At 45.7% G+C, this 71,650-nt stretch overlaps 4 protein-coding genes across 4 annotated transcripts; 3 read left to right on the top strand and 1 right to left on the bottom strand.

The window, feature by feature from the left end:
• Positions 1-4,480: 4,480 nt before the first annotated feature.
• LOC133922029 (probable F-box protein At2g36090) lies at positions 4,481-5,717 on the top strand. The gene has a single exon (XM_062367182.1). It carries the CDS (start codon positions 4,628-4,630, stop codon positions 5,540-5,542), a length of 915 nt encoding a protein of 304 aa, XP_062223166.1. The 5' UTR covers positions 4,481-4,627; the 3' UTR covers positions 5,543-5,717.
• Positions 5,718-7,786: 2,069 nt separating this feature from the next.
• LOC133922030 (mitochondrial fission protein ELM1-like) lies at positions 7,787-13,080 on the bottom strand. Its single transcript, XM_062367183.1, has 10 exons — positions 12,663-13,080; positions 12,251-12,483; positions 11,464-11,560; positions 11,189-11,338; positions 10,974-11,100; positions 9,507-9,619; positions 9,364-9,427; positions 9,183-9,276; positions 8,982-9,090; positions 7,787-8,282 (listed from the first exon to the last, which is right to left on the bottom strand). The coding sequence occupies exons 1-10, from the start codon at positions 12,855-12,857 to the stop codon at positions 8,184-8,186; spliced, it is 1,281 nt and encodes a 426-aa protein (XP_062223167.1). The 5' UTR covers positions 12,858-13,080; the 3' UTR covers positions 7,787-8,183.
• A 9,235-nt stretch (positions 13,081-22,315) lies between these two features.
• LOC133922031 (cysteine and histidine-rich domain-containing protein RAR1-like) lies at positions 22,316-27,320 on the top strand. The gene is made up of 5 exons (XM_062367184.1): positions 22,316-22,535; positions 23,655-23,824; positions 26,306-26,457; positions 26,664-26,884; positions 26,973-27,320. Exons 1-5 carry the CDS (start codon positions 22,416-22,418, stop codon positions 27,063-27,065), a joined length of 756 nt encoding a protein of 251 aa, XP_062223168.1. The 5' UTR covers positions 22,316-22,415; the 3' UTR covers positions 27,066-27,320.
• A 4,201-nt stretch (positions 27,321-31,521) lies between these two features.
• Positions 31,522-34,445, top strand: LOC133922032 (small ribosomal subunit protein uS11y-like). Its single transcript, XM_062367185.1, has 6 exons — positions 31,522-31,649; positions 31,746-31,868; positions 31,954-31,999; positions 33,250-33,335; positions 33,411-33,540; positions 34,171-34,445. Exons 1-6 carry the CDS (start codon positions 31,647-31,649, stop codon positions 34,236-34,238), a joined length of 456 nt encoding a protein of 151 aa, XP_062223169.1. The 5' UTR covers positions 31,522-31,646; the 3' UTR covers positions 34,239-34,445.
• Positions 34,446-71,650: the final 37,205 nt, after the last annotated feature.

The raw sequence follows: 71,650 nt of genomic DNA on the forward strand, positions 1-71,650 counted from the left end.
AGATACTCTGAGTTCAACCCGAAGTCTACGGCCTCTTGTTACTTTTTCGGTGTTGTTTAGATCACAAGTTTCATTATTCCTACGTATGTGTTACACCTTTAGCTTGTTGTTATGCATATTGTAGAATACATTGTGCACTTCATCCATGCTCATCATTGCACACATTCTTCTTTAGTGAACGAAGAACCAGAGCGTGTCGCGACTATGGTTGAAGACGACGCCAATATACCCGAGCTTTACGAGTGTTGCATAGATAGCATAAGGCAAACCCCAGAGCAGTAAGGCAAGCATCTAAGCATACTTATCCTATTAATTTGGATCATATGTGTCTAATGTGATAAATATGTTTTATGTGTGTTATGCATGCGTTCGAGTCAATGTCGGGTTTATGATGGGTAGAACCTATGTTGATGCACTAACTCTCCTGTTATGAATAATTATTTATCTGTATCCTTGTAGCCTAGGTTTAATATGATGATGTCTAACTTAAAATGTTATTCGTGATGCTTAGCAAGTGCTCAGGTCCTCGGTAGAAGTCAAGCGGTGAAATGTTTCATCGTTCACGAGCATAGGCTCTAATTACTTGTACAATGATCACAATGATGGGTTGATGGTGTTGGTTGGATGAGTGATGTGGATAGACGAGATGTGAGCGGTGTTAGGGGTATTTCTCCTATCCGGATGTGGAGTTCCCTTGGGTAGGTCAGGAGAGGAACCCGGACACCATAGACCGCTTGTGTCGCTTAAGCACCGATCGTTGTTGCAATTGGCTCTAGCACTTACCGTAATTACCACATGTCGATTTAATGGTAAGACAAGTCAAATACCTCTATAGTTGTGATCATTTGGACTTGAACATCGACGATGTGAATTGATGAGCTTGTCGAGACACTTGTGGTTACTCCGGGAGTTAACCAAAATGGGCTTCGCACCGAGCGATGCACGATTCAAATGATTGGGGATTATTGGGAAAAGTTGACATGAGTAACCCCTTGTATGGACCTGTGTGGTCGTGCAAGACATATGGTCTTGTGGGTAAAGTTGCACCCCCTCCTCAAGTCTTGTGGGTGAAGTTGTACCCCCTGCAGAGTGTAAAATCATTTCAAAATGTTGCGCTCTCGGTCATGAGCATGCTTCTGTCTATATGCAGTAGTCGTAGAGTTACGAATGTGGATTGAAGTGATTGATGGGTTGAGATGGTGCTTTACAGATATTATTCCTATGGTTCCTTTTACACTGTGTTCAGTTGATGTTTATGGGCTAGTTTGTTACTTTGGTCAAGTATAGATGCTCACACATGTTATGCCAAATTTTCTTTCACGTATGAATTTACTTAACCATGTGATCGTATTCTTGCTAACATCCAAGTGCATAATCCTTGAAGTCAGGCTATTTATAAGTGTCTATTTTGGATTAAGTCTTGCGAGTACCTTTATACTCGCGTTGCTATTTCAGGTGCTACCGGCGAGGAGGAGTTGATCTTTGGCTACTTCACGCCCACCGAGGGTGGTGGTGGGCCTGAGTAGGCAACTACTCAGAGGTCGTGCTTTTGTAATGGAGTCTAAGGGCATATGGCTCCATCCTTATTTTGTTGTATAGTCTTTAGTCTTCCGTTGTGTAGTTTCTTTTGTTGGTTAGGAGTTGAGTCGATTTTTATCTCCTCTTAGCTCTTTTTTGCTGTAAATTGTAATAACTTGGTAAATGCTTAAGAACTTGTAATATAACTTTAATTACTTGCTCTTTCTTAAACTGTGTTGTGATGTTATATGTTGGAGAGGCATGTGTACCGATATTGAGTATAAAACATATGTCAGGACTACTGGGGTGGTATTCTAGTTAATTATTGTAGTTGTGATTATGCAAATGATCAACTTAGTGATTAATTAGAATACATCTGGACGGTTCCTTACACCATCCGGCCGTGGGGTGGGCGAGTGGCCTCAGGTTTCGGGTGGCACCCGCGGGTGCGAAATAGAACCCGGACCCGAACCCGACTCAGGTAGTCCCCTGGCCCAATGGCCCCGTGAGATAGTTTTTACCCTGAACTCGCCCCCGTCGGCTCTAAAACCCACGAGAACCCAACCCGACCTGGTCCAATGCCACCCCTAGCATGGAAGCAGCGACATGATCATTTCTTAGCATATCTTTCCCTCAAACTCACCAATTCAACATATTTCGCTGGTATTATGGATGGCAATTGGAACCGTGGGTCCGGGTACACACGATTTCTACACCCGACGGGTCTGAGTTCGGGTCTAGATTTTCACCCGTGGGTCTAACGGATTGGGTACCCAAAATAGGTCAAGTTGGGTTCGAGTTTTCAGTTTCACCCGCAGGTGCCCATAGGTTGCTCGAAATCCATTCTCAAACAATAGCCTAGCCCCAGCTCCCCCCTCAGCCCATCAAACACCAAACTTCCCCTCCGCCTCCATGCCCCAGCCTCCCCTCCGCCTTCGCGCCCCTTGCCCCGGCCTCCCCGCCCAGCCCCACCTCGGCGCCTCCATGGCCTACTGGCCCGGTCATCGCTCCTCCCCGGCCTCCCCGCCCGATCGCCACCCCTCCCCGGCCTCCCCACTCGACCACTGCCCATCCTCAGTCCCACCTCCACGGCCTCCCCTCCCGGCCACCACCCCTCCTTGTCCTCCTGACCTAGCCACTGCCCCTCCCCACCATCCCTCTCCATCACCCCACCGCTGCCCCTCCCCACCCTCCTAGCCCGACCGTCGCCCCTCCATGACCTCCTCGCCCGACCGTCGTCCCGCCCCACCTGGCACCGCCTCCACGGCCTCCCCACTCGGCCACCCCGCCCCGCCTCCCCACCGAGCGGCCCTGGCCCCCTCCCATCGCCCCTCCCCGGCCTCCCCATCCGTCACCCTGCAGCCGCAACGGGACAAGCTTAGCGAGGATCTCCAATCCGACGGGCACCCGACAAGTGCGAGTGTGAATCCTAAATTTCAGCCATTTGCTATTTCAGGTTCAAGTCGGGTCGGGACTTTTGGGTTTTGGGTTAGGTGTGGTCTTGGTTCACCATCTGTCTCCGACTCGATCCGTTGCCATCCCTAATTGATATCATTGTACAAATTAACAATGCACTACATACCAATTGGAGCGATATGATACCGAGATCAGAATAGCCCACGCTAACAACGGCCGTGGATGTTCTTCAACACGAAAATAAGAACAATAGTTGTTTAGGCCGGAGAATATGGAAAAGAAATTAAGACAGGGACCACCTGCACTTGATGATCCTGGATGCATGCATGTTCATGTAATCGCTGCAGCTGACATGACTATTGACAGAGAAAGGTCTAACACATGACAAGGTAAGCCCGTTTTTTCTTAATCTATGCAAAGATCGTGGAAAAAAGGAACTCCGGCCGGCCGGCCGGCGGGTTCCGACTCCCGGGTACAGACATGCGCTCACGTAAGGGAGGTTACCGGCAAAGGCCTCGGGACCATAAAACTCAGGAGGAGCGGCAGCGGGTAGTAGCTAGATAAGCACGTCGCCATCTTTCCGGCCATCCCGTGCATCAGCAAAACCAACCCCGGAGGTACTTTATTGCGAGACCAATCTGATCGCGGAGCCTGCCCTCAACTAATCCCAAGTTGGAATGCATGGATTGGTTTTCCTGTCGACGCTGACATGACCCCTGCAGGCTCGCGGGAGCTGTAAAGGATATTTATTTATATCTGGCCAGTAATGCGGCTGCACTATTTTCAGAAACACAGCAGGGACATAGCTGCGTGCGTGCAATGCGTGCGTGATCTTTCGCGAGGAATGTTATCTGCTATGCGCTTTGTGTCTGTCTGGAACGTACTCGTACAATTCCCAGGGCCGTGCTGTGCGCACCAAGGATTATTCAGGGACATTGTTGATATATATGTAAATCCAATAATTAATCTGGAAGACTGGAACATGACGATTGGGCATACGTAAATATATAGAAACGGAAAAGGAACATTGACACGCTTTTGATGAAACGAGGATTCCGTTCATCATGAACTCCTGAAGCAAGTGCGCGCGGGCACACGCAGAAAACGTGAAATCGGAAGCGCGTGTGTTTTTTCCCCACACGGCATGCCCCCCCTGCCCCGGACGCCCTGGACACTCGGCTCCCCCACATGCGACGGGCGCGGGCGCACGCGAGTCGTACTTGCCCCTGGAGTAGGAGCACGGCAGCCGCGCGTCCCCCTCCTCGGCGGCAGGCGCGACCTACGTGCCAAGAGGCACAATCCCAAAACCTTCCGTTCCGAACCCACGCTACGTTCCGCGCGCGCGCGTACCGGCCGGCACCACGCGAGCGCGGCCCATCCCCTCGGGCCCCGGGCGCAAGGCAAATCCATTTGGCGCTCGCGGCGCGCGTTCCTCTCCCGTTGGCCGGAAGGTTCCGGCACCTCAGGCTGTCACGGTTTGTCGCCGCGGAGGGCCATCCTATAGGAACGGCACAACGTTCCCGCACTGTAACGATAAAACAAACCGAGCGCCCCTATAAATAAAAGACCTTCGCGCGCTGCCAACTTGCCATCGCATTCCCGCCTGTCCCAAGCTTAGAGTGTTGCGTGACCTGTGACTTGGAGTCACTCGATCCGTCAAGCTCACATCGTAGAGGCACAGCGGAAGAGGAGAATGGCGACGACTACCGTGGAGGACCTTCCCGCCGACGTGCTGGCCTGCGCGCTGCGCCGTCTCGACGGCCGGTCCCTGGCCGCCGCCAGCTGCGCCACCGCGGGCCTCCGGGCGCTCGCCGCCGACCGGGAGACGTGGCGCGCGCTCTGTCTCGCGCGGTGGCCGTCGCTGGCCGCCCGGCCAGACCTCTTCCTCTCCGCTTCTCCCCAGCGGCTCTTCGCCGACGCCTTCCCGTTCCCGTGCGCAGACGGCGCTGTCCCCCTCTCCGGAGCTGAGTCTCAGCAGCAGCTTCCCGGAGAGCTCGTCTCCGCCGTCGACGTGTACCACAGCGGCGCGCCTCTCCTCTCCCGCGTTGTGGGGACCTCCACGTCGTCCTCGTGGTTCCTCACCTCGCCGTTCTGCGTCGACGCCGTGGAGTGCAAGAACCCCGCGCCCGTCGGCCGCACAGTGCCCCCGGCGGAGCTGGAGCTGAGCTGGATCGTGATGGACCCCCGCGGCGGCCGCGCGGTGAACGTGTCGAGCCGGCGGCCCGTGGCCGTGGACAGACACTGGTACACGGGAGAGACGCTGGTGCGGTACGCGGTGGTGCTCGGCGGGTGCAAGTTCGAGGCCACCGTCACCTTCTCGGAGGAGACGGGCCACATCAGGGAGGTCAGCCTTGCCGTCGAGGACGCCGACGGCGCGGCTGTGAGCGGAGAAGGCAGCCTGCGGCTCCTCTTGGCGGCGATGGCGGGGCCGAGGAAGGGAGGGGAGGAGGAGGTGGAGGCGGCCAAGGGAAGGTACCAGGAGTTCGTGAGGAGCAAGAGGGGCAGAAAGGAGTCCAAGGCCAGGAAGGAGGTGCTCGTCGACCTGTGCTGCTCCGCCGTCAGCGCCGTCGCCGTTCTCAGCTTCATCGCCGCCGTCGTGCTCCGGTAGAGCTAGTGTTATCGGTGATGTACATAATTGTGGGAGAGATTCCAGTGCACTGAGAATCTGAGATACTCTAAATCAGTGAACGGGTTCTTTTCCATTTGGTTAGTTAGGCACTGAACTTCACGATACTTGAACAACAAATCTTCCTATGAAACAAAAGAGAAACACTACGGATATCTGACTATGCGTGCGTTTTTCGCATCTTAATATTGAAGCAAAGGGCGTCAAGCTGCAAGAACCAAGAACTGACCTGTTTTGACGGCTGTTGATTTGCAAACCTGAAATTTTGGAACCTGAAAGTTTAGACATCTCAAGATCACACACTATTCACACTAACTCTTGATGCGTACTTAATATTAACAAATGGCCTAATTTGATGGGTACTTAATTTGCAAACCTGGAAGTTCAGACAGCGCAAGACCAAGCACTATTCACAGTAGCTCTTGGTCTGTCGACCAGTCGTGGCAAGGAAAAAAAAAGGATTGGGGAGTCAATCCGGCATCATCGTGGAGGTGCTGTTTCGCTATCCCAATGTTACTAGTAGTCAACGAGTACTACAGTTGACATTGCTCTTTCATAATAGACTTAATTCCAGAAACTTGATAAGGAGAAAGAACTTTAGAATCGCGGGAGAGGACTACAGTCATGTTCTTGGCAACCATGATTTATCATCTGTTCTTTGAATGCTCCTTCAGTGTCAGATGTTGGTCTTCTATTGACATTAGCTGGAATCACTCAATCAACTTCTTCAGCATGCTTCAGGAAGCAAGGTACAACTTTCAACATTCCTTCTCCACGGAAGTCTTCCCAATTGCGGTGTGAGAAATTTGGAAGTAGCGAAACATGAAGATTTCCCAAAGATCTACCCCTTCTTTCAACAGCTGGAAAGCATGTTTTTTAGATACCGTGTCTCTTAGCCTGCACAGAATGAATAGCTCTCTTTGTATAGCTTTCCTTCTTTTTTCCTCCTTTTCAGGGTTTCACCTTAAGTGTTGTACAATGCTCTGTTGGCTGTTTGTGGTCGCCTTTTTTTTTTAATAAAACACAGTAGGGGCTCCTCATGCTGTATTTCCTTCAACGATAAAAAAAAAAAAAAAAAAAAAAAAAAAAAAAAAAAGCAGTCAACGAGTGTATTTATACTCCGCCGCAGGAGACCTGTTCAAAGGGAACGTATAATAATTGATGATCAGTAGGTATCTTCAAAGTTCGAAGCATGGTAAACTTCTTCCTAGTTCCATACCGATGGTACAAATTCTCAAATGATTATCACTCTGAAGACTGAACTCCCCCTCGGTCTCGCCTTTACGTTCGTTTCAACGCACGACAATAAGCTGTATGGTAATTTTGCACAGCCTCCTTCATCCTCTTCTTTTTGTAAAGTACAAGACATACAACTCACGTATATCCCACTCACACTACCACGCTTAGGCAGATATCACACTTGGGTAGAAATTGTAGGGCTCTAGGCCTCCGGTGTGCCGGAAGGCACAACCTAGGTTCGAAGGCTTGCAGTTGAGAGCGAAAAGCCTTGCTCTTACAAACTGCGCTAGAGCAACTCCTCCACAGCCTTACTCTTCTGATCGAGTAAAGAACTGGTGCAAAACAATGGCGACGCACAAAATAGCTGTAGAGCAATTTCTTAAAGAAAAAAGAAAGGAAAATATGTAAAGCAAGTTAGGCAAGGAGCACACCTTCAGCTCTTGGACCTTACAAAGTACTGAACGGAGGCAACTTAGCTTCAATGGAGATTATTCTAGATCCTATAAGAAAATGCTTATACAGCCTCCCAAATGGATAAGTTGTTCATAAATAAAGTACGCAGAAACTGAAATCGTACTGTCACAATTGACCACCACACTTAAGGGATTCCCTTAATTCCCGTCGTGAAGGGATTTTTGTTCTCTTTAATACTCCAACAGTTTCTCTTCACGGTTCCCTTCACAACAGGATTCTCAAAATCGGAAGCTGTTAGAGATAAGAGAAAATAAAAGGAATGAGAACGAAGAAGGGAATCGGGAAGGGAACAAAATGAAGGAAATATAGTTTGGAATGGTCTTAGGACGCAGACCAGTTTGCATACAACACACAACCTGCGATCATGTGGGCACTGGCGTCGTTAGCTACAAGCTGAGACTGCGCATCCAGATAAGTATATAAACAAACATCTGCTGGGTGTGCAGCAGTTCCAGCATGCAATAGGAGCCCAGTACATTAAAGTCATACAACATAGGCAATAGCAAAGGCCAGTAAAAAGGCATCAGTAAGTTTTGATAAGAAAAAGAATTGACCAAACAGGATAAAGTCGTAAGCATACAACACTCATAACGTCACATGACTCTCGAGTCAGCTTGAAGTTTCACATTTCCAACTCTATTTACCCCAATTCTTTTCAGCAGCGTCAAAATTACATAAGGCAACATGTTGTCAAAACAAAAAGGCATCTCCTGGGAGCTGTGCACTCACTCAAACATTGGGGTATACCACCAAAAGAGAAGGTCAGCTTTTGTACAGGCCATTCCATGGCTATATTGTTCTTCCTCTGAACCATTTAAACTGAATCCATGTGATGTTAACCAAATTATATGATTTACCGTATATCCGAAGAGAGGCTGACGGAATAATACAGGCCTAGTTATGATCACTATCACCCAACTGTCCATCCTCGTTCTGCAATCACTTCACGAACGCGAGTAGCTACTTCAATGGCATCATTTAGGGGAGGGTAGCTCCAGCTATTTGAAATCTACAAGGAAAAAATAGAAGTGATATAGTTGTGCAAGTACATCCCTTTGAGCTTCGAGGAAATCTCAAAAAAAAAACTTGAAAAACTCCCAGTTATCACAGGAAGGTACTTCAATAAAACAAATTAGTTTTGTTGAATTTCATCCTTTTACCCGCATATGTACTAAAATCTTCTATATGGCAGGACAAGCTAAACGATTCAAAAGAAACAAGGATCAAAATGCTGTAGAACTCGTATTTCTGATCTAACAGAACTTATGCAACAGCTAGAGCGTATTAATGTAACAGCTAGAGCGTATTAATGTATTTTGAAGTGAAAATTGGAATTATCACATCAACATCTAGAGAAGTATAATGTTTGCCACAGGAACTATAATAGATGGCAGGAGTAAATACACAACATTTGCACTGCTGTATTTGTGTAAATAGACTCTTCGTGCATGAGATACTATTAAGGATGTGCGCGATGACAATACATGAAAAAGTAGGAGTTGGGGTCAAAATTAAAAAAAAAATCAGGGGGTTCAGAAACCAAGATACACAAAAATTAGGGGAAAAGGTTCAGGATTTTGTAAAAAGTTCAATGATCATTACTAGAACTTGGATTGGAAGAAATGGATATACCAAAACAGAGTAAGCTTATATTATCAAGTGGGCACTCAAAACAGATTATCATTAGTAACAATATTGACAAACTTACATCTTCCAATCCAGTGAAAGGGCGAACAATCCCTCGCTCCCGTAGAGTCTTGTGAAAAGCTGAAAACTTCCATTTACAATGCTCGGTCCCAATAACATAAACAGGTTTCCTATAGCAATTATGATTTGAAGCTAGTCACGCTCATGCAACTTCATAAAAAGATTGCAACCTGCAAGTTGTTCAAAAAAGAAAACAGCTTACCCTGTGCTACAGGCCTCACTTAACATACTTATCGAGTCTGCTGTTATGACAAAAGCATCAGCCCATGCGAGATGTCCGATATGAGGGTTAGGTTCTGCGGAAGTAAAATTAGTTACAAGTTCAACAACTTGAGTAAAGAGCATAAATACTGAAACTCTTAGTGCTATTCTTCAGAATCTACCTTCACCATCCCAAATATAGATCTTAGGATGTCCAGCAAGTTCTTTAAATACAATATCAGCGACCTGCCACCGGACATCTAAACTATCAAATTTTACCCAGCTGTCTAGCACAATACTATATTAAAACTGTCCAGTATTCTACCTTCCGTGGTGTTCTCCGAGAGAATGAAATTCTGACACTCCCACAGCTGTCTAGCACATTATACAGAGAGGTTATGAGCTGCTCGGCGAGGTCTACACCATATTTACAATTGCCTGAAGATTACAGACGGAACACATTAAAGTCTTAAATCATCATGGATCTGAGTATGAAAAGCAATCGATACTAGACAAGAAAAATGGGAATAATAGTTGACAACAGGTATTTTGTTACCCCTGCAAATTGGAAAAGGGAAAACTCCTCCAAGATAGTTTACAACTGAGAGTACTTTGATAGCGTGTAAAGAAAAGTGGCAATGCATTTGTTTTCTAGTTACCAGATTTGCTATACCACAAATTACGCACTGGATTGATTGACCTGGTTTCGCTTGAGGTATGGGTTTGCTATGGAATTTGGGAGGAAAGTGGTGTACACAAACACTGAAACAACAATATTAAGAGAAAAATTTACACAAACTAAGGGTTTACACAAACACTGAAACAACAATATTAAGAGAAAATTTTCTTTCAACTAGTGAAAGCCATATTCTTATTTCTGTCATCCAAAGGTTCCTCTTCTCTTTTGGCACCACTACGTTAGAGGATTGTCTATTTTTGCCCTTTTAAGCTAACTCCTCAGTTTGAGGCCTTGTAATGTGGTGAAGACTAACCTGTTGGGACCTATTGTCAATGAGAAAGAACTATTTGAGTGGGTGGGGCAATAAGCTTACATGTGGATCTGTTCTAACTTCTATTAACTTGGCTATAGAGCAGCCATTTGGCATCTCAATTTGTATTGTGAAATGAAGTCCAGGGTAACATGGAAAGGTGGAATATCAGAATCAACGAACTAATCTCACAATAATCTTGCAACCTGAAAGAAAGGTATCTTCACGTTTCATACTTGCGCCCTTATTTGTCACCAGTCTAATAATCCAGTGCACTACTACACTAGCATCCAAGATTCCAAGAAACTAATTTTATACTGCTACGGTTTATCAGAGGAACAATATTTATTGGGATCATCAGACTACAAAGCAAGCCAATGAAACGTGATATCAAAAATAAAGAAAAGCCCTCCAATTACCAAAGGAAATGACAAATTCACTCACATTGTATGCAATTATGCTTTAGGCTAAGCACACCCAACGGTATATCACAGCCAAAAATGAAAAATATCTCAAAGAAAGGAAGTAAAACATCATTTCAAATATCATTGCCTCCTTTGTGTGTGTGTGTTTGAGGTGGGGGTGGGCATGGGGGGTCCCTGTGCAACCATTGTTTGAGGTGGGGGTGGGCATGGGGGGTCCCTGTGCAACCATTGACATAATGTATAGATTTATTCTGCAGCCAACTCAAAATAGAACTAGAATATGTTAAAACATGTGCGCGCGCGCGTGCACACACAGAGAGAGAGAGAGAGAGAGACAGAGACAGAGACAGAGACAGAGACACACAGAGAAAGAATTACTTGTGGGTCCCCCGATGTTGACAATTAGCAATGGTTTAGGCAAAGGGGCCAGTTCATCATGCCAGGCTATAGCAGCAAGACGTAGAGCAGCAGAATCAGCTTGGTGTAGTGCACCAACAGTAAGTACCTGAACATTCAAAGTTCAGAATCAGAGTGCGACAACTGTGCAAGTTGTTTTCCACCTATGAGCTATGAGTAACAAGAACGCAGCATACCACATTGCTCCCAGGCGGTTCCTGTGGAGTAATCCATCTCCGGAACAGGCGTGGAACTTCTTGTTGTCCACTAGCAGTTAAAGCATAGTAGTCATGGCGAGGCGTGACCACCAAATCAAACCTATCAAGGCAAGACCTGGGGTGCTGTATCTGAAATTGTAACAACACATTACAAGAATTAGATAAAAAATGTAAGACAAGCAGTAAAGTTATTTTGTGGATCTACTGTATTAACAGATAAGAGTGAAAGTTAGCAAATTAGGTTTGAATACTACCTGGATGACAAACACATTATCTGAAGCTGATTTCCTTATCAAGCTTGAATATGATATGGTGTCCCAGCCACAAGCAATAACTAATGTTGGGCCTTCCCTGGAAGAAGAGTTAGTTGTCATGATGTCAAGTTCACATCTTAGCACAATATTTGGAAGCCAAGAGGATTATCAATTGAGAACGTTAGAAAACCTGAAAATCTGACCCACGAACAAGACATGTTTAGGCAAAAACTTGGATTTTCTAAAGGGCACATGTTTGCCACTTCCCTACGCTGCCAGGGCAGCAGAATACATAAAGGGTATTCTACACAGAAATATTCAACTAGCTAGTGTTTATTTATGACAGCAAAAACCACTAGCCAAACATATGGTATTCAAACAATCATAAACAGCAGTTCCTCATATGCCTTGTTCCAATGTTTCCTCCTTGAAGAACACTGCACATACTCATGTAGTGTTAAAGGTGTAAGCATTGCATATTTTGTATGTTAATATACCAATGGTCACAATACGTGAGCAGCTCCAAAGGCTGATTATGTTCAAATTATAAATCAATACGCAGAAAAGGCCACCATAATGCAGGAAATTAGGTAATTCCTGGAATTTCACCTGCCTGTAACCTCAAATTTTCCATGACACTGAATCCAATGGGGCCAGAACTCACGGGCTACTCAGTCATTTCGGTGACTCAACATGGCTTTGGAAATGGTCAAAGAAAAAGCTAAACTATCTCATAAGCTTAATCCAAAGTGAACAATTGAGGAAACAGATAGCAACAATGACTTACTTCTCGAATGTATCGCGAGCCACGGTCACAATCTTCTTGACGTCCGCTTCCAGAACTGCAGACAACCCAACGGATCCACCATTTGGAACGCGATACGGCTTCCTCCCCTGTACCACTGATGCAAACCTCGTGTTGCGGAAGAACTGCCTGAGCACTTGGTCTATAAACTTGTGTAGGGAAACGGGGAGAAAAAGCAGCCACCCGTTGATCCCTCCTCTCGGCCTCGTGACACGCTGCAAGCCAAGCCCACGGAGCAAAATTAACACAAAGTAACGAATTTTGCAACCGTGGAACACCAACAATCGAAACAGAGCTTCCATTCCAGTCATGTCGCTGCAATAATAGGGTAGAAAAAAATGCGGGAAATGGTAGGTGGAATAACGAGAGGATGGGGTGGGGGAAATGAACTGACGTAGAGGGTGACGTTGTCGGCGAGGCCGAGGGCGCGGGCGAGGCCCAGGCACTGGTTCTCGGCGCCGGGGGAGCCGTTGCCAATGAGGACGGCGCGGCGGACGACGTTGACGCCGCCGCCGCCGTCGCCGGCGAAGATCTCCGGCGTCTCCATGCCGTCGACGCCCGGGGGCTCGGGCAGCCGGATCGGCCGCATCGGCCTAGGGTTTTGCGGGAAGATTGCGATGGCCAGGCGGTTGGATTCGCGCCGGTGGGGAGGCCGGGATTCGCGGGCAGCCCGATTGTGGAAGGGTTCGTTGCAATGCGAGGCTTGGAGGTTTCGGTATCTGAAGTTCTGAACTCGAACCAGTCGGGAGGCTGCGTGTGTCTGTGGCGCTCTTGTGTTCCAGCCCTCACGGTCACAGCCTCGCACGTGTACCCAGCGAAGGCACGCGAAATTGTTAGCTCTTACCAGCGAAAGCACGCGAAATTGTTAGCTATAGCAAATACTTTAAAAATTATTTTTTATAATATTATTATAGTATCTTTTAATATTATTATAATATTTTTTATTTTCCAGTATTATATTTTTTATCTTCTATTACTCTTTTATCTTCCTTCGTACTCACAATTATTCTCTTGTAAATAGTGACAGAGAAGAGAGATTACCGCAAAGATATGTTTTCTCTCTTCTCGATGCAGGCTCGTTGCATCCCTGTAGCAGTTGAAGCCGATTTCACTGGAGCTATTTTACGTGGTGAAGCAGGACGACATCTATCCTGTAGCACTAGAAGCCGACTCCGCTGGAGTCGCCCTAATAGACTTAGGCATCTATAATATTTTGTCTAACTGCTATATACATGTTACTTATAGATAGTATAATAGATTACCTCTTTAGTAGATTAACTACTTCCTCTGATTATAAATACACGTTTTAGATAATGACATAGTCTACGAAACGTATCTTTAACCACTATTTTAGTAAGAATATATTTATAAAACACAATAAAATTGTGGTATTATAAAAATACTTCTCAAAACGAATCTATACATATGATTTTTATATTTTGACTTTAAATATTCTGTAGTATATTGATAGTTAAAATTTTAAAAGTATAACTTAGAACTTATTCAAAACGCTATATATTTATAATCAGATAAAGTATATCATTATCTATAAAAGTAATGTGGGTTCACGAGTTAAGATAGTTTCTAGCCTCGCACGTGTTCTTTTTTTTTCAGTCTGAACAAGGACTTACTGTTGTCTCCCTTAATTGCCATCACGATTATAAATAAAACTTTGACAAACCAGAGGCAAACCTAGCCATCGGAGTTATGCGGGGCATATTAGGTGAAAATACCCTAAATCTCACATGAAATTTGTTATTTTTTAATTAAATTGAATCGAGTTTGCATTTGAGATTTTGCATGGAATGTAATAAATGTATGGGGTTTGTAATCTCCCTCTTCTTCTTCCATTGGTAAAAATGTAGGGGAGCTAAAGTGTGTGCGTGAAGGTAGATGGATTCATGTTGTGGCTGCAGGTGCACAGGATACCGATTAAAATTTTATTTTATAGTGATCTATCATACGTAATATTTCATATGATTAGGGATGATAATAGGCACATTTATCCATGTGTCTGTGGATAAAACCCCTTATAGACGCGGTTTTGCGATGCAATTTTTATACATGGATATATGTACGGGCTTAAAGTTAAACCCAAAGCGTACCGGGAGATAGATATGAAATTGTCACGTCCGATCTTTGAAGCGCTCTGGGTTATCCTCGGTGTTTAAAATCTTTATTATATCAGTCTCTGGATCAGTCGCTGGTAAATAAAAATCTTACAACAAATAGTATCAATACCATACAACTCGAGGGGCGGTGAGTATAATTCACCAACCTAATAAAACATACTGCACCAAGCTCAAGTGCATTATTATAAGGGTCCACGACAACAGAGTACATAGCAGAGACAGCATGACGAACACGCCACTCCACAGGCAACTCGAGTGCGAATGCGACCAAGCCTACTCGTCGGCTTCACCGTCTGCCTGGGTGAAGTCCGGATCTTCCTCTGAAAGCACAAGTAAGGGTGAGTACAAGAGTACTTAACAAGTCTCAACCCTTGCCCTACGGCAGGGGTATAAATACATGCATATGAGGATGACAAGAATAAGCTGTAAGGTTATATTTTGCAGAAAGCTAAGTTTTACACATGCATGGTTCATTTTATATAAAAGCAGTTTATGAAAACAACATCAGTAATAAAAGGGGTTGTCCAAGTTTTATTGTTGCTGGACACCCCATCCACGGCAACCCACGGCATATGGCCGGACCTATATTCCAAAACAGGGCACACCTTGCCCACTCACTCACAAGGAGAACACACGCAACCCAGCTAGTTGCTGTGACCGTACCATAGTTCGTCCATGACCGTGGACACGGCTATTCAAATAGTTTTATCTCTACAGAGTTGTACACTTTACTCACAAGCTGAGTTCGACAACATTCCACCGCAGTGGAAGCGCGACTCAACAAAGCCATTACCCACCACAGCATCATCACACTAACCGCCTACGGGAGCTAACCAGGGCTTCATGACCTTTAGCTAGGCCTCCAACCAGGTCGCCAAGCCTGCACCGTTTGCACCTGCTCCATAGTTCCCCGATGCACATCTGCCTCTAGATGATAGTAGACTAGCTGGGGGAATTTAAACTAAGCCCTGCCCATACAGGGCCGAGTGGTTGTACTGTATAGACTAGGTAGGATGTCACATCAACTCGGTCCTTAAACGAGCCAAGACAAGCATCTCCACATGGAGCCTGCCACACGGGTAGCACTCCTCCCGAAGCCTATCTCACCGACAGCGCTCCAACTCCCTAAGCATTCCTGAAGGAACCTTGATTTGCCCCAGCTCTAACCCCATCTCAGAAATTAACATTATCATCCAACAAAGTTTTACCCAACCATAACCCACACAACTCCAACACCAAGTTTTACACCTTTGAAAAGCTAGATATGATTAAGCATGAAATAGCAGTAAAGATTATCGCCTTAAGCATACTAAAACCAAGGTAATCGCCTAAGCATAAGTAAATAGACTAAGACGAGATCCTAGGTTTACCAAGGTTAAGCATACAGGATAAATAAAAATGGTTGGCTAAGCTACATTAGGTTATAACTAGATCAATAGTTTAAAATATGCCAACTAGTAACATATCATGCAGCATATCGAAGTAAAATGGCTGCTACGGATCGTGTTGATAAAACTGGGTTCAATATGGTCAAAAGGAAACGGATTGAGACTTGTCTTCGTTGAAGTCCTCGAGAGGGTCCTGTTCGAACTCCTGGGATCCTGGCACCAGCTACTCCTCCTCCTCAACGAACTCTCCGGCTTCTAAACGCGACAAACAACAGAGCAAACACACAATTCAATACAAATAAAATATAATTAAATTTTTAATAAATATGAAACTGATATGAATAGATAGAGCTTGAATTTAGAAGAATATTGGTGGAAAAATCATCTAAATCGGAGTTGAAACGGAGGATTTATGGGCTTTGGAAGTTAATCGGTGGAATAAAAGAAGAAGGGGGAATATTCTCAGAATATTCCACTGAATTTCGTTTTTTTGGAAAAGGTGAAAGAGTATTGTGCATGGCGGGTTGTATATGGCGTTGGGCTTGGTGATTGGGCCAACCTTTCGGCCAAGCCGGCCCACATCGGCCCGACGGGGAAGCTAACGACCGGGCTAACAGTGTTAGCCAGCCAAGCCCGCTTGTTGGATTAAGTGAGAGAGAGAGAGAGAGAGAGAGAGAGAGAGGTGACGGAAGGGAATGGCGGAGAGGCGGCGCCGTGGCTGGTTCGGCCAGTCGACTTGGAGACGGCGGCGCGGAAGGCCCGCGGCGGTGGCTCACCGGAAGACAGCCGGAACGACCTTCCCGGCCGTATCTCACGACGGCGAGCACACTAGGAGAGAGAGGAGATGGTGGGGACTCCATTTTTGTGAAAATCCGGGCGAGGGAGGGAGCGGAATTGGCTAGCTGCAAGCCTCCATTGATGGGGTATGCCGAGCTCGCCAGGATGCTTGGTGGAGGAGATCGAGGGGGGCTCAGCTCGGTGGAGAGAGAGGGCAGTGAGAGTGGGAGAAAGAGATGGGAAGGGAGCGGCACTTGCCTCAGCGAGCGCGGTGGAAGGTGGTGAGGAGTAGAGGGCGCTCGACCGGGCTTTTATAGGCGGGAGCTTGCTGGCAATGGCACGACGGCAAGGACGGAGTGGCACGCTCGGCGTCCGGCGTCTTGAAAGCGACCACAGGCAAGAGGACAACACGGCGGCTGTGCGAGCCTCCGCACGCGCGTACTGGGTGGGCAACATGAGGTAGGAGAAGACGGGGGGCCAGGGCGAGCGGGCGACACTGCGGTGTCTGGCGGTCGGCTTTCCCGGGCACGGTCACCATTCGTACCGCGGGAGGTGACAGCTAGGGTAGAGGGAGGGCAATAGGACGGCACGACGGCGTGGGCACGCGCACCGTGCGACAGTGGGGAGTATGACGAGGTATAGCGGCCGTGGAGCTCCACGCGCACGCGCGTACTGCTTGGTCACGGTGCAGCACGAGGAAGGAGAAGGGGGCATGCGTGGGCTGGGCTGACACAGCGCGGGAGGAAAGAAGGGAGAGGGGAGGTGGGCCGGGGAAAGAGGGAAGTGTTCGGCCTAGGGGAAAAGGAATAACCGGGCCGGGTGGATGGGTGGGCTGGCCGGTGAGAGGGAGAGGAAGGGAAGTTGGGCCGAACCAATAGAAGGGAGAAGATTTTGATATTTTGGAAAAAGGATTTGGAATGATTTTGAATTGTTTTGAAAGGTTTTATCTGAACAATTTGAATTTGAATTTTGGCCAAAAAAAACTGGGATGTTACAATCTTCCCCTTCTTCTCCTTCTCTCTGCCTCTCTCTGTTGTGTGGAACCCAGCCGTTAGCTCCATCCTCTTCCGCCGCTCTTTCCTCCTCTGCGTCCGCCCGTTGGAAATCTTTCAATGCCACGCGTGAGTAATGGAAGGAAGCCCCAATCGTTTGGAAACCAACGCCGCAATGAAGAGGGCAATCACGTCGATTCATTTTCGCAATGGAAAGTTGATGGAAGAAAAGGAAACCGAGCCCAATTTTTTCGCCACTCGCCGCTGCCTTCAATCCCCGCCGATCAATTCAATTAGTCCTTCTCCCTCTATAAAACCTCAATTTACCCCTCGGCCGAGCGTCTTTGCACTCCACCACGCCCAATTCCGTAAACCTCATCGAGTTTTCTCAAACCGTGAGCTCTAGCGCCGTCGTCGGACCTTTTCTGGACCCCGTCACGGGCCAAGTCGCTCAGCGCCTCCCCGACATCGTCCGAGCCTCCGCCGGTGTTCTCCGTCCGCACGTCGTCGTCCTCGAGCGTTCGCCGTCGAGCTCCAACCATCGTACGCAGCTCCATAGGCCACCGAAGCTTGTCGTTGAAGCCCCGCCATCGCCGAGCCTCCTCTGTTTTCCCCGACTCCCGATAAGCCATCAAACGGAGTCACCACAACCTCTGCTTCCTCTTCCACCGCTCGTCAACGTCATCCGACTACCGCAGCATCATCTCCACCATCTCCGGCCGTCCTTCGTCTCCCCGAGCCGTCGCTGTCATCGTCGAATCACCGGAGAAGAGGTAGACGCCCCATCTGCTGTTGGATCGTCGTTGTATGGCATAGATTAGAAGTAGCGTACCCATTCGCGTTGGTTCATCTCAGCTGTCCGATTGAAATCGTGCTCGTAGGATTTAATGAGTCTCGCACCGAGTCAGCGTAGCCTAGTCAGCAGCCACGGTGCGCCAGTGTCCGACGTGGCTAGTCCAGTCAGTGCTTTTCCACCGAGTTAGCAACCCGATCAGCGATGACGTCAAGGATTGCGCAATAAACTCGATTTTCCCTAAAAAAAATTAGTTCGCCATAATTCGAATATTCTGAAAATAGGTTTTCTTTATTAGAAAAATTCCAACAATAGAAAATATTTATATAATTGTTTTATTAGGTTTTCAATTCTGTTTTAATTCTAAAAAAATACTTTTAAGGATAGAATAATGTTTTTGATTGGAAAATTAGTTTAGAGAATATATATTAATTATGATAATGTTTAAAATGAATTCTTTGATAACATAAATGCTTTAAATTTGTTTTTATGTATATAAAAATTAGTTATTTCTAGAAAAATGCAAATAAATTTCATAAAATTGTTTTAATCATTTCTATGCTATAAAATAATTCTAAAAAATTTAAATAAATGTTTAGGCCTTTTAAAAATTAGGTGTAATTCCAGAAAATAGTTTTTGTCATTTTTAGTCACTTAGAATTTTGTTTAGCCATAGTTTTTGCTTTGTTGCTCCGATTTAGGCGGTTCTTGCGCCAAAATGTTCCTGAATTTATGCCCTAGCTTGTTCTATGTGTTTGCTTTGTTTAGTGTCTGTTCTTAGTGATGCTTGTTTGCTCGCTTATAGAGGAGTTTGTTCCGAAAGCATTCAAGAACATCCATGATCAAGACTTCGGAGATTTCGAGCAACTCATCGGAGAAGGAAAGTGTCCTTGAACATTTTGCGTCTACTTTTATAAAATTTTATTTTACAAATTGCATGCTCATCAAACGTGATATCCCATTGTTAGGGTTTACTAATTTTTTCTCAATCTTCCTTGTAACCGTAGATTGGTTTTTATGTTGGGTAGAATGTGCTTAGTTATGCTTACTTATGGGTAGCATAGTCGAATTATGTTAAAATTGATGAACTTTGGTAAAAGTGCTTAGCCTAAGATAGTAGGGGCTGGGCAAGCTGGCATGCTGGTTGTTTTGTGGATGTGTTCCAGGTATAATTGTTGGCTTTCAGATAATTAGTTATTACCCTGTTATTGAGTTGATGGCGGTTTTGCCAAACCATGTTAAGGACCGGTTCGTGGAACTACCACCCATGAAAACAGTACAACCACAAGCTTAGTTTGGGACGGGCCTAGCTCGGTAATTCACTTTTCTCTCAGCATTGTGAAGATCATTTGGTGATACGGGGATGGAAGGGTATACTTCTTGGAACCGTAAGGCGTAAGAGGTGGCTTCTGGGGTGGAGGGTATACTCCACTTATGTATGGCGGTGAAACCTCAGCAGGTCAATATGTGAGAGAGGCATTGGAAAGGCTTTGCAATGGAATCCTGGCCACACACCTCGGAAGTGTGTAAGTGTTTAATCGACACGGGCAAAAAGGAGGACATGTCTTATGGGTAAAGTGTATGACCTCTGCATAGTGAAAACTGATATATCAGCCGTGCTCATGGTTATGAGCGGTATGGACTCCTCACATGATTAGTCGAGTGGTTTTCGGGTTGAAAATGGTGGATCACAGTGGTGGGAATTGTGATTCCAGTTAGCTTTGTTTAAAGGTGGTTAGAACCTCGATTGTGAAGCAAGGTGGTGGGAACCTTGACTCTTGTCTTAGAGAAATCATTCACATAGAAGTAGTTTGCCTTTATAACTGTTTTACAAATAAAAATAGCGTTTATGCCAATAAACATACGAGTTAAGCCTATCTTGACTTTTAGCCCCTATGTCATAATTTTTCCACACTTATTAAGTATTTTATATACTCACGCTTGCTCTCTCCTCCATAATCTTGTCACTGCTCAGAAGCTGAAGACTTCGAGGACTTCCCAGAAGATGGAGCTGAGTTCTAGGTAGATGACTTTTCGGTCGACTTCCTGTAGAGTTAGGCTTCATGCTAAGTTTAATTTCTACTGCTTTGTAATCTTCTTTTAGACCCTTGGGTTATTGATGTAATAAAGTACATTGTAATAACAGATATTGTGTCTGCTACTCACTTATGACGTCACTACGTGTATGTAACTTGATCCTGATATACATGTAGTTTATATTCGATTTGGTCTTAAAACCGGGTGTGACAGAAATAGGTTTACATATTCCCACTTCGCGCGTGTATCTGCTCCAAACTTGTTGTCTTATTGAACAATGTTCATTTGTGTTGTACTAAGTACTGTTGAATATGAGAATATGTTGTACGTGTGAACTATATTGTAATATACTAATGTAATATACATGCTATGAATATGTGAGATGCTTGTTCATTATTGTGGTTGAGATGTATGTTTAAATTGATAATATTATCTTATGTTCAATGCATGTTTACTAGATTAGCACACATACATGTGTGCTTGCGGGTATATGGTACCCACAGGAGTCAGTTGTTACCCATGGCGGGTAATAGGTGTTAGCACGGATTTAGGAATTAGGTCACAAATACGAGTTTATATAGCTTCTATTTGCGAGTATTGTATCCGTTGATATTGACATTCTGTAGCTCAACAAGCGAGACACCTAGATCCTACCATGACACCTAGTCATTTTTTGTTCCGGGTCTATCACGCACGTGGATACAATGTATGTGTTTACTAGTTTGTGAAATATAAACAATTAAAATGCTGTGAAAGAACTTGCGAGATAAATCAATATATAATCATTTTGGTATCCACACATCAACGATCAAAGTTTAAAATTTTGACAGCACTCCTTAAACAAAATTCTTTTCTAAAAGGGCTGTAATTTAGTGCTCATCTGGACTAACTAGTGCCTTGGAGAATATCTAGATGCTTTATTAATTTCACATGTTAAGTGGGAGGGGCAATTTTATATGTTATTGTAAACATTTTATTTTTTAATACACCATTTGCTTTATTAATTACATTGAGGTCCAAACCCAAATTTGTAGGTGTCTGGGTGATACAAGCTGGAGTTTGACGAGTTTGCAATGGTATGAGAGAAGTTATTCCCGAGATAAACACAAAATTATAAGGTTTTTTTATTTTCCTTTTTGCATATATGCATGCACATTTGTTGCTTTTGTTGCTATGGTGGATGCCCACTCTGCGCCAAAGGTGCGTGGATTTGGCGCATGATACGGTTTTAACCTGAAATACAACACTTCAAACGATTGGAGACTCAAAAGAGCAATTTTCAAGTTATATTCTACGTACTCATTATAACCTTGAAAATTCATATTAAAAAAGTGACTTTACTTATTCACCAACCTAATCGGTAACCATTAACTCCATCATAATCGAAGGTCGATCTTTGGCAAATCATTTATTTATCTATTAGGTATATTAAAGGGTTAAGAATTAGAGAAATTTTAAGAGACCAAGTTATTGTAGCTATTATTCATATGAGTCTCATGCATGTATATGTACTGATACGTATATGCATATATATATATATATAAGTAGTATCTATATTTGTATACATATATATCTGTATATATACGTACACATATTTTTTCAAATTCTAAAAAATAGCGAAAGGAATAATAGTTATATTGATAAATTGATTGAAATAATATAAAATACATAAGAAAATATCTAAAACTCAAAAAAATTTAAAACAAATTTATTTATGTTTGTATTAGTGTCGTCTACATATTAAAATTATGTGCATGCATAAAAGTATCATTGTTTTCTTCATAATTAAATAAATATGTTAAATATTAATAAATTCATAAATAAATATTGAGATGTCTAAACATAATAAATCTAATTATTTTAATTTTCTTTTATCATACTTTGTAAAAAAAAAGGGGCACATAGGCGCCGCAATCCGCATAGTTCCTTTTTATTCCTCCGTGCGTCCGCCGACGCCAGAGCAGAGGCTAGAGCGAGCGAGATCTTTCGAGAGGTCGCGCTGGAGAGAGACGGGGAGGGAGCATCGCGATGTCTACGACGGAGGCGGCGAAGAGCGCCAGCGCGCCGGTGCGGTGCCAGCGAATCGGCTGCAACGCCATGTTCACCGACGACAACAACCCCGAAGGCTCCTGCCAATACCATCCCTCCGTAAGCCGTCCCCCTCTGATATCTCCTCTTTCCCCCAAACCCCCGTACCTCGGCAAAAAATTCCACATCGCAAAAAATCCCAATCGATGGAAGAGTAGGCATCTTTTCCGAGTTTGTGCGCCCGGCCTGGCAGTTCTATCCCCTAAACTTGATTCTTCAATCTTGTCTCAAGGAGCAGGGAATTCGTGTGCTGAGGTTTAGGGTGTGGCCCGAGGTAAGGACTTTGCCTGCTTTCGGAGACAAAAGTAGGGCACGGATTCGGCAGCTATTTGTGTAGTCGAGCAGCTTCCAACGGATGATGGTAGATCGGTGGCACGCCTTTCGTTGGTGTGATTCAACAAGGGGTTGTTGTTAATTAGAAGCACAATATTGGGAAACCTTGTTCTTTCGATTCCGGCGTGATAAGTGGAAGTTACCTGTTGTCTGTTGATGAGGACCTGCACATTGTCTGTGTCCATAGGGTGGGGAGGATTTTTGTAATTTTGTTCCATGGGAGAGGGTCACATGGCAATTCAATAGAAAGAAAAAGGGTACTGGAATTTCTTGACTTTTTTAAAAAGACATTCTTTAGTTTTTTCTGCAAAGCTTTTTTATGACTGTTGCAATGTTCTATTGTAAATAATTCTACTTGTTATAAGTAAATGACTGCAAGACCGGGAAAAGAACAGCTGCTTGTTCCTCTAGGAACTCCTTTTCTTGTCGTTTCATTCAGATTGAATTGCTCAACCAGACAACCACAGGCACTGCCTTTAAGGTGATCATTAATTAGATTGTGATGTTTAAGCACTTTTCACACTACTTGCTACTGCAATCGAAGGTGCTTATGGAGTATTAATGACACATATAGATTCTTCTCATTAGTAAAAATTCATACAAATAACTAGTCATTACATTAGGAGAACTTATACATGCATTCCTGCTTCTCTTACTTGACAAAATCAAACCCTGCTTTTTTTAGATCAATTGAACCCTGCTTTTATGTTGTCATGAAGTGCGTTGCAAAGTGTAGTTGCGAGCATTATGTATAATTCCACGTTTACTGGCAGTTCAAACATGTATTTCTTATTTTTCACTAGTAGTGTTCTAACAGCTTCCTCCATCCTGTTTGTTTTCTTGCAGGGAGTAAGTCCCCCCCCCCCCCCCTTGCTTGAGAGGCTATTTCTGTTTAGGAATTTATTATTTGTATTCTTAAGATACGTTTTTCAGCCTATATTTCATGACGGCATGAAAAAGTGGAGCTGCTGCAAGCAAAGAAGCCATGATTTTAGCTTATTTTTGGAGATACCTGGGTAAGGATCCATCTCTTCCTCCCTTGGCATGCACAGAAAACATTGTAACTTTAGTGTTAGTGTGTATGATGTTTAATGTATTGGTTAGTAAGGTTGTTTGGTTGAGAACCGAAGCAAACCAAGCCAATATTTGGTAATGCCAAGGACAATTAGCTGCAGTTTGGTTTGAAGCTAAAACTGGGTAGCACCAACAAAATCAGCCAACATTTTGCTTGCCTGCCGATTCACTCAGCCAACATTTGGCTTGCCCGCGAGTTGGCCACAGTCCAAGTGATGCTGTAGTTACCGAATTTTGGCTTTTCCCATAAGTTGCTTTTGCTGATGAATTGGTTTGTTATGTTGGAGCATGAACTAAACAGGTAAAATTTTACACTAGGGGAAAAATGCAGCTGTGTCAGAAAGTCCGCTTCTCTCTGTATTACTATTGCATTATTGATACATCACAAGTTAGATACATACTACTTTGGCTATTATATGATAGGGCAAACATAGTATTGAAACATAGCTTGATCACTGAGCAGCAACCGTTCCTTCAGATTTTATGCCCATTTTCCTCTTTATTTGGAACTTACAGGGTTTCTTATATGTTAGCATAGTGGGGAATAGTTTATAAAGTTACAGGCACATGGTGGTTTTTCTGTAAGGCACTACTGCCTGAAAAGGGAAAAACCTATTTACAGTTGTTTGGATTCACTTGAAGTCTATGTCGTTGTACACTTTTGTATTGGATTTCATGTGACATTGAGTTTGTTTTTGCTTTCGGTTGCCTGGTTTGGTCAATGCATTATCAGGGGCTGTTTGGTAGAGCTCTAACTGTAGATCTACTCCACATATCCACAGTGGAGCAGATCCATTAGGGCAGCTGGAGCTATCAGTGTGGTGTTTGGCTAGTAGGTTGGCTCCAAATCTATGAATGAGGTTTACGGTGAATTGTCCATGATACCCTTTATGTTTTCACTTGTGCACTATTTTGCTTGTGAGCTTATTTTCAATCACCATTTTTTGGATGAATCTTTGTGACCTTTGGCAGTAATTGGACCATAGTCACAGGGGTCGGGGTCAATGCCACGATGGGCACGCTAGGATCGAACGACCCCTAGGTGTCCTCCAGACACTGCGGCTGCTACTTGAGGAACAAGGACGGGAGCAGCGGAGAGGGCCCAAAGGCAGCCGGACTTAACATGTGTGGCAGTGGAGACCGGCCTGCTGCCGCCACCTAGGGTTTCCTTGAGAGAGGCGATTCGGGAGAGAACTCCACCGGGGGGGGGGGGGAGAGACCGGTTGGGGGGTATACCCAGTGGAAAAAGTGGGTAATTTCCTCTAAACTTCATGGGTATTTTTGTTTCTAGTGGGGTGGCTCCACGGGTAGAGCAACTTTTTGCCTGCTCCACCAATTTGTACAGGAAAGGGGAGTGCTCCACGGATCAGTTTGCTCCAAAAAAAAAAAAAATGGAGTTGCTTCGTTTGGTAGGTGCTACTCCAGATCCATAGTGGATTTCGGATCTGGAGCTCTGCCTAACACCCCCACATTATACTGCACAACAAATGTAGACATGCTTCTGATTTTGATTGTAGCGTAAACAAGATTTCTTGTTTTTTTAACAACAAAACTTGCAGATATTCTTTTTTACTTAGTGAAATACTGAAACGTGCCAAGTGTACACAAACTTTACATATGTTAGTGCTTCGGTTACTTTACCAATCCAACATAAAAAAATAATGGCAGATCACCCACATGCACTTCAAATATGGAATATCTAATAGTCTGGTGTTTATGAATTAGCCATAATATTAATCACCCTGCTTTTCACAGTAAATATGTAGTTAGGTTTTAGAATTTAGATTAGATGACCCACTCAGGTCCAAGTTATGTTGTCTGACCTAAACTTGTAAACTGCAGTCTGCAGTATTCACCATAGACTGTGAATTGACATAAGTTACCAACAAATGGTTAATGTATCACCATTGACTATGAAGTGACTTAGATTAGCAGAAGCAAGAGGTAGGCAACAGTTGTCTAAAAGTACTAAAGATGGTTAAGTGACCGTCGCTGATATGCTTAAGGTTAAGAGTCGTGGGTAATGTTTGACCATAAGGTTCTTGACTTCAGATGGTTTTATTTCACTATAGACTCTGAAGTGACTCGAGTTACCACTTATCAGCAGCTAACCTAAAGTACTTCAGAAGGCAGAACACAATAGTAGAAACATGGGCAAATTCTCTAATAAAATCAGCATGAATTGGCTCAACAAAGTTATTCCACTCTCCATTATGGTCCAGAAATATGGCTCCTGTTTGCAGGTGGATAAGCTTGAATTGATGTCTTTTTATCATTATTCACAATGAACTAGTGTTTTTAAACTGGCCAATGTTCTAGTTTTAATCATGGCCTTTTCTCATTTTAGACCAATATCATGTTCAGTTGCCTGTTTTGTTTAGCATAACCAAAAGTAACTGATCGCATGCACTATTGTGGTGTAGATGCACAACAGGAAAGCATACGACTGAAAAACCAGTCACAAAAGCTGTTTCTACCAACCCCCCGAAGGCAACACCTATCCAGTCCTCTAAGCAGGGTGTGGGAGCTGATGCCTGCGCAAGGTGTCGTCAGGGTTTCTTTTGCTCTGATCATGGTGAGTTTGTTTACAGTAATCTTGTTTCAGTTCAACTAATTAATTCCTTATTTATGGATGTTAACAGTTACCACCCAACACTTATGTTTAGTAAAAAAACATCCTGTGGTTTTTACAGTAATTTGGCAAAAAAAAAAAACATCATGAGCATAAACCACAAAAATGAAAATGTTCATTGAATGGAGTGTGCATTGATATATTTCCAGGATCACAGCCCAAGGCACAAAAACCAGCCACTACCAATGATACAAACAAGGAACCTGTTGAGAAATCCTCAGTTCCACTGCCCAAGAAAAAAATTGATATAAATGAACCGAGGACATGTAAAAACAAAGGATGTGGTAAAACCTACAAGGAAAAGGATAACCATGATTCTGCATGTGAGTACCATCCAGGTCCTGCAGTTTTCCATGACAGGATGAGAGGGGTATGTATATGTTCTAAGTTTTATGTTGATTTGTGCTCGGTACATCCCTCGATTGTTGTCATCCCAAGTCCTGTATCTGTTCTTGCAGTGGAAATGTTGTGATATTCATGTCAAGGAGTTTGATGAGTTCATGGAGATACCTCCATGCACAAAGGGATGGCACAATGCTGATGCTGTGTAATTCACACCGTGAGCCTTTTTGGCTTTTAAGATCCGATCATGTCCAGGGCTATTTGCTTGTAGTGTCTCCTAGCGCATAAGGTGGCTTGCCGCAATTTCTTGATAATTTTACTTGAAAGTGTGAAAAAAAAAACTTTGAGAATGGGCTGCTTTATGTACTCTTGCGTGATGCTTCATGTACTCTGGACCAGAACTTGGAACCACATGTCCTGACTTGATTTAATGAATTATGTCAGTTCGAAGCTGGTTTTTTTTACAGTCTAAAGCCGGAGATGCTGGCGTTTATTGTGTTACTTGTGTACGCTCCATTACCCATGCTATTGGTGAAGCTCTGCTCAGGCTGTGTGATTTGAGCAGGCAGAGCTTGGACCGTGCTAGCTGCCGGGTTGTTCTATTGCTCGCCTGAAGATCAGAAGTTATTGCACATATTTGAATGGCAGAATTCCACTTCAATGGGAACAGAGTTGCCCTCGTGGCTTCTGGAACTTATAGTCATGCATGATGCATTATTGGTTTACATACTGACATGGATGACTGGAGAAGGGAAGATTACTTCAAACCGGATAGCATAGAGAGTACTGCAGGCACGACACTGCATTCATTCAGGGGATGAAGAAGTAGATGAGAGACGGTCCTCCCATGCCAAAGGGCGGGCTGTTGGATCCAGCACGCGGCGGCGACATCACCGGCGTCTGCATCGGTGGCATCCTGGGCCTTGGGTCGGCATCCGTGTTGCTGCACGCCGCTGGTCACCGGCGGCCGTCGTTGTAGCGACGTCAGTGCTGCCGCTTGGACCACATCTTATGAAGAAGGCGAGGTGGGAGGCCAGCGCGTAGGAGCTAGGCCACATCTCTATAATATGAGTATTTAAGATTTATGGAGAATTATTAAAATTATATGGGTCTCTATAACTCTAACACAACATCCCTCCACTAATTTGTGAAAAAATGATCACATTGGCATCTGAAGTTGTTCTAAGTTCTAATAATTCGTCTTTTCTTTGCCCAAAACAGTCACAAAAGACAATGAAGCAGCTCTATCTGACATCATTCTCTGTCATATCTGGGATAATATTCTTTTTTGGAGGTTTGGTAGCCCCAGTAGCAAGTGCCAATTTTGTTTACATTGGTGACCCCAAGTTTTTCAAAGAACCTCTTTTCACTATGAGCAGTAATTTAATACGTATATCTTCATAAAAAACTGTTTTTGATGCAGCTTGAACTGAAATTAGGGCTGGGTGGTACATCTTATGCAGATTTTATACGGACCATGCACTTGCCTCTTCAATTGAGGTGCTTCGAAGAACCTGTATCTTGTTAGTTAATTCCACAGCTGTGTTTAGAAAAGTGACTTGATATATTTTTGTTTAGTGCTGTTCAGTCAGGTAGATCCCATAGTGGCATCCTTTTCTGGTGGCACAGTAAGTGTAATCTCAGACTTAATGCTGGTTGAAATGAGAAACGTGAGGCAGCAAGAGAAGAAAATATGCACGTATTGCCACGGCACCGGTACAAGCAAATTCTTTTTCAACTATCTGACCAAAGCTTGGCTTGGCCGTGCCTAATATTTCATCAACTAAAAACAAAAATGGAATTTCCCTGAAACGTTGTTTTGGTTGTTGTACTAAGACAGTAGTACTTACTAGCTTGATCCTTTGCTTTTAGCGCTGTACTCGCGTGTCTGAACTTGCTTCTACATTATAGGATACTTGCCATGTGCTCATTGTTCTGCTAGCGGAATGTCATTGAGCAGGAAAAGATTTTCACTTTCACGAGACCATGAGCATCATATGTGGTCTACAAGTGCAAGGTGTCAAAATTGTTCAGGAGCTAGAAAGGTATGCTGTCTAATTCCATCGTGTTTCACAATATTCAGTTTGATGGCTTCTATAAGATTAGATTGGAAGCAGTGTAACAGTTTGTCAAACTCGAGAGGTACTGCTTGTAGCTTAAATGACAAGGTGACACCGTAGATTATGCTTAGTTGTGTCTGAATTCAGTGCTTGACAAAATTCTTTATTCTTCATTAGCGAAGTGTTATACAAAGTTTTTGTTGAAGCGCGATTGGGAATTCCTGGTTGCAGAATAGAAAGGGTGGTTTGTAGGCTTGTAGCATCGTCTCCCAGTAATTTCCTCCCTGAGGTATGAAACTGTCTTGAATTGTACATCTCCATGTTTTGCAGGTGATGTGCCCGACATGGTTGTGCACAGGAATGGCGATGGCTAGTGAGCATGATCCACGGATCGACCCCTTCGATTACTGTTGAGCAGTTGGGAGGGCACATGCTTTCCTTTTTGCATGTTCTGTGGGATTACATTACATGTTGCATGTTCAGTGGGATTACATTACATGTTGATGTTAATAACAATATTAGATATTTTACTACATTTGCCCCGAAGGCCGTTAACTCTGATATAATTTTCCCAGCTGCTTAATCAAACAACGACAATTTGGCCGAGTGGTCTAGAGCGCCAAATTTAGGCTCTGGTCCTATGGTCCGAAAAGGGCGTGGGTTAAAATCCCACAGCTGTCAATTTTTCCTACGCATTGCATGCTTTTATTAACTCTTGACATATTACAACCTGTACGATTTGCCTCTCAGCATTTTGACAATTTCCCATGGGTTGTTTTCCATGCAAGGCCTAGTCTATATACTGCAGGTAGAAATCTCTGTTAGTTTTCCGATTTCTTTTTGCTACAATTCATTAATTGATAAAAACAGGGAACTATATGACATCGTCACCCTCCATTGCTAGTAACTCTCAGTTGTGATTTGCCAAAGTACGGAGATTTGCCAAAAGTATCGAGAACATATTCAATGCCCTTGAGAACATATCCAGTGGTGGAATCACTGGATATGTTTTATGAGAGTCTCCATCTTTTCATCTCCGATGCTAGCAGAACATATTTGCGTTTTCATTGAGAGGGTTTGACACACGTTACAACTTCGACAAACATTTACCCTGCTCGAAACATGGCCACAAAGTTCCTCATTACATGCCTGGTGGACTTCTATGGCTAATTGCATCTCTATCTCTAGAAAAAGCCTTAAATCGCTTCTTATGATAGTCACTTGGGAGATTTAGAGGGAGCTATACAAAAGAATCTTTGAACATAAAGAGCAGCCAATGGCCGCCACTATGAAGCATATCATTGCCGAGGCTGAGATTTAGGCCTTCGTGAGGGTGCACCATTTAAGGTGTATTTTGGCGTGAGAATAGCATTTTTTATTTTGTGGATAGATGACCGGACCTTTTTTATTCTGCTCTCCTCTCTTAAATCTCTTTGTACAATGACTGACTTTTGGCCCATCGGGCTCTTCTTATGCTTAATATAACAAACAATTCTTTTGCTGATTATATTTCAAAAAATATAAAAAATAAAGAGTAAATTTCGTAAGACTACACTAAGATCATCAAAACTATCATAAAAGTATATTTCCCCCCTCCTATTTCACAAAATCACACTTACTTTGCATCATTTTATCATAAAACTACATTTTTTATTTAACTATCATAAAATTACACATTTTCCCTTATATTTCATAAAACCACACTTTATTTGTATCAATTTATCATAAAACTACACTTTTATTACTGTGAACAGATCTGATAATATGGACCTATGCGTCATACTTACAGCTTCAGTCCTCACCGTTTACTGACGTGACCGGCTATATCATGTCACAATTATTTATCAAGTTAGTAGATCATATGTGACCTTTGACCCTCTTTTTTTAGAAGCTACTGATCTGGCGTGAGTTAAATTCTTAGACACGAAAAATTAGTGTTGGTGGGGATGGAGTTGCACCATTTAGCTGTCTAAATGGTGCCATGTCAACCCCCATCAGCGCTATTTGGGTGGCTAAATGGTGTCATACCAACCTTCACTAGTATTAATTTTTTACGTCCAGATATTCAACTCGTGCCAAATCGGTAGAGTACAAGAGAAAGAGTCCAAATTCTATAAAGAATCTGCTAACTTGGGAAGCAATTGTAACATGGTATAGTTGATCATATCAGTAAACGGTGAGGGCTGAAGCTTGTAAGTATGATGCGTGTGCTCATCTTATCAAATCTGTTTACAGTAATAGAAGTATATTTTGTGATAAAATAATGTAAAGTAAGTGTGGTTTTGTGAAATATGAGGAAAAAATGTAGTTTTATGATAGTTAAATAAAAAAAGTGTGATTTTGTGAAATATGAGAGAAAAAAATATAGTTTTGCGATAATTAAACTAAAAGAAGGGTAGTTTTGTGATAAATTAATGTAAAATAAGTGTGATTTTATGAAATAAGAGGGGAAAAATATAGCTTTGTGATAATTTTGACGATATAGTGTAGTTTTGTGAAATTTACTTAAAAAAATGAAAAGAGGAATTATGGGCTACTCCACGAGGAGGCCCAGACAAAGGAGCATGCCTGGCCCAAATCAAAGCCCACATATACGCAGGAGCGGAGCGAACGCTACTTATATGGCCTTGCAAACGCTCTCCCACAGACGCTGCGAATTAGGGTTTTACCGCCGCCACCTCGCCGTCCTCCTCCCTCGCAAGCCCTAACCACCCCTCTCCCGCCGCCGCCATGGTATGTAGCTGCGCCACTTCTTCTCCCCGCTCCTTTTTCAGATCTCTTAACGCGTCGCGCTGACGGCGGTGCTGTTGTTGCGCCGATGCTGTGCAGTCCGGGAGGAAGAAGACGCGGGAGCCCAAGGAGGAGAACGTGACGCTCGGCCCCACTGTCCGCGAGGGGGAGTACGTCTTCGGCGTCGCACGCATCTTCGCCTCCTTCAACGACACCTTCATCGTAAGATGCAGCTTTCCGCCATTCGATTTTCATTTGAGCAAGAAAAACAGGAGCTTACATGGGCATTTCTTTCATGGTGCTGCAGCATGTGACGGATCTGTCCGGGAGGGAGACGCTCGTCCGCATCACTGGTATATAGCCTTCTTACGTTTCTTTTGCATGTCATTATTATATTGGGATTGATGTCTGTTTGTAATGACACTGGCAGTGTAGGATTTTTTCTGTTATTCCATTATATGTTGTTAATCTAGCTATAGTTGATAAATGTACTGCTTAGTCTTGCTGATCGAGATTTGTAAGATCTCACCCGTTATTGAAAGTACTTGGGTGTGCACTGAGCCATGAGATATATTAGATGTGATATCAGGCTTTGTTTATGATATGAATGCCAAATGGCAAGTGTGCTTGGTTTTTAGCTATCAAGACTATTACTGTTATTTGTCAAGCACGGCCCTTAAGATCGCCTCCCTTTCCTTCACATGGGAGCGTTTCGAGTCATAGCTGTGCAAGATTAAAAATGATGGTCCAGAGAGTTTTTCTCTGGGTCCTCTCTCTTCCTGTTTTGTTTTTACTGTTTTTGGTGTCTTCATCTTGGTCATGTGCACCCTCTGGTGTAGGCTTGTTCACAATCAGTTGCTTTTTTGCGCTGATTTTGCTGGGTCATGCCCTCTGGGTACCATTGCTGAATTGAATGGAGGTGCCTATATTATGGAAGTGAGCATTTTACATCATATGACCATCTACTGTCTGTTTAGTTGTTGTACACTCCCGATTTACACGGTGCTATGCGCACTATACTCAGTTTGCTTGTTCGTAGAAGTTATTTTAGGCTTCAAATGGGTCTGCTAATTGTGACAACAAATATTTGCTTCAAACACATGCAATCAATTGAGAATTATATCTAACAACACATTTGCTTGCATACTATAAACTCAGACAATACTAGTATACCTGTTTTCCTTTCTGCAGCATCTTTGTGCTGATTGCTGCTGAAACTGAACTTATGACTGCTGTAGTTATCCATGTTGAGCAGGTCGTTCTAGCTTCTAGTAATGTATCACATCAGTACCTTATTCTACACCCTTAAAGGTCGTTTTGGACTAGTTAACGCCCCATAAGTTATGCATATATAATTTGTTTTGTTTATGTAGATCGGTTATGCATATATAATGTGTTCTGGTACAAGCTCTTGGATGGTTACTAACTGTTTCCAGTTCCTCCTTTGAGTTGGATTTAAATTATGTCTTTTTGGGTCCAGTGAGCATATTTTAATTAAATGGGTTTCTTGAAGATGCAATTCCTTTTCAAGATTTTCAACGACCATGCTTTGGTTTACTTTGTTTCTCTGTACTATTAGCATGACAGCTGTTGCATTGTCTAGGTGGCATGAAAGTTAAAGCTGATCGTGATGAGTCCTCACCTTACGCAGCTATGCTTGCAGCACAGGATGTTGCTCAAAGATGCAAGGTACTGCACTAATTTGGCAAACTTTTTTGTTTGTTTGTTAGTTGATGCTCAATTCTGTATTTCTGTTCGTTGCAGGAGCTTGGAATTACTGCTCTGCATATTAAGCTCCGTGCTACTGGTGGAAACAAGACCAAGACTCCTGGTCCGGGTGCTCAGTCCGCCCTCAGGGCACTTGCTCGATCAGGCATGAAGATAGGTCGTATTGGTAAGTGTACAGGCCCATATTGTTTCCATGTATGTTGTTTTGATAGATATGCTCCATTGCTCATTCATAACTGTTATTTTGGGACTACATGCAAAAATTTCATGTTATGCTTATTATGGAGAAAAACTTGAGCATGAATTATCAATAAATACACAATACCTAGTAAATGCTTTATAGTCTTTCTCCAACTAGTTGACATAACTAAACCAACCAGGAAATGAAAGTATTGTTAAGTCACATCATCTTCCCAAGGTGCAGTACATGTCCCCTATTCGTTTTGTGGGATAATTCACAAGCACCCCTGTGTATATTCAATCTACTTTGACTTGCATGGCACTATAGACTATTTTCTTGCCAAATTTATCCAGATCATGTGCAATTAATATCATGCACAAGTATTGGTTATCCCCAAACAGTGATTGTCCAAACTAAAAATCGACCCAGGCTTTCACTGATCAGAGTTATAGAATGTATTGTGTGTATTGTCACATGATGCTAATTGGTTTAGCTTACGGAAAACATGACAAATCAAATTTTGCTACCATGGTACTTTGGTTTCTGGAAATAATTTGTTAAATGTTATAGTTTTTCACGGTTTCAATTTGGCCTGACAAATTCTTTCCTCTACAGAGGATGTCACTCCAGTCCCGACTGACAGCACCCGCAGAAAGGGTGGGAGAAGAGGAAGGAGGCTGTAATTTCAAGAATTGGGACTCTGCCTTGGGCAGATGTAGCAGTTCTAGCCTATTTGCGTTCGTGTATTGAACAAGTTTTGAGTTGTCTGGTTTTGGATGATATATATGTATTGAACATGTTTCCTTCAACTCGTGAACATGTTCCCTAAATCTTTGTCGATGAAGATTCGCCCTAGCAAGGCATAGCTACAGAAGCTCCATTTCTGATTACTTTGCATCAATGGTTCCAGAGAGGGGCTACAGCTATGCTGTGTTATATCTTTTTTAGGACTGCCGTGAGACCGTGATCTATAAACATGCTGGCTCAAATTTGTGACTACTAGCTGTGTTGACTGTGTTCTAGCTACAGTAGAAATCTGGACACAATTGTGACAGTCAGGACAGGCGGACTGATCGCGGGGCAACTCTCTGAGCTAGACGGTTGGCAGCGCAGGCGGATGGCGGAGGAGGCCGCTGTGGCATTCAGGTGGTGTCCCAGTTTCTTTTTTAGAAGGCAAGGTAGGGGTTTTACTTATTCATGCTTGGAAAACAGACATCCACAAAGTTTGGGAGGGGGTGCCAAACATTCTTTGCTAAATTATGCGCATCTGCATTTGACACCCTACCTTCATGATGAAAGGAACTGACAGCGAAGTCCTCATCTTCCATTTAATCTCGATGATGATCGAGATATACTCGCATATCGACGGTTTTCTAATTTGCTTGATGACCTCCAGACAATCAGCAGCTACATAAACCTTCTGGAGATAGCTATCTTTCGCCAGATCCAAAGCTTCACTGCACGCTCTTGCCTCCACCGCAACACCAGAGGCCGGGGACCAAGTCCTTGAGCTAGCAGCAACAAAACGCCCCGCGTGACCACACCAACGGCAGCAGTTCTGCCATCCCGAGAGAAAGCAGCATCTACATTCAACTTCATGATATCAGCCGGCGGAGGAATCCACCTCGGGGGGGAAAGCAACACCTGAAGTGCACGGGCTCCTGCTCTTGTTGTTGATGAGTGATGCCGGCCACCTCCAGGTCAGCTATGTAACTGAAAGTTGGTAAGGGGCTCTGAAATTCTGCTTCATATACACTGTAGCTTTCCTCCGCGCCCACCAAACAGCCAAACAAGTGATCAGCAGCCTCCTCCCTTGTTTCTCGTTCAGAGTTTCCAGCGTATAAAGGAGCCACTGTTTTGGATCGCTGATAGCTGTAGACGCAATCATCTCAGTCAAGGTTTCAACCAGCAGCGCGCATACACACCTGGACATGGTGCAATTGAGGGAGTAAAGCATGATCCCACGTATCTTCATCCACACCACCAATGGTGCAAACAGGGGATCGCGCCATATTACGTCGGGCTCTTCACGTCAGCGGCAAAGAATTTTGTGACAGTCTCCATCCGAAGATAACACCACTCTTTTCATAGTGCCAGGCCCACGTATCTTCTTGACGCATCACGCTTGTAAGGATTTTAAGAATTTCATCCACATCTCTGTCAAAGAAATATTCACTCAGAACATGTCGACGCCAGGAGCAAGTGACATGGTCTATTAGTTCGCCGACTCTCCTTGGCGGATCAGGTAATTTCGGACACACCAGGTGAAGCATGCCTGTTCTTGGTATCCAATTGTGAACTCAGATCGATGTATGCTGGCCTGATCTGAGTTCACAAGAGGACTGCTGAGAACAGGAAGTGGCAAAGACAATGAGCGGTGGACGACTGTCTGAGTTTGGTTCCCAATCCTTCCCCCCGTCGGTTTCTGCTCTATCCCTTCTCGGCAATTTGTGCGCCATGGACGGCGGTCTCTCATTTGCGTGGTTTCTTGGTGGATTGGGTTCGTTTCTTGGGGAGCCAAGAGATGCAATTTCTGTTCTTGTGCACCTGTAATTTTGGTTCCTGTGCAGCTGTAATTTGGGTGTCTGGGTGACTTTGATTTCTGGGCAGTTGGTTCAAAGGGGCGCATACACATGAACATTAGAATTGATGTGCACTTGAGGCGTTTAAAGTCCCTAGCAAATATATTGTGATATTCAACATTAGTGTTAACCATCTCTGACAGGTAATCGTAGACTAGTAATGGAGCCACCCTGCAAAAACAGAAACGGATTTCTTAAATGATTCAATTTAATGCCGAAAAATTCAAGATGGGCATCTACCTTAGTTATATAGAATGAACACTGTTTTGGAAGATTGAAAAAATGGCACTTGCAACTCAATGAAAACAGCAGACAATTGGTTTTGCATGCAGATTACTCATCTTTTGCATGCGGATCAGAAACACACAAGATCGACTTGCAATTACTCATCTTTTGCATGCAGATCAGACTAAAACTTTGTTTTTTCACTAAAATTGCAATTATAACCTGTTTTTTTTAGTTGTATCAAATGGAAACAAATACTAAGTAATGAAACAGGGGTTATCTCAAGATCATCCTGAAAATTCTTAAGCTGGCTCTTGAGCTACTGCTGCAGTTTGTTCAGGGTGGTTTTGTTATGTCCTGCATATTGTTCTAAAATAATTGTTATTTTTATGAATTTAATAAGGACTTGTACTGTAATGAGATAATTATCGTTAATAATAGTCTTTATGACGATACCAAATGTGATCCACTAGGTCAGCTTGAAACTGTGAGTGAATTTACTTGTCTTTAATTTTTTTTTAGTTTCACTGAACTCATGAAGTTTAGACATATCCTTATAGGAAGGTTCCATATTTTCTCCTACTTGATCATAATTGAAGTCTTCTGGTCCTTTCTCTCGCTCATCTTCAATGATCATGTTATGCATAATTATACAAACTCTCATAATTTATCCGAGTGTGTCTTGATCCCAAAACGCGCTGGTCCTTAAACAATGGCAAACGAGCTTGTAGAACTCTAAATGCTCGTTTCATATCATTCTTAACTACTTCTCGTGCTTTGACAAAATATTTCTTCTATTGCTTAGTGAAGATGATATTATCTTTACAAAATTGGCTTATGTAGGATATATGCCATCTGCAAGATAATATCTTATTGTATAATTATGATCATTGATGGTATAATTCACTTTTAGAGCGTGATCTTTAGCTAGCTTCACAAAGAGCGGGGAGTGATAAAGAACATCGATATCATTATGAGACCCAGGTAAACCAAAGAAAGCATGCCAAATTCAGAGATCTTGTCAAGCAATGACTTCTAGAAGGATTGTAGGCTCGTAAATATGACTGTTGTACATACCTTTCCATGCAGTTGAGCAATTCTTCTACTTTCAATGCAAACAATCTATGCATTCTAGCATTCCCAGAAAACCTCTTACCTCCCTAAGTGCAAGTAGTCTAACAATATCATTCTCATTTGGTGATCTCAAATACTCGTCTCTAAATACTTTAATAATAGATTTGACAAACCTTTTCGGACTATCTACATTAGTACTTTCTTCGATATGAATATAATCATCCGTAGCATTTGCTGCTACTCATAAGTTAGCATACGGAATGATGCGATAATATTCTGCAAACAACTTAACTCAAGTGTACCGGCTACATTTCTTTTCTGCACAAAGTAGTCATCATGTTCTTCTACAGCACGTATTATACGTACAAACAGAGAACGCCTCATTCTAAATCTGCATGGGTATAATAAGAATGAGCCATACATATCACGATCTACAATAAAGACAAATAAAAATATATGCATTGATTACAAATCTGCGTCTCAACAAAGTATAGTCGTACGTAGGATCATCCGAAAAGTAGTATTGATATAGTCTTAAATGCCCTGTTTCTCTGTTCCAATGAAGTACTTGCCTAAGGACAGATCCGCCATGGTGCGGTTAATTGTCAAGCTGGTATTGATTTTGTGTTATGTGTGCTGCAATAACAATAAATTCATCAACCTCTTGCATGAGAAAGCTACGGCAAAAGATCAATTCCTCTTTCACGTGAACCGGCAGAATAGGAGTAAGTTCAACCAACAGAGCAACCTTCTCTCTCGTAAAACCAAGAGGGAAAACTTTATGAACAACAAGCCTTAGAGGAATTGAGATCTCACGGAACATCACTCACGGAGTAATCATACAGACCGAGAAACGGGAACAAACGAGAGGCTGCCCCTTGGTGGACAGCGCCTCCATCTCCTCGGTCGAAACCAAGCCTGAAGAATCGAAGGCCCCTCGCTTTCGCCGATTCGACCGAGGCGGGTCCGGCAACCACGACTCAGTTCTGGCGGACGGAGTCTGACAGTGAAACGGGAGAGAGATAGAGAGAAAGCGCCCGTGCAGGATTGGCCGGCCCTGCGCAGGAGCAGGGCATAATAGGAGAAGGTGCGTACGATCGATTGAGGAGCAGTTGGAAGTTACTTATGTGGACAAATTTTAGAATATAGGAAGTCACAAATTGAGTATTTGTTGGAGGAGAGAAGATTTTAGGGAGAAAATATTTTTAGAATATCTCTCTATATAGAGATACAGGAAATTAATTTTAAGGTGTTTCGTAGAGATGCTCTTAGACGTCCTAAGTATAAAAAGAGCATTAATGCTGTTAGAATGCGTTGCCCCTCCCCTAACCATTCACATTTTCTTTGTCCCCATAACAGAATCTAGGCCACCACCACCAAACTATCAAAAAAATATGAGTAGCTCTACTAATTGAGATCGACGTACAAATCAATGGCTAAGCTTCTCATCGTTATAGCACTTGGTGCCATGTTCCCGTTGATTGGAGCCTCAGGGAGGACACTAAAAATGACGTGCAGCTGGAGGCGGTCGAACAAGATAAGCGGCGTGCCGACTACATTTCTGCGTTCAGCAACTGGATGCTGAGCCCGACACCGCCGGAGCAGATGCGTGGAACCTTGCCCAGATTGCGGCCTCAACTCATGCAGGTGGCGCATATAGAGACACCGAAGACAAGATGCTCAATCCAGGCACGGACGACAAGACGAGGAAAGCGCTAAGGTGGTGCAGGTTGCAGTACGGAGAAATGGGAGTTGCGTTCGTCGGCGCAAAGGGTGGCATCAAAAGCCGCAACTAGTCAGCAACTGGAGTTCGTTCACCGCTCACGGAGCGAAGGACAGATACGGTGCAGCTGGCGATCATTTGCTCGGCCATCACCAACCTCATCTAGTGAAATTGTTTTTAGTTGTTTCTCATTTTGAGATGAGTAAATTTCGGAAACCCAATGTTTTGTGGCTGTTGACTAAAAAACCTTAGGTGTAATGGCGTGTGACACATAACCCTGGTAAACTTGTATCACATAAAACCCACCCCAACAATAATGCAACATTTGTGACATGTGGAGCCCATCGGCAGGTCTAACTGGCATGCATGATTATTGACTTTGACGTGTACACTAGGACCGAGTAGATCGTGGGGCCTCTATCACGGATTCACAACGAATCCCCGTTGCCGCCGCCACGGCCCGCCTAGCGCACGCCACTGCTCGCGTCGCCGGCCGGCCACCTCGCCCCTCCCGCGCGTCGCCACCCTGAAAGCACCCCTCGCCGCCCTCGCCGCAGGACTGCACAGATACTGCAGTCATCGAAGGAAAATCATGGTGTGCAACTTGGGAACTTCCAAGAACCAACGAGTTAAAGCATCCCATGGAGAGAGGCGATTTAGCAAGCTCTGCTAATCCCATCGAACACTCTGCACTTTTCGATATGGCAGGCATGGAGTTTGATCTGCGGAAGTTTCAAGAGCACCGCCACCTCCGTGCGGCATTACGCCGAACAGTTTGGACGGATGCAGGAGAGGGAGACGGAGCCTGCTGGCCGGAATAGGCAGACGGACGGTGGACTCTAATAGAGAATTCCATCCATCCATCCAACGCGGCGAGAAAATGTTTTGGGCGAGCGGGCCGGAGCCAAGTTTCGCTGCCAGTAGGCTCCGCCCTAATTAGAACTGCTACAATTGTATAAGAAACACATGCATGATGCATATATGCTTTCAATTATAGGTCTTAGAGGGTTGTATAGCAAATTAGTTGTATTTCTAAGTCTAGGTACAATTTGGCTAGTTTAAATCATGGCATGTGGACAATACATGAGGCGGTTGATTTGCTTTGCACATGTCATGAGATTAAGAAAGGTCCAAACAAGGTCTAACGGTGAGCGGGTCTTATCCGTTTTTTCTTCCAAAACCCAGTAATTTCACATAAAATAGTTTAATAGCCTTTCAACATTAGCTTAGGCTTTTGAGTAAAATAGTTATTACATGCAACTCAACATTGTGTTAGATCATGAAGTATGAGTATACCGGGCCCCTTGCGGACGCATGCCTTATTAAGACCGTTTATTTGTGTTGATATTTGTGCTACAGTGATAGATGAAAAATAATTATAAGGTAGATGAGGGAATCGACGGATAGATGAATATCAAGCGGGATGAATAGATGGACAAGATAGGTCATTAGTCTAGGACATCTGAAGTTACATTTTCCGAATATATTGCTTGAGTCTTCCTCATCAATTTAGGCTTCTGAGTGAAGTGATCGATGTATTATCACGACCGACCAAGCGAGAGACCGGAACCACACAAATTGACACTTGCACCAGGGATAATTTATGGGCGATTAGAGAAATAGGAAAGAGAAGTAGAGGAGAAGGGGAGACTAAGTGGGTAATTAATGTGGTGTTTGGTTTAAGGGAATAACTCATCCTAGATACATGGTCATCATGGGGTCATCCCATGGATTTTGGAGGGATCACATCATTCCTCATATTTCACTAATTATTTGCTTATGAGGAATAATAAGGTGATGGATCAACCCCATTACATTCCTCAGACAAAACCAGATGATTAGGTTCCAAGGTAGGACTAGACGATTAATCACCTCGCTCCTCAAACCAAACTCTCCCTAAGAGCTTGTTCATTTCATCTGTGAGTGAATGGTGTACATGACATTAGCTCACATACTGTATACATGGTCCCACAGATCCATGCTCCTGCTTCTGCACAGGTGTGATGTTACTCCGGCCCCGAGAAGTTCACAGGACCTCTGCCATTCATCTCCATAATGCTAAAAGCTAAACTCCCCACAGCAATGAACCGATTCAATTGGATGCAAAGTGTAGAGGGTCTTAGCGCTATTGGGCTCCTAAAGTGCAGCATATATCTTATATCCTAAAGAGCCAGGGATCAGCGAGCCCTCAGATCATCATGCCATTGTAGCTCCAGTAACGCGTGTATGACAGGTAGGCCCCGAAGCTGGCGCCAGCTCCCGCCTCGCGTAAAGCCTAGAGAATTCCAACTCTTCCCTCCACGAACTCCAGTCGCTGGCCCAAAAATCCCCGCGTTCTCTCTCCGTCTGAACTACTCCTCACCCCTACTCCTTCCCTCTGCCTTCCCAGTGGCGGATCTCTATGAGAAACCGGCCGGAGCAAACTCACAGTGGTGGATCTCTGTAAGAGAACGGCCAGAGAAAACTCCACCCCGACACCTGTAGCCGCCCTTCTTCCCCCCGGATCCGCCTCGTCCGCCATGGGTCTAAGCCTCTGGAGCAACCCTCCTACCACCACCATGTCGGAGCCACCACCACCCAGATCCACCTCCTCCGTCGTGGGCTACCGCCGCCGGAGCCGCTCACCACCGGATTCAAGCTGCCTCCGCCCGAATCCGCGTTGACCTGAGCCGCCGTCACTATCATCTCCTCCTCGCGCCATCGCCTTCATCTCGCGCCGTTGCTGCCGTCACCCCCAACATCACCCCAGGCTTGCCGTCACCCTTTTTTGCCCTGATCTGCCTCCTCCGTTGCGGGCCGAAGCCGGCAGGGACAAAGAGAGACCCGTGCGCTCCCTCATGGTCTTCTCTATTGAGCCAACGGGCGAAGAGAAGGCGGGGATGGGGAGAAGGTGAGCCCAGAGAAGTGGTAGCGCTGGGGCACATCCTTGTCGCTCCCTGCCGCGGTGACCACCGTCGTCCGTGAAGTTCTCGAGATGGAGGCTGCCGCCGGCGAGAAGATGCGCTTTGGCAGCATCGGCTCCAAGCTAAAGATGGTGCCTTGACAAATCCCCCTCTCCCCTGCCATTAGTGCCACGCATGCCTACCGCCCTCTGCCGTGTCTCCCTTCCACGGCAATCGTGGAGGAAGGAGGAGCCTAGGAGGATTGCTGGATCCACCACGGGGGCCTCTTCGCTGTCCTGCTTGGATTGGATCAGCAAGGCCAGAGCTGGGGATAATCTCACCATCACAAAAAATCAATCACTGCTAGCCACCTTAGCCCCTGCAGAGCGCCGATGAGGCCTCCCTCCTCCCTCCTCCTTTTCTATAGCACTAGATTACAAGTTAATCGGCCTTCACGTGACATAGATGCCCAATGGCCTAGAGGTCCCATGGCGGCGAGCTCCTCGCTACAGGTGCACATTCTCCTCTGTGTGTCAGCCGTCAAGCCGAGGGGCCTCATAGGAGGTTGTAGGATAGATTTGCACACCAAGACCAAGCCAATAACGGGGAAGCTTTGGCAAAAGTTTTCTCCGCCGCCTTGCCCAACTCAGTTTCTCTCCATAGCAAATGCTTTAGTTTATCTCATGATACAACGTGCTGCCTCATTAAGAAATTGACCACCTAATTGAATTTTTAGAGATTGTAGCAATTATTGCAAGTTGTGCACTGATATGCGTCTTAAGTTTCGGTTTATATAGGACTTGATTGGCTGCCAAGTATGACAATGTAGATTTTCACAGTATAGCGTTAGATGAAACTAAAGGAACTATAGTCAATACACTCTGAAATCATGGTAGAGATATTTTTTTATGCGTAATAATCCTTGCCACCTCTCACTAAATAGTTCCGGTTCCATTTCTACAACTTTAGATAATATGCAAGATGACCATGACAATTATGCCATACATAAAGAAAATTTGCTTTAGATGTTGCGAGCCGATATATCACGCATTATGACCACTTCAGTACGTAGTTAGCTATTTATTTCGCTTCATACATGATCTCTTGCTTGCGATTATTTCTTATTCTGCATAGCTGATACGCTCAAACCATTGTCAAGCTTTGCAGCTGCCTTGAGAAATCAGTTGGGGTTGCTGGGTGGAAACTCAAATATTGTTTCTGCTTGATTTGCATCAAGAACAGGAAGTCTTGGCTGATAAAAGCTTAAGGTGATGATCTCACTATATACAATTGGTAAATACTTTCTTTTTATTACCCTGGATTAGATTGCACCTACATTCCATGGGCTCATATTCTGTGCTGCAAGTGGGCTTCAACATCCTTCCATGTTTTATTTCAATAATTATAAATTTCATTTTCACTCAATAAATTATTGATTTGATACTGCTATTTTTCTTTCTGATCATTGAGCAAGTCAAATAGTATGCTTCTTATGTGCTTCGAAGAAATATATTTCCGTAACTGTTCATGTGCTCCAAATATCAAATATTCACGTCATTACCTTTTTGGCACTCCTTCCAGTTACAAGCAGCAACACTAGAGCTCAAAATCAGATGCTTAGTGCCAAGCTTTCTTGGATTACTTGAAGATAGTCTGCCCATATGTATGCATTTAAAAACTCCATGCTTTGAATAAAGCCGACCCTGGCGTTCGTTGGTTAGAAGTCATGCAACATTCCTTATACTTCCGTTCACTACTACATATAGAATCATTTAATGGATGTCCTGTACAGACATATCTATATAGCCGTCTGTATAAAGGGTATCACAGATGGCTTCGAACCGTCTAAGAAAATAGCAACGAGTAGTTGCAACAAAACGGAACGCTATAGTATAGACGGTTACAAACTACAAACATCTATACTAATAATATAGACAATTCTATTTTAGAACTGTCTATATTATTCCTTTTTATACAGACGGTTTTAAATTAGAATCGTCTGTACTATTGATAGTAATAGTATAGACGGTTCCAAATTAGAACCATCTGTAAAAAAGGAACAGTACAGACGGTTCGAAACTTAGAACCGTATGTACTATTAGTATAGACAGATCTAAATTTAGAACCGTCTGTACTAATAGTATCCCACCCGTTTTGAGTATATATCTTATATAGATTATTTTCATACAATGGTCAGCAATGAACAATAGGTGAGACGGTAAAGAAGGTTCGCACGAGGTTAGAGGTTGCGGGTTATACAGACAATTCCAATAACGAGCCGTCTGTACAAATTATTTATATAGGCGGTTCCAATAACGAGCCATCTGTATAAATCATTTGTACATACGGTTCCAATAATTTGTATAGACGGTTCAAAAACTGTCTAGACAAATTTAATTTGTACAGACTCTTTTCCACAGACGGTTCAAAAACCGTCTGGATAAATCTAATTTGTATAGACTTTTTTTCACAAACAGTTAAAAAAATATTCCGCACGGAGTTTTCGAACCATCTATACAAATTATTTTCTACTTAGTGGTTGCAATTTATGAATGTTTAAAAAAAAATACAGATGCTACAATCACCTGTACGGGTACAACAAAACGTACCAACCTACCTAGTAGATCCTACTGGGCTGGCCGCAACAAGTAGGCTAGGTCTGGGTAGGGCAGCGGTGATACAATTGATGACGATGTTACAAAGCTTTCCAAACATCCTACATGTCTGTGACAAAATTGAGTTCAATATATCTACTCGTAGACAAAGAGTTCTATTTCATCAAAATAATAAAAATATCACAGTCTCTGGATCCGGAGATGTTCGCACCTCAGGTTCAATATGTCTATAAGCACATAGTAATTAAAAACATTAAAATTTCAAGATGCATGGTATAATATGCAATGTCCGCTCACCTGGCTCTCATTACAATTAAATTTGGCAGTGCCGGCAGATCCAGTTGCTCCAGTGACCACAAAAATCACCAAATTAAAGAACCGAAAAGAAATCTTGAAAACTGCAGAGAGCGTCACCTACACCCCCGCACTAACCCTTTATCCAGGATAATGCATGCATGCCTATGTTGCCTTGCACGAGCCACAAGATTTGCTCCACTTCAATCCTATGATCGATCATATCACCGAGTGCAATCAGTAGTGCATGCCACAATGCAATACCTCGAGCTGTCGTCTTCGATGGAGCTGGTAGCAGCCAAGATAGAGCCACTCCCACTATTCCCCGTCTCTGCTGCGAGCAGTTGCGCATCGCCACTTAGTCTGGTGACCAGTGACCTCCATGGACATGGAAGTAATCCTGGCGGGCTTGCTTGCCTACGGTGTCGTCGATTGCTGGAAAAGCAAAGCCGATAGATGGGTGGCCTGGAGGCGTCGACGGCGATCTTCTCTCTAGGTGTAGTAAATACGTTTGTTTGTTCGTAGTGGCAGTCCATTTGCTGGACTGAATGTTGGTGAGTGTCCTGTCCTCTTCGCCGGCTACGTATCCAAAACTGCTTGCAATTCTTCTTCCAGCTGTGTTCATCTCGCCTCTTCTGATTCATTCGTTTACGTACGTATGGTCACTATGCAATGCCGTCTCCGGTTTGCACTGTGCAGCTAGGGTTTATGTACTTTGTGGCGCTTGCCACTCGTAGAAATGACATGCAGAATATGCCAAGCACGACATGCCTTTTGACTTTGGTGAGCTTTAATTTGAGCGTCTATGCAACGTTTCTTCCAGAAGTTGGCATGCATGCACGGATGGCTTCCGGGTATTGCGTAAGACCGGAAGCATTTGATAGGGAAATGCAACTAGGAAGACTACCCGGGTCATCAGGCTTTGCACATTCTGTGATCAAATGGAGGACACGTTCCGCAGCGCCGTGTCGGAACCATTTGGATTCGAGGATTTCATGATCTCTCGGAAGAAAGGATGGCGCCATCGAGGATCTCTTTTAAGGATGGCGCGAGGATCTCTTTTAAGTTGACCACATGGAAAAAGCAAAACGATGAGAGTTGGCATAAACAAGGGTTGTTTGTTGATTTCACTTATCTGCTACAATGATTCAATATGTGCAGTCTCCTCAAAATAAAACAAGATGGGAAAGATTTGTGATGACGGCGTCATGATACATGCAGGGTCCATGTATCTTAGTGCTTGTTCCAGAGCAGCTGTTTTTGGCACCACTCGTGACGAAAGTAAAATGCGAATGTTGGGATTTTTTTAGATAATGGTATACTTTATATCCCAGCATCTGTATCCCTGGACGTATGCAGCCGAAAAAAATGCACATACTGGGATGCACTTCACAATTTGGCAAATCATCCCGTTCTTCACCTTTCCTTGATATAACAGTTGGCAGAAGAAGTTATACACACAGTGAAATTAAGATAACGAAAGATAATTACATTCATTCTGATGTGTTATGAAACCGGAACAAGAGAACGTCCATAATTAGTTTGCTGATTGATGTTTCAATTTGTTCTTGTCTTGTCCTCACAAAAAAAAAACTTCCAATACGTTCCAAAACTGTTCCGAATATATTGGGACTGAACTGCCAAGTTTTAGCTTTGAGCCGTTTGCTCATGTGCTTCAGAGTTCCGTTGGGGAGTCCTTCGCACGAACGATGTCTGAACTGAAACTTTCGTTGAAATCTCTTGGTAATATAGATATTTGCAAGTAGCAGCGAATTTACTCTCTATTTTGTACTACAACAGCTGTCTTCACTTTCAGTCCAGACTGTAGAGATATGTCAGGCCATATTATCTTCCACGTAACGGGCAGTTGACTTATTGACATGTATGTCACTACAACGTGAAGAATCTATATGGATGCATTACATCAGAGGTGCTCTAGGGACCATGTTCTGCCTTCTCAATTATTTTTATCTGTCTGATTCCAAAAGATTAAATAATCAGCAGATTCATTGATTTTTATTTATTAAACATATATTATCCTCACATGAGAGCGTCGATGCTTACCTAGGGATACATGTAAATACCAGTGAGTAGTTCTGGATCACTATTTAGTTTATTGTTTTCTTAATTTAATTAGGTGGGAATGAATCTCTAGTTTATTTTTTTGAGTTTTGAATCGACCCAATGACTAAAAAATACTGTTGGGGAATTACCATTAAGGACCCTCCTTTGGCCACGGTGGTTCGGGCCCGAAGACCACCAGGCTCCAGCCCGCTTCGGAGCTCGAGGCCATGCCTCCTGACCCACGGAGCCTTCAATCTTTCAGAAAGATCAACTAGGATGGGTTTCGTAGGCCGCTCCCCACGTGCAGCGAGGTGACCGGCATTTAATCCTGGTGCAGGTGGTGGCTGCCTAACACGATGGTGCAAGTGGTGGCTGCCTGACACGATGGCGCAAGTGGTGGTCGCCTGACACGCTGGTGCACTGCCGCGCCAGAATGGATGACCCGTCACTAGAACAACCGCCTTACCAGATGTAGGGATAATTTACTAGGCTAGCCCGCTCTTTGATTGTACAATATAAGACATATATCTCTGCCTGCCTCCTATGAGCACATTTGTATATTTACACTATGAATATCAGTATAAATACAAACCCTTAGTCATCAAGCCAAAGACAGAAAAAAGTTTGCTTAGACAACCTTGGTGTTCCCTCCTTCTCTGCCTCTCCTTCAAGCTTGAGCTATTCTTGTGACTTGGTTCTCGCCGTACTTTGCTCGTAGAAGACAGTTTGTTTCATCAACAGTGGCGTCGTCCATGGGGAGAGAATAAGTGTAGGAGCACTATGAGAGGTAGGATGCCACCAAAGAAGAAGACTGCCAGGGCAACGGCCCAGGCAGCCGATTCCCCGGTCACACCCGTATGAAGGTCCACGCGACCGCCGCACCCAAACTTACGCTTCACTGACGCCATCCCCTCCAGCGCCAAAAGGAGGACCCCAGGGCCAACGGTGGTCGGACACGACCCTGGCCGTGGTTGACACCAGGGACCCCACCGGTCCAGAGGCCCTACGACGTCAACAAGGTGCGGATCTCATGGTACCTCGGGGGAGGGGGGGGGGGTGCGGCTGTGGCCACGGTGACACAAGCCATCGTGGCCGACCAGCAGACACATGTAGTGGCTCTCCTGGCTCAGCTAGAGGAGCTGCAAGTGGCACAACCACCTATCCACACGGCCATTGCAGCACACGTAGCGGCCAATGCTGCGCCGGCCCAGGCTCTGAGGGCCAACGAGGTCCTCGTCGTCATGACGCATCGTCACCACACGTCATCCGTGGTCGACCAACAGACAGCAGAGCTTCGGGACCATCGACACGAGGCCCCACTCATCTACTCCGACTCTCCCCTTCAGGAGGACCTACAGGCCGTACCCTTTCCAGACAGGTTTCGGACCCCCAAGCTGTCTAAATCTAAAGGTGATTTGGACTCAGAGGAGTTCACTTGCGCATACACTCTCGCTATCGAGGCAAATTTTGGAGGGCACACCACCATGGCCAAGTGTTTTCCTATTGCTCTGAAGGGGGTAGCTCTTCAGTGGTTTTGGGCGCTTGAGCTAGGGTCCATCTATGCCTGGGCCCAACTCAAAGACTCCTACTGCAACAACTTTCAGGGTACCTTCGTCGAGCCGGTAACCTCGGGGAGCCTCTATGCAATTAAGCAACAACCTGGTGAGACCCTCCGGCAGTACTTTTGGAGGTTCGCCCAAACTAAGGCCCAGGTAAGGGTATTTTGGAATCACCAGTCATTAACGCCACAACCCAAGGCTTGGTCTCTGAACCTCTCTTCGATCGACTACATCAATGCCCGGTGCTCTTGGTGAGCACCCTCATGTGTAAATTCGAGGAATACGCATGGGCGGAGGAAGAGAGACTCTGTCGGGAGGTCATGCTTCTCGATACGGTCCCCAGTGTCGATCACAAGAAGCCTTCCTCACAAGCAGGATCCTGGCATGCCCCACTAGCTCCGTCGGCAAAAAGGGGTCCAAGGAGATTGAAGGCTCAGAGGTACGAAGGCCCCGACAACAGCAATGACGTGGTGTTCACAACATTGCTCAAGCCCAAGGGGCTCCGAACCTGTTTCGTTCCAAGGGGCCCGACCGGGGACGCTTTGGAGCCTTCCTAGAGTGGCAGCATGTCCCAGGCCGATAGCCAGATGAGGGATACTGGTGCACTCTTTATGGGGCAGGACACACCCGCAAACACCAAAGATTACTGGACCCTCATCACCGTCTGAGAAGAATACCTTGAGAGGTAGGCAACACAAGCGCCGGGTGACAAGGCTGGCGATGAGTAGCGTGGGGCCTCATAAGCTGGCAGAAGGCCGCCAGATTGACCACCTGGCCTTACCAAACCATCACCCATTGACTCTACCTTGCCACCACCATTGCCCATGGTGCAACACATCGATGAGGGTGATCATGCTAGGCAAGTAGCCCTAGCCATAACAGGAGGATGACCTTCTGGTGGCTCCTCAAAGCGGCAACAACGAGACTATACGTGGGGGGTTAACCTCGTCGGGGCCACCAGCATCCACTGCCAAATCCTCGGATGGGCTGAAGCACTGGTGACTTTAACCCATGATGATGCTATAGGGGTAAACTTCCCCCATACCGACACACTGGTCATCACTACCAACATCGTGGGGTCGAAGTCCAGAGGGTGCTAGTCAATGTGGGAAGCTCCGTGGACATCCTCTTTGTACATGCCTTTGATTAGCTCCGTATTCCGTGGAGCCGACTCTTCACAGCTCGAAGGCCTCTTCAAGGATTAAATGGGGATCCCCTCGATGCCCTTGGTTGAGTAGAACTTACGGTCACCTTCAGCAAAGACCCCGCTATGTGGATCGAGATTATGACATTCAACGTCATAGACACACCTTACACCTACAACATCATCCTAGGTTAGGGTACCCTTAACAAGTTCAGAGTAGTCCCCTATCAGAACTACCTCTACATGAAGGTGCCTGGGCCCTAGGGGTTGATCTCGATCCACGATGATCAACACCTGGTTAGGTGCATCGAATACGGACACCCAACCCCATCGACAGCTGCCATGTGCACAACATGACTGAAGGCCCCCTCGAAGACCCTCCCCCCGCCGTGCCCCAAGGACCACATCCCTTCGCAGTGAGATTCATGGCCCGCACAACCATTAAGTCATAGGTCTTGGTAGACTTCGTTCCCGAGTGGACTCCTTCGTCCAGAGGACCCCGGAGGCCCCTCCCTAGGAGACATGGATAATATATGCTAACAGAGCATATGGATCCAATGGCACAAAGGCCAGAGCCATCCTAATCTCCTCGACAGGCCAACAGGCGGCATTCATAGCCCGCTTGGAGCTCAAGGCCACCAACAACATAGCCGAGTATGAGGCCATCCTCTTGGGGATCCGCAAGGCTTGGGCCTTAGGGGCCGCCCGGTCATTGTCAAAACATATTCGAAGGTTGTTGTCGAGCATGTTGAGAAAAGCTTCCAACTCCGGCATCCGGAGTTGTTAAAGTACCTTTAGACCATCCGCAAGGCCGAAGGGCAGTTCCTAGGCATTTCAGTATGAAGCATACCTCACACAGACAATCATTAGGCAGACACCTTGGCAAAGGCCGCTGCTAGAAGCAGGGTCGTCCCTTCGAGGGCCTTCTTCGAAGTCCTCAACAAGACAACAGCAGGCGGCTCCAATGAGGTCGCCGCTGCTGTCCTACCCATTAGACCTCCGGACTGGAGGGCCTCCCTCTTACCCTTCCTAAAGGGAACTGAAGAGCCTGATTACCCGGTTGAGCTCTGATGTATCCAATAGCGCGGTAGGGGATACCTCCTGGTGGGTGGAGCCCTTTACAAAACTAGAGTTTGCATCCCCCTCCTCTGATGTTTCACTAAGGAGTAGGGGGCCAACCTCCTAAGGGGCATCCATGAGGGGCTCTACGGCAGCCACCTCGCACCTCGTAGGCAAAGCACTCCGCCAGGGGCTATATTGGCCCACTATCATGACTAGCGTTGAGGAACTCATCCGCACCTGCCAAGTGTGCCAGTGGATGGGACGCTAGAGCCACCGTCCTCCAACCCTGCCGCAACCAATTGCTCTCGTTTGGCCCTTGGTGCACTGGGGGATAGAATTAATTGGGCAATTCCCTTGTGCCAAGGGAAACCTCTAGTATGTGGTCATGGCTTTGGAGTAGTTCTCCAAATGGATCGAGGCCGAGCCCCTCACAACAATCACATCCAAGAATGTTCAGAAGTTCTTCTAGAAAAAATGTCATATGCCGCTTCGGCGTCCCATGACACATCAATGTCAACAATGAGATGCAGTTTGACTCCGGTGTGTTCCGGGAGTTCTGCACTGACATCTACATTGAGGTGTGCTTCACCACGGTTCATCATCTGCAGTCCAACAGGGCGGTCGAGCGTGCCAACAGTAACATCCTATCCGAACTAAACTGATGCCTCATTAGCCTCGCTAAAGGCCTATGGGCCGAAGAGCTCCCAAAGGTGTTGTGTTCCCTCCACACTACGGTCACCCATCCCACTGGGTTTACCCCTTTTGGTCTCTTGTTCGGCGATGAAGCCATGACACGGGTAGAAATCAAGGGACGCTCCCTCTGAGTCCACTTATCGGAGGCCATCGAAGAAAGGAAAGTATCCCTTGACCTTACAGAGGGCACGAGGCTTCATGTTGTTCGGAACCTCGACCGCTATATTGTTGAAACCAAGGCTTGGTACAATCCAATTCTAAGGTCATGCCATGAGCCTTCAAGCCCAGAGATTTGGTCCTATGATGGGCGCTGGCTCCGGGAAAGCTACACAACAAATGGGAGGGGCCCTACCTCATCCTCATGTCTAACCGACTAGACTTTTATCACTTGGTGGATACAGATGGGCCCCCCTCGAGCACAGCTGGAACACAGAGGCACTCCAGAGGTACTACATGTAAAAACAGGAAGCTAGCGGAACATCGCCAAAAGCACACATATATGCTAATAGAAAGTCTAAATTTTCAGCCCAACCTATTTAAATCAATGGGTCATATATTAGATGGGGGCTGGCAAATGGAGATCATCCGTCTGGGCTTCAAAAAAAAAAAGAGTAGAATCCAAGGCCCTAAGGCCGGCGCATGCGCTTCAAACACGGCACCCCACCTCAAAGATTGATACAATAGTGCCCACTACCAAAGGACGATGATGAACTAGGGGACACCTCCTCGGCCTTCTCCCTAGCCTCCTCCTCGACCTTCTCCTCCTCATCGATATCCTACTCCAGAAGATCCCCATCAACCTCCTCTTCATCATCAGAAATGTTGACAACCTTGGTCCCTCTTTAGGGATGGCAGCACAATGGTGCCTGGCTCCAATCTAGCGAGTAGGGCTCAGAGATCGCCCACCCTTGGTGGTAGTATGGCCAGGGGGACTTGGTGCCGGTGTCAGCGGTAGGTTGCCCCAACCATTTGCACTCGGACTTGGAGGCAGTGCCATAAGAGCTACCAGATGAGTTGAAAAGAAGAAATCTTGTCTTACTCAAGGCCAGGAGCATCGCAAGGACGTGCATGGCTTATAAAGCACCAATGAGTCCAATTCCATATTTGAAACAAACGACCACATAAATGCCCCAGTTTTTCGTGCACACATCCCATCACAGTTATTACCCAACCTACTTTAGGCGCATGCAATGGCAGCAGGTGATTCACCTGCCGTAACCTCACCTTGTGGCAGGGTTTCTGACGTACAAGACCCATGATGATTTGACCCATGACTCAGACCAATTCTTCTGAAGTCAGACACACTACCTTCATCACGTCCATCAGTACCTTACTAAAACTCAAGATACATCGCTACTCAGCAGTGCAACATATAGCATACCATGCACAAAAAACCCTCCGCACCTCGAAGGCATCAGCCGCGGTTGCGTCGATGTCTACACCCTTCGTATCTCAAAGATATCAGCCTCTATCGTGTCGAGGTCTACACCCTCCGCACCTCAAAGGCATCAGCCTCGGTCGCGTCGAGGTCCAAACCCTCCACACCTTAAAGGCTTCAACCTCAGTCCCATTGAGGTCTAAACCCTCCGCATCTTGAAGGCATCAGCCTTGGTTGCGTTGAGGTTTAAACCCTCTACACCTCAAAGGCATCATCCTCGGTCGTGTCAAGGTATAAACCTTTCGCACCTTAAAGGCATCAACCTCGTTGCATCGAGGTCCAATCCAATCCCTTTGCACCTCTAAGGCATCAGTTTCGGTCGTGTCAAGGTCCAAACCCTCTGCACCTCGAAGGAATCAGCCTCGATTCCGTCGAGGTCTAAACCCTTAGCACCTTGAAGGCATCAGCCTCAGTCACGTCGATATCTAAACCCTCCACACCTCGAAGGCATCAGCCTCGGTCCCGTCGAGGTCTAAACCCTCAGCACCTTCAAGGCATCAGTCTCAGTCGCGTTGAGGTTGAAACCCTTAGCACCTCGAAGGTATAAGCCTCGGTTGCGTCGAGGTCTAAACCCTCCGCACCTCAAAGGTATCGGTCCCGTCGAGGTCTACACCCTCCACACCTTGAAGGCATCAGCCTCAATCGCGTCGAGGTCTAAACCCTCTGCACCATGAAGGCATCGGCCACGGTCGCGTCAAGGTCTAAACCCTCTGCACCTCGAAGGCATCAGCCTCAGTTGCGCAGTAGTGTTGTCAGCTTTTTCAAAGCAGAAATGTACTATGATAACTTCACATCAGGAACAAAAGAAGCTGATGAAATCTTCCCTGTTTCAAGTCTTTGAAAGAAGGGGCTGCACATTTGATGCAAGGTCCAGAGGAAGAAACTCATGCTCACACCCTCCGCACCGCGAAGACCTACTCTATCCTTGCACACTTAACACACCTATAGGTACCCCTACTATCGTACCCTCCGGATGCCAGAAACCGCAGAGTGCGAAGGGGCCATGGAAAGGGAGAACTCCCGGAGTACAGGTGTGAGCAAAGGTGAGGAGCAAAAAACAAAACATTACTTTATTATTCATGTATCATGTATACAAAAGTTGCATTTGACAATATGCCATAGCCATAGTCAATCTAGGCCTAACAAGTGCACTAGACCATTGTGCCTCCACGAAGTATGATAGGACAAATATGGTCGACCTTGGCCTCTGGAACCACCAGCTTTGCTGGAAGACCTGTAATGGCGCATGACGTCACAGAACGGGTACACCGGGCGCGAAGACATTTTGAAAATAGAATCTCCCCGAACCCAAGGAGCTGAGGGTTCCTCCTGGAAGGGGTACAAGTTGAAGGCTGTAAAATCCAGCTCCTTTGATGCCTCTGTAACTTCCTTAGTATCATCCTCCTTGACTTGGGCCACTACATCTGCAAGGATGTCCTGTGGCACCAGTCCGTTAGAGCCACGAGGGAGAACAAAATGTCAAGAGTCCCATGGGCCAGCAGCCTCAAAGGTCATCCACCACTCGTCCACCCCTACAAAGCTCAAGCCGACCTCTGAAGAGGAGGTAGAGAGATCCTTTGGCTCTGCCTTCACCAAAACATCGGTGGCCACCCCTGGGACGAAGCACTCCCATCGTGAGGCCAGTGGTATAGACCCAGAGGGTTTGGACGCTCGGGGCCCCTCCCCAGAGGCAACGATCTGAGTAGCTAGGATGCTTCTAGCTATCTCAGATCTCCCGACCTGCACGAGTAAGCCTTACTCAAGGATTAGCGCCATGACATACACACCTCGGCATATCAACAGAATAAACAGACAAGACGAAAGGGAGACATAAACCCACTAAAAGATTAGCTGGCAAAAGTCAGGATACATAAAGCAGGAGTGTCGGGCCAACATGATACACACCTAGACCCCGTGGAAATATAAGAGAAGCAAAACATAACACACACAAACCCTGCTCAGAATTACACCTCTGGCGACAAGTCATGTGGGGTGTCACCCGTGCGCAGGGGCGGCTGCTAAGAAGTGGCATCTGGCTAGGGAGGCAACACGGAGACGTCCTGCTGAGGCGCCGGTCCGATTGAGGAGACATCGGGATACAGAGCCTGAGCCCATGCTGGAGAATCCGAGCGAGGTGCTCTGTGGGCACTTGACCCTAGGTGATCTGCTATGAATTGCAGCGTCATGGGCCAGCCATGCTTCGTCCATACGCCCCGCCGAAAGCTGACCACCACTGCACAGACCTCCGCTGGGAGCACCTCGGATAGGATGACCTCCACCACGGAGTCAGGGACCGGCTGCTCTAGCACCCTGCATGATGCATCAATGCCAGCTGCGCTATCGAGACCACATAGATTTTAGAGCTGGTGAAGGCCTTAGCGGTGCTGGTCATCACCCCTACGGTAGACTGGAGCCAGCAGAGCATTGGGCGCAGGCTGTTTGCCCCAGAGGCCAAAGGTGGGGCCTGGGCCCCAAGGCCCTCCAGCGCCTTCCCAAGGACCTAGGCCGCCTCCATCACATGCCTGGCCAACCCTTGGTGCTCAAAATGTAGTGCATCCTTCATGGCCTGAGCAGCCCTCCCCTCACGCCGAGCCTCAGCCAAAATAATCCGAAGATCCCATGCCTCACTTTCTACGGAAATGCGGGACGCATTGGCCGCACCAATAGCTTCCTCCACAGCACGGCGAGCCTCGGCAGCCGCCCGAGCCACCTCCTCTGCATGCTCTCGACGCGTGTCCTCCTCATGCAGTCAGCCCTCTGCGGTCACCGCTTGCTTCTTGGATTCCGCCAATGCATGATGGAGTCTATCTATGTCAGCATAGACTGAGTCATGAGCCACCGAGAGGGTTGGCACTGCAAATGCTCTAGCGCCTCCACCAGGACCAATTGCTACTAGTTGCAGCGAAAGAGCATAAGGGTGGTAGACAATAAATTACAACCACAAAGGGTCCCTTGCAAACAAAAATACCTGCCAAGCAATCACTCAAAGACACGCCGCCACCTCTTTCGGAAGCCTTACCTCCCTGCTTGTGAAGAGAGATGAGGTGGAGGCAAGATGCTCAATGCCTTCGGATGAAGTGTGAAGTCGGGCAGGGTCATGGCCTCTAGGGTCAAGTTCCGCTCTAGAGGAGAGGAGGCGGGCACCTCGGAGGGTCCTGAGCCCCTAGCCCAGGCCACGGCAACCAAGACCCAGTCTGTGGCCATGACCCGGGGCGATGAAGTCCTGGCCTCCGGTGCTCCACCTCTGGTCCCCCTAGGAATCACCGGGACTCTGGTAAAAGCCAATACCTCTGGAGTGAGGGCCTCGAACAAGTCCGTACCAATGGCCCCTGCAAACAAGAATGCAAGGTCAAGACCCTGCCGTGAGTGCAGCCCATAAGGAAAAAGAGATAAGAAAGAGGGAGAATTGCGGGCTCAACTACACCAACGGTCACGACTGCCATCGGACCCATCACATCCTCATCATCGATGGGGGGGAAGGATCCCTAAGGGTCCATGGTCATCAAGGGAAACCTTGCACCATCCTCCGCCTTGGCTGAGGACGATCAGGTCCAGTCAGGCCGAAGCCTCCCTGAGGCCCCTGCCTCCAGACCGAGCCTCATCTCCGGACATACCACCTCCGGCCCTGGAGTCTTGGCCGAGCCTTTGGCGCTTTGCCCCCTTTGATTCTGTCCTAGACGACCCAGCCACCAAAGTAGTACACGAGCCCACCGTGACGATCAGAGTCTAGGCCGGGAGCGAGGTCATCGTGGCCGCGGAGCCTGTGACGCCGATGGTAGGATGCCCATGCTTTCTGGCTCCCCGAGGTTCTGCCGGATCGTGCCAAATTGACATGCGAGCAGATCCGGTTATGATGCTCCTAGCTCCCTACCAATTCCATGTGCTACTCCCACTCGGTGAAGGAAGGCTGACCGAGGAACTTGTCTACGGCTTCAGTGGCTTTGTCCAGCATCAGGAACCGCTCTGAAAGAAAAAGGTGTCTCACATCTGCATGTTCAAAGTTGGATAGCGGAGAGGACTCACCAGAGTCAATGGCGGGCACGGAGTATGTGTTTGGCTCGCCTTCGCCTTCCTCACCTTGCTCGAAGTCATAGTCCCAACCCACCTGGAGGGGTTTGATGTGAAACATTGTGAACTCCTCCGTGAGGTTGTACATGCTCATCCTTTGTGCCACCCGCCGGAGGAGCTCCACCCTCGAAGTCATCCAGGCCTCGGGCATCTCTATTATTGGGGTCTGGATGTACTTGATCTCTCGTTGGTAGAGTGAAGAGGGGACCCGAAGCCCACGACACCACCTCTTCGACCACCCGGTGTACCACATCACATTGATGCCCTTCGCCGGGAACACTCCATGGTACTCCTGCCAGAGTTGGAAGTTCACGCTGACAAAGCTTAGGGCTTTCTTCACCCCGTCCTGCATCTCAAGCTTTGGCTGACAGTTTGCCTCATAGAGCGTGGCAAAGAACTCTGCATTTGATTTGATAACTAAGGGTCTGTATTTATACTAATATTTAGAGTATAAATATACAAATATGCCCATATGAGCTTGAACTATTCTTATGACTTGGCTCTCGCTATACTTAATTCGTGAAAGACAATTTATTTCACCAAAAAAAAAATACAAAACTTGTATTCGTACCAGCTCATTTTCGGGTATAGCGTCCGGATCATAGCACCAACTGCGAAGATCGTGACGCTGCTTGATACATGTTGTATATACCCTATTTGTATTTGATATATTCCTTATGCGTATATACCCCATAGTTAGATATTCGATAAATTCCTTAGATCAAATAACACACACATACGTACGTATGTACATATCACTTGTGCAATAAACAAAATTCTAAGAAAAAGATTTCACACCTAGCATTAACCTGTGATACAACCTTTAATCTTTGTGCATGATCACAGGGAGGTTTGACGTATCCCTTTTGCGGAAAAGGTTTTCTTAGATGTGTGCCTGCACTAAGAAAGCCGTGGAAGGAATAATCATATTTAAAGTCAAAGCAAGATCTAGTTGCTTGCTGGACCAAATGTGTTCATGTGATCGATGACCATCAGCATCACGGGATTCCTGTGACTGATCTACTGATGTCATCATTGGGCGGCTGCGAGCTGGAGCAAGATTTTGACCCACTCAAAATACTCTTTCCTTTTCCAGAAATTCCCAACTACCACTGTGCATTATTGTGCTATCTTTACACTCATTCCAGTCACAAAAAATTGAACATTTATGTTTTATTTTACGGAAAAGTGAAGTTTTATTGTGCGTACGGTCAAGCGATTTAAGCTTTTTTTTTATCATATATTATGTGTTGAATTTGAATATAGAAAATTGATACGAGTTAATTGTCCTATTTGATTTAAAACTCTGGCGGTGTTCCATACAGCGACAGCCAATTTATAAAATAACCAAAGATTAAAAAAGAAAATTTACAAAAGGATCCAGATGGGGAATATATAGACCCAAGGTAATAAATTATCGAGCCATGATAAAATTATAAGAGTAAATTTGTCTTCAGAAATAGTTTAGTAATAGTATAATTTTTGTTATTTTTCGTAAATACACCCTCTACTTTTTTACTTGGCATTTTGGAAATCAACACGGTCTCATCTCCTTCTTCGAGCTTCTTATTAGATCTTATTAAATAACCATTTGAAAGCATTTTTAATGACAAATATACTAATACTATATTTTTTGGGATAAAACTTAATATGTTTGTGTATATTAGTGGACATTGGTCAAAGTTTCTAAAATGAGAACTGTGACGATGATCAAAACATCTTATGCTAATGAGGAATGTACCACTATAGAAATGATCATCACTGCTGGTTCAAAAACCATATTATTGCTGGTTATTGAACTAGTAATAATCAAGCAGTAGTGATGATTATAGATTATCACTATCGGATTAAGAATCGGCACTAATAATAAATATTAGTGCTGGTTGGATCCACAAACCGTTAGTGATACAAACTATCACTGTCGGTTCTTGAGTTGATTATACCGATCAATAAACTTATCACTGCCGATTCTAGCTATGAACTATTAGTGGTACTCAATCCAGTAGAAAAATTAAAATTTAAACAGGCAGACAATAATTTATCCGAGTTTTATATTACTAATCTCTAAAATTATTAGTTTATATCACACTAATATATAATTAAGTCACTAATAATTTCTAACTCCATCATTGTACACCAAAAACAAAAGACGCAGCCGCACACGTAAAAGAACTCTAAACCAACCGCGCGCGTCTACCATGACCACTTGGGGTCGGCCACGAAGACTCTTCGTCCTCGTCCTTGTCATCGCTGTCATTACCATCATCATCCTTGTCGTCCACGGCTTCTTCCTCCTCCTCATCGTTCTCGCCTCATCCTCGTCCTCGTCCTATTCATTCGAGCTCCGGAGGAGTCTCTTCGCCTTTGGCTTGTCGATGAAGTAGTCCTAAACATCGTCCTCAGAGAGGGACCCCACCAATCCGCCAGAGTCTGAGGATTGCGCCTCGTCCGAGCTCTTTGGAGGGGCCGACGTCTCATCGTTGGATGACGGTGCTAGTGTGGGTGGCGTGGCCGGAGATGGTGGCGGCGGAGGCGATGGTGGAGTGGCCGGAGTGGGAGAAGGTGGTGGAGTGTAATCCATTCCGCGGTGGCGGTGGAGGGGAGAGGGCGGAAGAGATTGAGTGCATGCGTGTGAGAGAGAGTGAGATGAGCAATCGAGTGGGCCAGAGTTAAATTTAAAGGTGTTAGGGAGAAGCTGAGCAAGCGGGAGCTGGAAGTCATACGGTTTTTGGGCTATCACTGTCGGTTTATAAATACAACCGGTAGTCATAGCCATTATCATTACCGGTTATTAAAGACATGTCTTTTTATGAACATGTATCACTGCTGGTTCTAGCTAAGAACTGACAATGATAAGTTAATTATCACTACTATTTCGTTTACTAACGGCTTATAATAAGAACCAGCAGTGATAATCACTATCACAGTTGGTTCTTGCTTACTCGGTTTTTTATGTGTGTCTTGAACTTATGAACCATAGTGATAAATTATTATTACATGTTATTACTAAATCGATACTAAAAAAAAGAGTAGGAATGACCCTTTTTTAGTAATGATGGTATGAAAAAAATACTTTGTTACCATACACTTTGCCTGTGTACTGTATTGTAGTTGGTATACCAACCAATTCACCAAAAGTATCAGATTACGACAAAAGATTGACATGAAACTCCAGTAGGCACACCAATAACCTTCAAATCAAGTAAAAAAATCCAAGAAAAATAAAATCCTGTAAATTCTCTAATCACTTGATAGAAAACGAGAAGATAAGAACTTCTTAGTTTTTGGATACAGCTCATAAGATCATCTCCAAACGACACCATATTTTATTTCCTATAGCTAAATTAAGAGATTTTGGTTAAAAAACATCCTCCAACACTCCCCAAATAGGATCCCTATTTTTATCAATCCCCTAAACACACCCCATCATAGATAGAAATAGGGAGCCCCTTTTAGACTCCCAATCCTATTGGACCCACACGGATTACTCGTGGGTACGGCGGACGCAGTTCTCCCACTCTGTCGTCCTCTTCTACTCGGGCAGGGAGCAGTTCAGCGTGTTGGTCAAATAGTTCAACCGTGGTGTATTCATCAAGCAGTTCAACCGCGGCGCGTGGCAGGCAGACAGAAAGATCATGCAAAAAGCTGGCAAAGGCATGGGCGTATGACTTCAGAGAATAGTGCACGGCTCTGACCGCCCGTGTGACCCTGTCTGTCTGCCATGCCCACGCTTGCATGCTTGCTAGCCAGAGGAGCTGCCAGTTTTGGCCGCTGCATAGTGCCGTCCACTCAATGTTCCTCAAAAACTTGCATGAGGCAAGGGGGAGCCGGAGTCTAGATTGGTCTCCACGCAGCTCCAATGCTGGCGCTGGGCAAGCTAAAACAATGGTAAGAGAGAGATGATAGGTGAGGTCCATCCGTCGGTGAGACAATAGAGGACATATAGGGAATGAGTTATTAGGAGTCTATTAAAGATGAAAGGAGATTTAGAGAGAGAATATTATTAAAAAAGTGTCATCTATAAAAAAAAATATAGGGAATGAGTTTTAAAGAGTCTTTTAAGATGCTTTAACATTGTAGCTTTTACAGTTGACACATCTCATGGAGCGTGGACACGTGCTTTCGCACTAAGCCGCATAGTCTATTGACAGCATGGAGCACTAGGTGCATCAGCTTATAGAGTTATTGGTAGAAGAGCAACTGAACAAACAGTGTGTACCTTCGATACGAGTACATGCATGATATAAACTGCATGACCTTTTCACGGTTAGAGCAACTTCAACCCATTCGCTACTCCCGTCACTACTTTATTATTTGGTGAGAATGAAAAAAACTCGGCTCCAACCGATTCCCTATTTCAATCCCCATGTTTACGCATTCCCCATCTCGCCTCCTCCATTCGCCACATTTGGGGAGAGCATCCCCTTCGTCATCGAGCAATGGCCGCCACGGATTTGGTCTTTCCTGTCACCACGGTGAATCCTTGTCTCCTTCCTCTTCCTTTCCGGTATGGGGTCGAGGTTCTTGGTTGAATTGCTCACCGGATCTGAGGGAGAGAGAGGTCGGGAAGGGGAAGGAGTTGTCGTAGAGGACACTGGCTGGAGCTCGCGGCGCCCTTGATCTCACGCCGCCTATTGAGCTCCTGCCATCCTCGAAGTCGTGCCACTTACGCCGTCCTCGAGCTGGTGCCGCGCACCCCGCTGAGCTCGCGCTCCTAGCCGCCACTGAGCGCTCGTTAGCCTCGAGCTTAGATCGCCCGCCGCCCTCGTGCTCTTGCCGCGTGCCCCTTTTGAGCTCGTCGCGCCGTCCTTGAGCTTGCATCGCGCGGTGTCCTCGAGCTCGATATATAATATCTAAACTCAATATATAAAAAGTAATTTATAATATTTTTATTTTAATATATTTATAAAATATAGTAAAAATATATTATTATAAAATTATTTTTAAGATAAATTTGTCTATTTCATTTTTAAGTATCTAAACTCAATATATAAAAGTAATTTATAATTAAAATTTAAAATAATTGACTGTACATAATTTAAAATGATATTTATTTTGAATCGGAAGAAGTAGCATTTAAGATATTTATTTTTGACTTCTTAACTAGAAACGTTAAGAAGTCATCTTGCTTCGCACATCCATCGATCGCATTCTGAGATGGATTAGTGCTATACGCACTCAATGAGTCAATGGTAGTGCTCAACAAGAACCACCCCTTTTGATGCTCACATATTAGCTGCGGGGTTGGTAGGAATACTGCTGGTTGGGTTTTTGGATGATCTTGCCATTCCAAATCCGTGAGATTAAGTAAATTGCAACCATTAAGAATGTCATGGGATCATTGAGATATACCACTGAAAAGGACAGTTATATAGTGAAGTGACAATGCAACCTTATATTCTGACAATATAATTCGCCGTCCCCTGAGGTAGACCAAATCATCCTATGCAAGCATAAGGCTCTATGATATCATTGTCTATATACTCTTTCCCATCCGATCCACGACCCCTCAAATATCGCCTCTATTGTTGCTTATAGTGATGATCGAATTCTTGCACGATCTTGCATTGTCTAGGGAGACGAAAGAGTGAGGATAAGCCATGATAACAATGTTCCTTGCCACTGTAGCATAAGATTCAACCACCGCATGCATCACCATAGAGAACTCTAACCACACGCATTTCAACCAAACTGCCAACTGTCGATCTTGGGCAACACATTGCATCTCTCTGTCATCCACTCTGCTCTTAGCGTCTTGGACAACTCACCATAGTGAACTCCAATGGTGAGGTGCTGTTGGTTAACTAAGAGGACGAAGTGAGACTAATTATGGGTAAAATCACCTAAAAGAGTCGTTTGGGCGGCGTTTTACCGAAAATACTTCACCAATAATTACAAACTTTAAAACCAAGTACGTGTGGACTTCCAACCAGGATGGTAAAATAACAAATAACTATGTAAGTTTCATTTCATCAACTTCTAACTGAACTTTGGGGACTTCTATTTTAACATACTTGCTAGTTTCAATAATAACTAGATGAAATAACCAATTACACTGAAATTTCAGTTTGACAATTTGTAACTGAATTTCGGGGAATTCCAGTTTAGCATAACTTTCTAGTTTCAATAATTAGATAGCAAAGGTTGCAACCTTTTTTCTTTAGCGACAAAGCAGAGGTTACAACTTGACCAACAACTAACTAAATATGTGGTGAGTTTTCTACTCAGATTTGTAAACTTTCGAATTGCAAAGTCGAATGCAAATTTTCCAAAAAGGTTTTTAACGTTAAGCCATAGAAAATTCCAACTCTCAACACAACGTTGAAAGTTACGTAGCAATTTCAACCGGTTTGGTTTTGAACTACACTGCCCCTTCCACCGTTTCTTCTGTAGGGTCAAAGACGGTCTGGCATGTGGAGGAGAATGTGCTAGGGTTGGATATATGAGAGGAAACTATCGAGGTGGAGGGACAAAGAAAGCGAAGGGGAAACCTCATTGCTTAGGTTGAATTAGTGAGGTGGGATATGGGAAAATAAAGGTGAGTAAATTTGGATCAGCCCTAGATTGAGCAGCAGCCATGGAGATTGAGGGCAAGCAGCGGAAGGCAACAAATGGAAGGGGAAAGAGTAACGTGGCTGCCTGACTTCCCTTTGCTAGAGTTTTTTTTTCCTGACTGTTCACTGGGACCCACATACTACCTAATTCCTTTCGAGAGCTGCACGCTCACCGCAACAATTTCCTCTCCCGCCAATACGTTTCCTCAGCTGATGCAACAAATTGGTTACCTATACTATCGCTTGCAATATCCTATACATTTTACATCGGTATTACAGATTACAATAACTGAATTTTAAAGCGATAATACTATTTGCGAACCGATATATCAACACCACCGGAACTACTGCTGTAAAAAACACTCATCCCAAACTGTAGAGCACTTTGCGGAAGTAGGTTAGTTGTGGTGAACGGGTCACACATACTGCAAGTTAGATATATTTAGGACCCCAGACCATCATATGGGTATCCTCTGTGCGAACTCCGCAGCTATCAAGCTGCCTAGCGGATGCTGGTTGATTTGCAATTCCATTTTACTACGGAGTATTTGCCATTCTGGGATGGCACATGCAAAATAACCCTTTTCCATGTGCGCGCAGCATTCGTGGAGGATGTTCTTCTTGCTAATACGCTGGAGAAACTTGTGCATTATCTACGTGGCTTCCGCTCTCCTATTTCGATTATTTATTGTTGGGTACCTTCATCTGCTCGTGATATGGTTGTTAACCATAGGCTATCTCTCGGTCTCTCCACCTAGAGATGGCTACATATGAAAATGAGCTCTCCATATAAAATAAGGCACTGTCCCCCGTACGTTGACGTGTTCATGTCACAACTAGCACATGCGCCTCCCGTGATTTGTTGTCTTCCCATATCCCGCGGACCAACATCATTACTACAGAAAAAATTATTATTACCAATTTAAAATTAATATTATTACTGGTTTTAATTGACGATAAATTAGTGGTAGTGATAATCTATAACTATTAAAGCTAGCCTTCTGAACATGTTGATAATCTAACTATGATAGTTTATTTATGTTTTAAACCGGCAATGACAATTTTTTCACGTATATAAAAATACTTTATCATGAACCCTTTAACATATGGATCTGTCTTAAGTATGATTTTAAAAGACATAAGTTTGATGGCAAACTTAAGATAGAAGCCCCATACCGAAATACTCGTTGTAGAATATTTTATATCTAAATCTACAAATAAAAATGAATGTCGCGAAGCTACTATACCAAGAGCTCTTCAAACATTCCACATCACAGAGCTTCTAATACAGCAACCATACGCCATCCATTATACATTTTGTGCTAGCCGAGTGACAATACTATCCGAGTGACAATAGTAAGTCTAAACGAATGGCGAAATTATAATATTTAAGACTCAAATTTAGCTTGAAGCAAATGTGCCTTTTGCCATTCCTTTATATGTACCTATTGCCATAATCATCCTCACACAACATTCGCATGCGCAGTGGAGACGGGGAGAGGAGATGTGGAAACGGGGAGATGAGATGAGGAGACAGGGAAGGCATGCTACCGCGTTGGCTTGGGAGACGGTGGGCTCGGCGAACACGAGGTGGCTACGGCTCGGAGCTCGGCAGATGGCAGGCTCGATGAATGCGAGTAGCTACGGCTCGGAGGATGGCGGATGGCCGTAGTGGAGATGTTGAGAGGAGATGAGGAGACCGTAGGGAAAGGAGATGAGGAGACAGGGAAGGCACGTGGCCGCGGGTTGGCTCGGAAGATAGCATGGCTCAACGAACGCGAGGTGCCTACGGCGAGAAGCTTGTGTGAGTGGTGTTGAAGCCGGGCACGAGGGGTGGAGGTGACCGTAGTGGAGATGGTGACTGTAACACCCTTCATTTTAGCATTTAGAAAATAGCCAAAATTCACTCCTGTTTAAAAAATTCTTAATTAATTAAGCTAACAAAAAATTCAGGAAATATATATGTGTATGTATGTATGTATATATTCATATATGTATATATACATGTATATTATTATTGGACTATGAATTTCAATTTCACTAGAGTTAATTTCTAAATTTAAACCCTGTATTAAATTGAGCAATTGCATTTTTGCTTTCTCGGTGTCCTTATTTCTTTATGTGATGACTCGAATTCGAATGCCTCTCAAGTTTGAATCTGTTTTATTTCTTTTTAGCTGAATCCTAACCCAATTCAATCCTTGAAAATCGATCTTTCAATCCAGCTCAAATCCATAATTCAAGTTATTCAATCGAAATATCCCTAAATATGAGTTTGATCAATAATTAATTATTCTGGACCAATCCCCTTTTTCTTATAATCAAATTTGATCTTTGCCAAATTCAAATCTTAGTTCGATACCCGGGTTCATTTCAAATTGATTTCAAATCCAAATATTTATATTTGGATTTAAATCAAACCCTGGAAGAATCTCCCGACTCTTCCTTTATCTCAAATCCTATCTCAATTCCAGACTCTTTCAAATCCTCAACGATTTTGTATTCGAATGCAAATTCAAATCGTTCGAGATTTAATCGAATGCATTCCAGTTTAATCGCCTCGTGAATTAATTTCAGTTCGGTGCAATCAGGATTTAGGTTCAAATCTCATATTTTAAATCCTTGTTCCAAAATCATGTCAATTTCTAATTCAAATTCAATTTGAATTACCCCAATCCAATTTAATTCTAGTTATTCAATTGAATGATCATAAATCCACTTTTCAAATTCAAATATATTCATTTGAATTTATCATTCAAATCCTCCCCTCTCTTTCTCTCATATCTTTCCTCTCTCTACTCTCTATTCTTAGTCTCAGGTACTGTTCATGAGTATCACTGTTCATGTTGGACTTTCTTGCACCTCGCCGAAGGACCAACGCTACCACCGAGCTACTTCGAGGACAGGCCGGTGCTGTTTTCTTTGACTTTGAGCAGGGCTAGCCGCTGCTTTATCTCCTTCCCCTCTGCAGATCTCTTCTCTCCCTATTGCTTTTCCCTAGCCGAGTGTGAAGCAAACCCAGCACACAGAGTAGCACACGCCACCATTGTCCAAATCTCGCACCTCGGAGCCAAACCCATCCCAACTGAGCCTCAAATCGTGCATAGGAAGGCTGTGCGAAGGTTCCCCCTCTGTTTCCTGCATGAATCCTCAACTTCCCTAGCCAAATCAAGCTTTTGCACGCCATTCTTCTCCAAGTCTGGCCACTACCCGACCTCACCATCGATTCCGTCAATGCATGCCTTCGTCCTCCAAATAGAGCCCTTGGTGAGCCTCCCCACTCCTACCCTAACCATCTGCACACATCAAATCTTGTTAGGCCCATGGCTGGCGTGCCTCTCCACGGTGACCGAGCGCCACCGCGCCTCGGCTGCACACCACTAGTCAGGCCACGGCTAGGCACTCGGCCCTTGAACCCCCTAACCGGACACCTTGTGTCACACTAAACCTGTAGTCGCCTTTAGTCGGCCAAATTCCCCTCTCCTTTAGCTGGCCTAGCCGCCACTGGCGGCCATCTCCGATAGCCTCTCACGTGGCGGCCATACCCCCAAAAGTGACCCCCTTCGTGCGCTGAGCCTCTTTTCATGCCTCCCTAGCCGAACTCCGCCACTCTTTTGCCACCAGCAAGCTTTATGCGCGTGTTGCCGCTAGCTCCCCCGACCGACAAACCTCCCCGGCCTCTCTCCTTCCTCTACTCCACTGTGCTCCCTCCTCTCTCCTGGTCAGTCTCCCTCTCATGCTGCTTGATCACCCTCCGCCCTCCATCTCTCTGTCCCTCTCTCTCTCTGAGCTCCCTCTCTCTCCCTCGATCCATCTTTGGCTGCCTCCTGAGCTTGCTTTGATGGTCGGACGGTGATGTAACCCGGCAAAAATGGAATCCTAGCCATGAGAAGAAGCACATCCACTAGCCCTTGTCGTGGACTGCTCCCTCTTCCTCCGCTCTGATGTGTCTTTGGCGAGTGTCGCTATGTGTGTTGGGGAACGGGTTGGCTAAGCTAGCCTAAAAATAAAATTTTTCTACCGCATTCACCCAGGAAACCATGTAAGTAGGAGATCAAAGATCATTACCACTTGATGCACAATGCAGCAGAAGAAGAGTTGGAGTAAACCAATCCAACGTCATGTGCGTCAAACTCCTTGAGCAGCTTATCGATCAAATCCGCGATCAACCCCGCGCAAGTGGTCACGCTCCTCGACTAGCTCCGAGCAGGTGGTCATGCTTCTCGACCAGTTCCTCGAGCAGGTTTTTCACGTCCTCAACCAACTCTGAGCAGGTGGTCGTACTTCTCAACCAGTTCCTCGAGCAGGTCTGTCGTGTCCTTGACCAGTCGAGCAGATATGTCGACCAGCCGAGTAGGTCTCCGACCAGCCAAACAGAAACATCGTAATCTTCACGCCGAGGAGATCAGCTCTGCAATAGCACTAGCGCCTCTATGGTATCACACACGTACTAGGTAGGATCGCTGAGCGCCGATGTGCTAGCATCGCGCGTGTGGAGGGTTATGGCTAGGGTTTCGGAGTGGCTCACCTCTGCACGCCACACCCCACGCCTCTCCTTATATAGAGCTTGCTAATGGGCTCCCACATTGGAAGCCCTTTAGGATTCTAACACATCATGGATCACAATCCAATTAAACCCATATACGAATCTAATTCGTATGTTTTGTTCCAACCCATTAAGTGTGTGATCCATTAGGTTCTTGTACAAACAGCTACGACTTGGAAACCCTTTCCAAATCGAAGTCAATAGCAATCCCTAGCAGGACATATTGACTCCTGAGTATACACAAAGATCATATCAGTTGAACCTTGATATACATATACACTGATCCCTTCGCCTCATGATACCAGTCAAGCTTAAGGTGAGATACGTGCCACCCATATGATAGCCCGACCATTCACTTGATCAAATGGTGGATTCATCATGATTAACTTTTTAATAATATTGGCATGACCGTGCACTTTGCCAATCTAACTGCCTCGAGGGGCCCAGAGATATCTCTCATGTTATCAAGGAGGGGTAAATTCCATCTTGATCACTCACACCCCACGACATGTTTAATGACAAACCCGAAAACTACCTTTATGACTACCGTCGGAGGGTGAACTCCTGTCGCAGGGATCCTGGGGGACCCCTTTTTAGAGATTCGGTCGGGGGGATGATCCTGAATATGTTCGCCGGAGAAATAAGTGGGTATGAATGCGATGGCCGGTGGTGTGGAGTGATCTAATGTGGAGAGGAGTAAATGCGCTGGTGTTTAGACAGGTTCGGGCCGCACGGGGGCATAACACCCTACTCCTGTATGGATACTATATATGCCCTGAGAATGTCCCTCAAGGATGTTGCTGGTTACAAGAATGTTTTTCTATCTTAGAGCCTGGGGCTCTTTGTTCTTTGGCCTGTGATCTTCTCTTCTCTGCTTATGAGCAATTGTTTCCTCTTTCGAAGCTTGTCTCTTTTCTCTCTCTTTTTTCCCCTTTTTCTTCTTCGCGCTACTGGCTGCTTTAAATACCCGCCGGCAACAGCGTGCCCCGAACGGGAGGGAGAGCATGAGTTCCGAGACACCATAAATGGAAAGGGCGCCATCATTTCCTTTGGGCGAAGTGACTGGGGGTGGAAAATACGTCCCACGCCTGGTCGTCCGTCACCATAAATGCACTGGCAACGGGCGCCGTGGAGAGGGCCCACCGGGCAACCGCAGAGCGGCCCAGCGTGCCCGCCCTGTCTTGTTCCCCTGCCACAGCAGCGTGGCAGACGGAACACCTCGGCCCTTACGACGTTATCCCGAGATGAGCCGGATGGCACGGGATGGGACCCGTGCATTCAATGACCCCACGCCCTTCTGCCAGAACGTGGCAGGAACTGACACCGAGCGCGGCGGGAGCAGTTGGACGTGACAGGCCATGTACGCTCTTTAAATGCGGCCTTGGGCCTTTGAATGGATGACACCTCATCGGCGGGCCCCCCGGGGGCCACTGTCAGGGGGCTTCCTGGGTCGTCGGGGAACCGAGTGCTCGGGGGGTCACTGTTCACCTCCCCGAGCACTCTCTCCCGAGAATGCCCTTTCTTGTCCTCAGGGGTCACTATTCACCTCCCCGAGCGCTCTCTCCCGGGCACACTTGTACGGCTCCTCGGGGGACCGAGTGCTCGGGGGTTGCTGCACGCAACCCCGAGCACTCTCTCTCGGAACTTCCTTCGGTGGGTCCTCGGGATACTTGGGTGCCCAGGGGGCCACTGCTAGTGGCTCCGGGCACGTTTCTCCTGGTACTTAGCTTTCTTGGTCGTCGGGGGACTTGGGTGCTCGGAGGTCACCGCACACCTTCCCAAGCACTTTCTTCCCGGCACTTAGACTTCGTGGATCATCGGGGAACTAGGATACTCGGGGACCACCGACTGTGGCCCCGAGCACCCTCTCCTGGGACTTGATCTTTTTCACCTTGCGGGGGAGATTCCGCGGGATGGCGCCATGTGGCGGATTTCTGGCCTGGCCTCGGGATTCGGGGACCCCCGGTTCCTGATACACCGACAGCAGCCCCTGGGCCCATTGGCAGGCAATGGCCTAGAGACTACGGATGGGACCTTCGTCGTCAACGAGGCCGAAGCCGGTATTGACGCCACGTGGCGAGCTTTTAGACGGTGGTCCTTTCGGTCCGGGCCTTTGGTACGGCCCAACGGGGAGCCGAACGGACGCGCGTCCAACCGACTCCCGAGGCGTGTGATAATGGGATGGGCGGCGCTTGATAACGAGGCAGGCGGCATGCGTGGCAACCGCGCAAATCGAGGAAAATACGCCTGGCAACTGCTGACACCGCATGACCCGTGGGAGATTCGCCTGGTGGTTGTGTTGGCCGAGGAAACCGTCTCGCCGAGCGCGCCACGGCAGGCGACGTTTGAATTTCCCTGGGTATAAAAGAAGGAGGGGAGCGGGCCGCCCCCCTCTTTACGCCATCTTGCGATCAAGCTCTTGCCTTCTTTGCGCTCCTGAGCCCTAGACTTTCCTTAGGCGATCAGAGCACCCTTCTTCCCCCACCGTCCAGATCATCCCCCACCCTGACGAGATATCGAGAGCAGGAGTAAGCCACCGCGACCAGACACCCGACAGCATACTGCCGGAGTCCCGGCTGGTGAACGAGGAGGCGGCGGACAGGGTTCGGAAGCTGATGGTTCCCGAGGGCCAGCGAGGGGCCTCGGTGGTGGCGCCGACGAGCTTCCCGCCGGTGGCGAACCGGCCGGGGTGCATTGTTCTTTTCACTTCCTTCATGGCGGCCGGGCTGGTGCCGCCATTCTTGACGTTCTTTCTCCAGATCCTGGAAACGTTCGGGATCCAGCTGGTGTATCTCAGCCCCAACTCCGTCGTCATCCTGGTGGTCTTCGCCCACCTCTGCGAGATGTTCTTGGGGCTGCCGCCGTCAGTGACGCTCTTTCGGCACTTCTTCGTGCTGCGGTCGGCCGGGAAGAAGAGGGGCCCCTCCACCGCGGACGTCGCCGGCTGCTGCAACTTCCGGCTGCGGGACGGCCTGGGGGAGCAATACATTCCCCAGGTGCTGCGGAGCAAGTGGGAGGACTGGCGGCGCGACTGGTTCTACGTCGACGTCAACCCCCACGACCGTCTGACTCTGCCGGAGATGGCGGCGGAACCCCAGAAGGCGACCTGGGAGGTGCCACCGTAGGTGGAAGTGCGGATGGCGCCGGTCCTGGAGAGCATCGACTTCCTGCGCCAGGCCGGGCTTACTTCAGTGATGGTGGTGGCGGACTACCTGCGCCGCCACCTGGCGCCCCTGCGGGAACGGGCCCGGCCCTGCTGGTTTTACACCAGCCCCCAGGACATCACTCGGACCCAGATCAACGAGGAGTGGGACCTGGGTAGGCCGGCGCTAAGGGGCCTGCTCCGGGTGGTGATCGGGGTGGACGTCCTGAGCCGGGCGGAGCTCCCGTGGAAGGAGCTAGCGCTCTGCGTCGATCCTGGCCGGGTGGCGCTGCAGGCGAGGCTGCCGGAGTTCGACGCCCAGGGGCTGGTCGACAGGCCAGGGCGCCGAAACCCCGGGACCATTCAGATCCCCGGGGTGGACGAGGCGGCCGGCGAGGAGGCCGCAAGCGATCCGGTGCAGACCTGTGGC

This window comes from Phragmites australis, chromosome 6 (genome assembly GCF_958298935.1).
Source record: "Phragmites australis chromosome 6, lpPhrAust1.1, whole genome shotgun sequence".
In the NCBI taxonomy this organism is placed as follows: Eukaryota; Viridiplantae; Streptophyta; class Magnoliopsida; order Poales; family Poaceae; genus Phragmites; species Phragmites australis.

Bases quoted from the DNA above. Each gene is read 5' to 3' on its own strand.
- LOC133922032 (XM_062367185.1), top strand. The intron at 31,869-31,953 runs GTAAGATGCAGC...ATGGTGCTGCAG, and splicing joins CCTTCAACGACACCTTCATC to CATGTGACGGATCTGTCCGG. The intron at 32,000-33,249 runs GTATATAGCCTT...TGCATTGTCTAG, and splicing joins GACGCTCGTCCGCATCACTG to GTGGCATGAAAGTTAAAGCT.
- LOC133922030 (XM_062367183.1), bottom strand. From the start codon at position 12,857: ATGCGGCCGATCCGGCTGCCCGAGCCCCCGGGCGTCGACGGCATGGAG. The intron at 11,339-11,463 runs GTAGTATTCAAA...TTACAATTTCAG, and splicing joins ATAATGTGTTTGTCATCCAG to ATACAGCACCCCAGGTCTTG. The intron at 9,277-9,363 runs GTAGATTCTGAA...TTACTTCCGCAG, and splicing joins CTATATTTGGGATGGTGAAG to AACCTAACCCTCATATCGGA.
- LOC133922031 (XM_062367184.1), top strand. From the start codon at position 22,416: ATGTCTACGACGGAGGCGGCGAAGAGCGCCAGCGCGCCGGTGCGGTGC. The intron at 22,536-23,654 runs GTAAGCCGTCCC...GTTTTCTTGCAG, and splicing joins CCTGCCAATACCATCCCTCC to GGAGTAAGTCCCCCCCCCCC. The intron at 26,458-26,663 runs GTGAGTTTGTTT...ATATATTTCCAG, and splicing joins TTTCTTTTGCTCTGATCATG to GATCACAGCCCAAGGCACAA.
- LOC133922029 (XM_062367182.1), top strand. From the start codon at position 4,628: ATGGCGACGACTACCGTGGAGGACCTTCCCGCCGACGTGCTGGCCTGC.